This window comes from Oncorhynchus clarkii, chromosome 7 (assembly GCF_045791955.1).
Source record: "Oncorhynchus clarkii lewisi isolate Uvic-CL-2024 chromosome 7, UVic_Ocla_1.0, whole genome shotgun sequence".
Taxonomy (NCBI): domain Eukaryota; kingdom Metazoa; phylum Chordata; class Actinopteri; order Salmoniformes; family Salmonidae; genus Oncorhynchus; species Oncorhynchus clarkii.
In genome coordinates, this window is record NC_092153.1 from 28,317,693 (window position 1) to 28,389,781 (window position 72,089).

Consider the following 72,089-nt stretch of genomic DNA (forward strand, 5'->3'; position numbering starts at 1 on the left):
ATGGACAAAAGTCAGTCATCAAGTCAGTGTCCATCAGTTAATAAGATATCATTCTGACACCAAACTGATACATACTGACACCAAACTGATACATACTGACACCAAACCCACTTTGTCCAACTTGTTTAGAAGCCAACTATCACATATTTCAGTGCCGGCCTGAAATTCACAGAGCCTTCTATTAAAACCATTAAAAAAACATAAAACATATAGTTACGTTCTAGCTGCAGGTCCAGTCCTGGCTTTGTGTGTAGGCCTAGCTGGGGAGACCCTGAATCCTGAGTTTCGGCTCGATAGGTCATTCGTAGCCCGAGCTGCGATCTTAATTTGTGCTGGAAATTAACTTTTTCTGGGCATTGCTACGGGATCCCTGAAAGAGCTATCGGCCAGAGACTTTAGGGTCCGTCTCTACGGGCCGAGTTGGTTTCAATGCACCTAGTCTTGTGATTCTGGGACTTTTCTATATGTCGTCATTTTCACGACGTTAAAAATGAATTGAAGTTATTGCAAATGGACTTGGCTGAGAACCTTCTAGAGCCACATAGCTCACCGTGCAGTACCGATCCTAGAACAGGTTTATAAAGTTTCAGAGCTCTAGGTCTGACAGTGATTTGATGGTTCGAACGCAGGTAACTATTGCAGACTCTGTCTGTAAGCCCCTCACTGTGTCACTTCACATTGACTGTGTTTGCGTGTGAGTACAGAAAATCACAGTAAATCACGTAGAGCTCCGAAACCCACGTAATCGTATTCGCCTTAACAAATCCGCAACTGAATCTAACTTTAAATAATATATAAAAAAATTGTTTAACCATCATCAAGCAGACATTGTACGATTTTTCGTAAATTACGATAGATAAATGGCTGGTTCTATTTTTCCTTACACCGTAGGTTGATGTACTTTAATGTGAAGCGGTCAAATTAGCGCTGTATTACCATTTTTTACCTTTAATCCCAGAAAATGGGCATTAACTCAGAGCATTGAGGCCTCGACACCATCTTGTTTCTGGGCTAAAAGTACATTTGGCCAAGCCTGTGCTCACCGAGTTTCGTCTTCGGAGTCTTTTCCTGTTTACGGGAAACGGCCATCTTGCCGATTTTAGGTTTATCATCTTTGTTGATCAGCAAAAGTGAGTAGTACTGCAGACTTTACAGAGGCATACAAACAGCAAATGAAGGTGAGTACATTACTTGATACATACATTGTTGACATGTCAATAGGCTATTTAAGACAACGACAATGGTATATGGTCCTAATTGTCCCTAGAATTTCTAAGCAAACAGCTGGAGGCAGGGCTTTCTCCTATAGAGCTCCATTTTTATGGAATGGTCTGCCTACCCATGTGAGAGACGCAAACTCGGTCTCAACCTTTAAGTCTTTACTGAAGACTCATCTCTTCGGTGGGTGTAGTCTGGCCCAGGAGTGTGAAGGTGAACGGAAAGGCTCTGGAGCAACGAACCGCCCTTGCTGTCTCTGCCTGGCCGGTTCCCCTCTTTCCACTGGGATTCTCTGCCTGTGCTTTGGCAAAGTGGGTGGGGTTATATTCTTCCTGTTTGGGCCTGTCCCGGGGTGTCATCGGATGGGGCCACAGTGTCCCCTGACCCCTCCTGTCTCAGCCTCCAGTATTTATGCTGCAGTAGTTTATGTGTCGGGGGGCTAGGGTCAGTTTGTTATATCTGGAGTACTTCTCCTGTCCTATCCGGTGTCCTGTGTGAATTTAAGTATGCTCTCTCTAATTCTCTCTTTCTTTCTCTCTCTCGGAGGACCTGAGCCCTAGGACCATGCCTCAGGACTACCTGACATGATGACTCCTTGCTGTCCCCAGTCCACCTGGCCGTGCTGCTGCTCCAGTTTCAACTGTTCTGCCTGTGATTATTATTATTTGACCATGCTGGTCATTTCTAAACATTTGAACATCTTGGCCATGTTCTGTTATAATCTCTGCAGTAGTTTATGTGTCGGGGGGCTAGGGTCAGTTTGTTATATCTGGAGTACTTCTCCTGTCTTATCCGGTGTTCTGTGTGAATTTAAGTATTCTCTCTCTAATTCTCTCTTTCTCTCTCTCAGAGGACCATGCCTCAGGACTACCTGGCATGATGACTCCTTGCTGTTCCCAGTCCACCTGGCCGTGCTGCTGCTCCAGTTTCAACTGTTCAACTGTCTCAACTGTTCTGCCTGCGGCTATGGAATCCTGACCTGTTCACCGGACGTGCTACCTGTCCCAGACCTATTATTTGACCATGCTGCTTGCTGTTTGGGGTTTTAGGCTGGGTTTCTGTACAGCACTTTGAGATATCAGCTGATGTACGAAGGGCTTTATAAATAAATTTGATTTGTATATTCGTCTGAACCTTGTTCTCTCTGACAGTGCAGACAGTCACTCAGAGATGTGTAGATTTCAAGCATGCAGCAATATCGTGAGAAAAGTAAATACTTGTCAACATGTTGGAAAACCCCAAAACAAGGGGGGCTAAGATGCAAATATGTAAAGGTTTTTAGGGACGTCTCTGCTTAACCAGTTATATGATGGAGGAACCCACACATAATAGGCTAACACATTTTTTTGTCTAGATCAAAAATATCCTGTTTAATTCTTCAGATGTTGTCCCTCTTTTTTAAATTTTTTTTTACAGGAAATACGAACCAAACCTGTAACATATCACATTATATACGACAACAAAGATCACGTTACATGATCTCTGATTGTTCTGGCAATTCTCACATAGAAATTAATTGGGAGGAAGGATATTTAACATGCTTTTTGCATTTGTATCACACAACACAGTTTTTTTGAAAATCGTGATACATAAAAAAAAAAGGTGGTAGCTTGTACAATTTTATTTAGACCATTTTTGGAAGTAAGCAGGTAAATGATAATTGCAGGCATATTTGGTTAGTATTTTGACATAACGGTAGCAGAGCTGGTGAATGGTATCTTTCTGGGCAGAGAGGAGATCTTGTCCTATTCATCGTATCCTTTTCTCCGATACTTGGTCTGCATTCCTACTCTGAGTGTGGCTATGGGCTCAGGTCCGAGCGACGTGTTGGCGGAACAATTGTGATTGAACTAAATTTGGAGCAGGAAAAACAGGCGCGTCGTACCACTGCGTCTGACGTCACCTTTATGACTCTACGCTAAGCGTGCCCTTAACCTTGTTTGCCACATTTTATTTTACACCATTCTGGATTGAATTTCTGTCCGATTTCGTCATGTCTCTTGCTGCAGAGGCATTCGTCTCCCAGATAGCAGGTAATGTGTGTAGTCTGTGTTCAGCAACATAAAGCTAACGTCATTAGCATTCGTTTTGTCGTTAGTTAGCATCAGATGCTAGCCACTAGCTAGCCGTGCAAAGATTCATTTTTGTCTGCGGCTTCGCTGACAAATGAGGTAACTAGCTTTCCATATCAAACTAACGTAAACTCACTCACTTTTGTACATCGCATTGGTTCGTACAATTTACCTTATTTTAGCGCCCCAAAAACGTAATACTTCCAGATCAGCTGTAATGTCAATACCACTGTAAAACACAATTTCTCCCCTTTCCAACAGAATCAATTACATGACCCCACGCTGCCCTTTTCTGCATGATTCAAGAAGGCAATGAGCCCAGCTCTTTTTAAAAATGGTGGGTGGGGAAGCGAAACTAATGCGTGATAGTGAGAAGGAGAGATGTTGTGTGGGAAAATTGCTTTTTTTCACTCGATCTGTCCAACTTATCACCTTATCGCCTCTAAAATGTAAATAAAACACTATAAAGAGTTTATATAATGTGTCATTACATACCTATTTGAAGGTTTGTGTCGAATTTGAATCGGGTTTTTAGGGTGGTGCTAAAGTGATCTTGGAAGTAAACAGTGGCTTTGAGAATGATGATCACATGCAATGATGACGCAGAAAATGACTAGGTATCCCCCTTTGTTTTGAGAGAAGTGCTACACCTGGTGGAGAGATATTATAAGACAGGAATAGTTGCTTTATGCATGCAGTACGTTACGGCATGACACGTCACGATGTAACGGAGGGTCCGTTTTTTTTCAACTTTTCTCCAATACTATAGAGCCATTACCATGTCGATCAACGCTTGAATAGAAACGTAGTTCACACCCCCGATTTTGAAGTCGACACAGTCGCTGCAGTCCCATGAGTTTTCTTGGTTGCCTCGTTTGAATGTTCTGGTTGCGCACATTTGTACGGAATGGGGTGAGTTTACGTTACACTACACAAAAATATAAACGCAACATGTAAAGTGAGTTGAATGAAATCTCCCAGAAATTTTCCATACCCACAAAAAGCATATTTCTCTCCGATTTTGTGCACAAATTTGTTTACATTTTCATTAGAGAGCATTTCTCCTTTGCTAAGATAATCCATCCACCTGACAGGTGTGGCATATCAAGAAGCTGACTAAACAGCATCATCATTACACAGGTGCAACTTGTGCTGGGGACAATAAAAGGCCACTCAAAAATGTGCAGTTTTGTCACACATGTCTCAAGTTGAGGGAGAGTGCAATTGGTATGCTGACTGCAGGAATATCCACCAGAGCAGTTGACAGACTGCTCATTTCTCTACCATAAGACACCTCTAATGTCGTTTTAGAGAATTTGTCAGTGTGTCCAACCGGCCTCACAACCACAGATCACTCAGTTTGCTGATGTCAATGTTGTGAACAGAGTGCCCCATGATGGAGTTATGGTATGGGCAGGCTTAATGATGGTGTTGGTGTCGAGCCACGCAGTCGGGGGTTGAACCCGGGAATATAGGAGGAGACTATAGATGCACCCTTGGGGGCCCTTTTTAATATTTTATTTTTATGTTTAAACTTTTTATTTAACTAGGCAAGTCAGTTAAAGAACAAATTATTATTTTCATTGAAGGCCTAGGAATAGTGGGTTAACTGCCTTGTTCAGGGGCAGAACGACCTTGTCAGCTCGGGGATTCGATCTTGCAACCTTTCGGATACTAGGCTACGCTGCCACCCTTGTGTTGAGGATCAGCGTGGCAGATGTGTTGTCGCATCTTCATGAACCCATCTTTAATTCTATCTTCCATTTTTAATGCTACACAGGGAGGAGGCGGGGTTGCTCCAGTACAGTAGGTGGCGTTAATGTTAGAAGAAGTAGAAGAGGCGGGGAAACAATGGTAGCTAGCTAACGAGAACACTGGTAGAAAGTGTCTTTCGCCCCCGCCTGTCGGGCACTGCTTTCCCGCAGTTATTTTAACGATGGCGATGGAAGGTATTAGCGAAGAACACTGGGTGCTAGTGTAACAGTATAGACTTTAGTCCGTCCCCTCGCCCCGGGCTCGAACCAGGGACGCTCTGCACACATCAACAGTCACCCTCGAAGCATCGTTACCCATCGCTCCACAAAAGCCGCGGCCCTTGCAGAGCAAGGGGAACCACTACTTCAAGGTCTCGGAGCAAGTGACGTCACCGATTGAAACGCCACTAGCGCGCACCACCGCTAACTAGCTAGCCATTTCACATTGACTACACTAGCTAGGACTCCGATGCATAGCAGGCGGGATATGGAGCTAGTGAAAGATATGATTGCAGGTGTTGGCTCCGATTCCGGTAGGCAGGAGACGGTGGCGTCCCCGGTAGCTATCTAGCTTTGCCCTCATGTCGGGCACTGATTTCCCGCAGTTCCATTAATGACGACAAGGGCAGATGTTCAGCAGGCGGGAGCAAAGGACACTGTGCTAACTGGGAGGCGGGGGCAACATGGGTAGCTAGCTAGCTAGCCAGGCGATTAAATTATATAATGTATCAACATTGCTCGCTCTGTGCGCTGCTCCAAATGTAACAACCGAAGACTTATCAGGGTCTGCATCCCAGCTCGCCATTACGGCTAAATTATATCTTAAAAACTGATGGATGCACAGAAAAAGTGGGATGGAGAGAAGCAGGTGTTTTAAAACGTAACCTTTTATTTAACTAGGCAAGTCAGTCAAGAACAAATTCTTATTTACAATGGCGGCCCACCGGGGAACAGTGGGTTAACTTCCTTGTTCAGGGGCAGAACGACAGATTATATTACCTTGTCAGTTCGGGATTCGATCCAGCAACTGGTTACTGGCCCAAAGCTCTAACCACTAGACTACCTGCTGCGCCCAGCTAATCGCTGGAAGGGGATGCAGCTGGCTGATCACAGCTGCCACACATGAGATGTGCGTGAAAGTGAAGTTGACATTATTGGACTGGTGCATACAAGCAACTAGTTGCTGAATTTGTATTTTTTACTGCATAGATTTATTATTATAAAGTATGTTTAAAATCAAACAGGTGTCAGCTGGTTCTTTAGCTCGGTAGGGCCGATGCTTAAGGTGCATTACCAGCGCTTTGAAAAGTTGATTTAATAATACTTTACTGTGGATATCTTGTCTAAAATTTGTTGCCACGCAGACAATCGGTAATGTAATTTTATTCAATATTCTAAGTTGTAGAGGACCATTTCCAGAATCAAACAGTGTAATGTCCCAGACGTTGGTGGTCTGATCCCCAGGCAATGTTATACTAGGCCTCTGAAATTCAATCATCCTCACAGGAACATTTTATGATGCTGCCTCTCAGATTGGCTCAAGCTCAAAATTCATCATGTCACAACAGTGACTGTTCTGCAACCTGACAAACTCCTCAATGTGACCTTTTGCCAATGCTCTCCTGAATATTTTGTCCCACAGCTGCGGAGCCATGGCCTGAAAATGCCACCTTGTATCAGCCTCTGAGAGGTAAGTCATTCACTCACTTAAGAGACAAAACTGTTCAAATACCTACTTCTGCATTTACAATGTTAAATCATGTGTTGGATAATGCGAAAGTTATTTACTTTATTAATTAAGTTTAGTTTAGTTTTTAGTTGTTTAGGCTTAAGCCCTGAACCCTACAATGTTGTGGACTATTAGTGTACTGCTAAACATACCTAATTAAAGTTATTTGATGTAATGTTGAGGAAAATTATGCTAATGAATCAGAGAGGAATACAGGTTTTTAAGAATTTTAATAACTGTTTGAGCCATATTTATCAGCGTATCTTGTCACTTTATAATGTGCAAATGCATGTCTGTCTGTTGCCTGTTTGTTTTTTCAGAGGATCAGATACTACTATCAGATTGTGCATCATCACTTGCTGTACAGGTAAGATAATGTTTATGCCTTTGCCATAGCCAAATAGGATGTGAAACTAAGACAGTTGGCTCGTTGGCATTAGCCGTTACACAAATGTTGTGGTATAGGCTAGGCCTCCTTAAAAGACCATACAGTACAAGGGGCCCGTAAAGCTAGTCCTCCGATCAAACATGGCCAAATGTGTTGATAGGGTTTGTCATATTTTATAAAACTTTTCATAAGACACCTGTTTTCATTAAAATCCAACAACTTCATGGATGTCATTGTTATATGGAAGAAAAAAATTTGAGGGTGGAAACCCCTGTGCAGATGATGGCTGCTTGTCGTTGTTGGCTCTATTGTAGCTATCTGGTATACAACTGTGCATGCCTGTGTCATGGACAGGATCTGAACTTGGGTCTCCAGGGGAGAAACAAACATGTTAGACCAACAGGAAATTCCCACATCACAAGACCATGAGCTGGACTCATGTCTGCTACATTCACCCGCCTTTGACCTCCTCACCAAAAAGAGCCTTGCCCCACAGTTGGGCGCCATTGTCACCAGCGGGGTCTGAAACCAACATCTTGACAATTTGTCGTCGCAGACTCCGGTGACAATAGATTTCATGTGCCTTGGGGAGTTAGGTCTTAGCACAGCGTCTGCGGTGGGTGTGAAGTCCACTCTTGAGAGGCAGACTCGGCCATAGTTGTCACATTTGTAGACTGCCCTGCTGTTGCAGATCAGGGGCCCCCAATTACATTCAGCCGTGGGCCGATTTATTTATTTCCCTGAGCGGAGGGTCGGGGGGCTGGAACAAAGTTATAAATCATTTGTACACTGCAAGATCCCAAACATATAGTATTTGACAAAAATTGAAAAATTTCAAACCTTGATTACATTGGGATATGATCACATATGCCTCTTTATGTGTGGGAATACTTGGGAAACAGATTTCCTGAATTTAAATCACTGAGCTGATTTCTTGGTGATTTTATAGTCTTATATCCAACAATGAATACAACTAAATATTTATTTATACATTTTTTGCTCAGAAGACTTGGGGGGACAAATAAAATCACCCGCGGGCCTGATTATGCCTTCTGGCTGCTTATTGGGGAAGCCTGTTGTAGATGTTGCGGCGTTGTCCTGATCTTTCATTTTTGCTCTTTACTACTTAGTGTTGCGCCAGGGTGGACTTGCTGGTTAGCAGCCCGCTGCGAAGTGCCCGCTGTTAGTGAAGATAGTCCTGGGCGCCATCTTCTCAGGTGTCGGTGTTGATGCCAAAGGACTTGAGGTCTTGCTTGCAGAAATATCTGTGGTCTCTTTCCAGAGGATAATTCTGCATAGAGAATGTCCTTAGGGGTTTGTCAGTTGGTGTTTAGCGGTACACAAGTAGCGTTCAATCGGTGACTTCACCTGCTCTGAGACTGCTTTTGTGGAGTGACGGGTAATAATGCCTTATGGCTGACAGTTGTCGATGTTTTCAGAGGGTCTCTGACTGAGCCCAGGATGGAGCAAGGAGAGGGACGGAAACCACAGTTACATTAGCATGGTGGCTAAGTGTGAAATGTTTTCCTATGGGAAATGCTAACTGTTTCCCATCCCAAATATTAACCTTTAGACTACTGAAATGGAATTTAGTCCAAATACTGTATTTTTTTCACAAATGGGATGACTAGATAGTACTTTATGTAGCCTTTTATTTCTAAAATATAATGCAGAGACCCTCAAATAAAAGGTGATATTCTTTACCTTCACCTAATATCCATATGTAATTTGACTGCAAAAATAATGAGAAAGAAAACACTAGATTTAACATATGCGTTTAACCCCTTGAGACAATACATGAGTCTTTCTGGTTAAGTCTGTAAGAGCTTTGCACACCTAGATTGTACAATGTTTGTACATGGTTCTTTAAAAATGTCTTTAAGGTCTCTCGAGTTGGTTGTTCATCATCGCTAGACAGCCATTTTCATGTCTTGCCATAGATTTTCAAGCTGATTTTAAGGCCACCCGGGAACATTCAAGTAAAGTAATCTAACAATTTCACAACAACTACCTTATACACACAAGTGTAAAGGAATGAATAAGAATATGTACATATACAGTGAGCACCATAATTCATTGGACAGTGACCATTTTTTGTTATTTTGGTTCTGTACTCTAGCACTTTGAGTTTGAAAGGATGCAATGACAACGAGGGTGAAGTTACTTTATTCTACATTATGTTAAACTGTCCAATGTTTTTTGATGGCCGAATATTGGGGGGGGACTATGTACAAAAGCTTCTATAATTTCTAAACGGTTCATCCGATGAGTATGAAAATACCCTCAAATATTAAAGCTGAAAGTCTGCACTTCACCCTCATTGTCATTGTATCCTTTCAAACTCAAAGTGCTAGAGTACAGAACCAAAATAACAAAAACATGGTCACTGTTCAATTAGATGAGTAATGTATGGTATGTAAACATTATATAAAGTGGCATTCTTTAAAGTGACTAGTGATACTTTATTACATCCAATTTTTAATTATTAAAGTGGCGAGAGATTTGAGTCAGTATGTTGGCAGCAGCCACTCGATGTTAGTGATGGCTGTTTAACAGTCTGATGGCCTTGAGATAGAAGCTGTTTTTCAGTCTCTTGTTCCCAGCTTTGATGCACCTGTACTAACCATGCCTTCTGGATGATAGTGGGGTGAACAGGCAGTGGCTCGGGTGGTTATTGTCCTTGATGATCTTTTTGGCCTTCCTGTGACATTGGGTGATGTAGGTGTCCTGGAGTGCAGGTAGTTTGCCCCCGGTGATGCGTTGTGCAGACCTCACTACCCTGTGAAGAGCCTTGCGGTTGTGGGCGGAGAAGTTGCCGTACCAGGCGGTGATACTGCCCGTCAGGATGTTCTCAATTGTGCATCTGTAAAAGTTTGTGTTTTTGGTGACAAGCCAAATTTCTTCAGCCTGCTGAGGTTGAAGAGGCACTGTTGCGCCTTCACCACGCTGTCTGTGTGGGTGGACCATTTCAGTTTGTCTGTGATGTATACGCCAAGGAACTTTCCACCTTCTCCACTACTGTCCCGTTGATGTGGATAGGGGGGTGCTCCCTCTGTTATTTCCTGAAGTCCACAATCATCTCCTTTGATTTGTTGACTTTGAGTGTGAGGTTATTTTCCTGACACCACACTCCGAGGGCCCTCACCTCCTCCCTGTAGGTCCCCAGTGTTGAGGATCAGCCGGGTGGAGATGTTGTTTCCTACCCTCACCACCTGGGAGTGGCCCGTCAAAGTCCAGAACCCAGTTGCACAGGGCAGGGTCGTTTAGCTCAGTTACTTTGTTCCTGTTCCCAAGAAAGCTAATGGTGGCCCTCTTGAAGCATGTGGGAACAGCAGACTGGCATAGGGATTGATTAGTATGTCCGTAAACACACCAGCCAGCTGGTCTGCGCATGCTCTGAGGACACAGCTAGAGATGCCGTCTGGGCCGGCAGCCTTGCGAGGGTTAACCCGTTTTAAATGTTTTACTCACGTTGGCTGCGGTGAAGGAGAGTCTGCCGGTTTTGGTAGCGGGCTGTGTTGGTGGCACTGTATTGTCCTCAAAGTGAGCAAAGAAGTTGTTTAGTTTGTCAGGGAGCAAGACATCTGGGTCTGTGACAGGGCTGGTTTTCTTTTTGTTGTCCGTGATTGACTAGACCTCTCGTGTATGAGCCATTGAATTGAGTCTCTACTCTGTCTCTATACTGACGCTTAGCTTGTTAGATTGCCTTGCTGAGGAAATAGCTACACTGTTTGTATTTGGTCATGTTTCCGGTCGCCTTGCCCTGATTAAAAGCAGTGGTTCGCGCTTTTAGTTTTGTGCGAATGCTGCCTTCAATCCACAGTTTTGGGTTGGGGAAGGTTTTAATTGTCGCCGTGGGTACAATATCACCGATGCACTTGCAAATAAACTCGCTCACCGACTCAGCGTATACATCAATGTTGTTGTTCGACGCTATCAGGAACATTTCCCAGTCCACATGATCGAAGCAATCTTGAAGCGTGGAATCAGATTGGTCGGACCAACGTTGAACAGACCTGAGCACGGGCGTTTCCTGTTTTAGTTTCTGTCTATAGGCTGGGAGCAACAAAATGGAGTCGTGGTCAGATTTGCCAAAAGGAGGGCGAGGGAGAGCTTTGTTTGTGTTGCGGAAGTTAGAGTAACAATGATCCAGAATATTTCCAGCCCGGGTCACGCACGCGATATGCTGGTAAAATTTAGGGAGCCTTGTTTTGAGATTAGCCTTGTTAAAAATCCCAGCTACAATAAATGCAGCCTCAGGATATGTATGTTTCCAGTTTACACAGAGTCCAATGACGTTCTTTCAGGGCTGTCGAGGTGTCTGCTTGGGAGGGGGGGATGTACACGACTATAAATGAAGAGAATTCTCTTGGTAGATAATGCGGTCAGCATTTGATTGTAAGGAATTCTAGGTCAGGTGAACTGGAATTGTTCAGGACTTGTTCCTGTATGTTATGATCACACCACGACTCGTTAATCATAAGGCACACACCTCCGCCCTTCTTCTTACCAGAGACATGTATGTTTTTGTCGGTGTAATGCGTGAAGGAACCAGGTGGCTGTACCGGCTCTGATAACATATCTCGAGTGAGCCATGTTTCCGTGAAACAGAGAATGTTGCAATCTCCGATGTCTCTCTGGAAGGCAACCCTTGCTCGGATTTCGTCTACCTTGTTGTCAAGATACTGGACATTGGCTAGTAGTATACTCGGGAGCGATGGGCGATGTGCCCGTCTACGGCGCCTGACGAGAAGACCGCTCCGTCTGCCCCTTCTGCGGCACCATTGTTTTGGGTCGCCTGCTGGGATCCGATCCATTGTCCTGGGTGGTGGACCAAACAGAGGATCCGCTTCGGGAAATTCGTATTCCTGGTCGTAATGTTGGTAGGTTGACATTGCTCTTATAGCCAATAGTTCCTCCCGGCTGTATGTAATAAGACTTAAGATTTCCTGGGGCAACAGTGAAAGAAATAATACATCAAAAAACAAAATACTGCATAGTTTCATCTGTCGGCGCCGGTGTTGCTTTATCTGGGGGTTTTTAAAACCAGGTGTGCTCTTCATTTGAGCAATATGAGATAGAAGGGAGTTCCTTGCAATAATGGCTCTAATACTGTATGTTTCTTGAATTTATTCTGGATTTGGGGACTGAAAAGACATCTGGTGGTGGTAAGTGTGTGTGTCAGAGCTGTGTGTAAGTTGACTCTTCTAACTATTTAGAATTTAAAAATATCAATGCAGTCAGTCTCTCAACTCTTAGCCAAGAGACTGGTATGTATATTAGCCCTCTGATTAGCCCATCTTTCTTTGCAGCACTTGATCACATGGCAGGACAATAATCAAGATGAGACTAAACTAGAGCCTGTAGGACTTAGGGCTTTTTGGAGTGTTTTGTCAAAAAAGCACAGCATTTCTTTATTATGAACATGCCTCTCCTCGTCTTTACAACCGTTGACTCTATATGTTTTGACCATGACCGATTTTGCAATCTAAGGCAACACCAAGTAATTTAGTCCCCTCAATTTGTTCAACAGCCACACCATTCATTACCAGATTCAGCTGAGATCTAGAGCTTAGGGAATGATTTGTATCAAATAAAAATGCTCTTAGTTTTAGAGATGTTCAGGACCAGTTTATTACTGGCCAACCATTCCAAAACGAACTGCAACTCCTTGTTAAGGGTTTCAGCTGTGGTTACTGTGGAGTCATCAGTATACATGGACACACAGGCTTTAATGCCAGTGGCAGGTCATTGGTCAAATTCGAAAAGAGTAGAGGACCTAAAGAGCTGCATTAAAGTAAACCTTCTCATTTCTATTAGATGGATTGACATATCATGGATTCAGAGCTGAGGTTGAAATGTTTTATGGCTTAAGTTCTCAACAACAGGTTATGGTCAATAATTATCAAAGGCTGCACTGATCTAACAGGACAGCTCCCACAATCATTTTATTATGAATTTCTTTCAACCAATCATCAGTAATTTGTGTCAGTTAAGTACGTGTTTAGTGCCCTTCAATATAAGCATGCTGAAAGTGTCAATTTGTTTACGGAGAAATAGCGTTGTATTTGGTCAAACAATATTGTTTTCTACAGTTTGCTAAGAGCTGGAAGCAAGCTGATAGGTCTGCTGTTAGAACCAGTAAAGGCCACTTTACCACTCTTGGGTAGCAGAATAACTTTGGCTTCCCTCCAGGCCTGATGACAAACACCTTCCTCTAGACTCAGATTAAAGATATGACAGATAGGAGTGGCCATAGTCAGCTACCATCCTCAGTAGCTTACCTTCAAAGTTGTCAGTGCAAGGTTTGTCATTATTGATTGCTAACAATTTTTCCACCACTCCCACTAACTTTACAACATTAAAACTTTGTTTTTCTTTCATTATTTGTTTTATGTATGAATACGATGTCTTACTGTTCATTATTGGCATTTCCTGCCTAAGTTTGCCAACTTTGCCATTGAAGTAATCATAAAAATAATTGGCAACATCAATTGGTTTTGTGATGAGTAAAGCCATCTGATTCAATTAAAGGGGGAGTTGAATTTGTACTTTAAATTAAATTATGGGCAGAAAAACTTTTTTTTCTCCATCATTGATCTTGGCTTCATAGTTTCTTCTTCTTTCTGTTGAGTTTTGTCAGACAATTAATCAATTTGCAGTAAGTCAGCCAGTCAGATGTGCAGGCAGACTTATTAGCCACTCCTTTCCCCCCACAATCTCTTTCAACCATACCGTTTTTCAATTCCTCAACCTATGGAGCCTTAAGTTCTAACGGTCAGTTTAACAGGTGCATGTTTATAAATGATTTTATAGCCAACAATAAAATATGATATTTACACTGATTGCTTGGAGGAAGAAAAAAACAAACATCCACCGTCTTGTATGAAACTATTAAAATGTAATATTCCTCTCCAGAAATGATCCCAATAACATATTGATAACTTTTATCTTTTAGGTCCATATTAACATGGTCTATATTATCAGGCAGGTGTGCTACTATGGATGATTAACTGGCCCGCAGGGTTTCAAGGGGGTCCCCGGGCAGGTGGAAATGTCGAGCCCTTGTGGTACAGTGAATAGCCTAGGCTATATGTGTTCAGGCTGAATGGTTCTATCATGACTGGTAGTGCTGCTCAGGTAGTCAAAAGCAGTGGAGCCATATTGTTTTTCTTCTGCACAACAGTGCTATAATTGTTCTGGGAACCAATGTCGGTGTGCTTGCCAAAATAATGATAGTGGTGCTGTGTCCATGCTAGAACACAACCTTCTGAATTAATTAGTCTCACCTGAATTAATTGAATAAACCAAATTATTCTATTTTGTTCTTGAAATATTGATTTACCTTGAATGTCATTTGTTGTAAGAAAACAACCACAGTCATGAATACTAAGCACATTCTGTTTGATTTCTGTTCATATGTGTTGCTATTTGATCTACTGATTACTGCATTTAGATTGTTAACTAGCTGTGTTGTTGGTGTAGTTCATATGAAATGCTGTTTTTTGTCGCAGGCTTATCTGAGGATGTGCAATCTGCCTGTTCATGTGTCCTGTCGGTCAAACGCAGAGTACATGTCCCCATCTGGTGAGTTCCCCATGCTATTGAAAAAGTGTGTATGCCCTCCCTCCCTCAGGTCTATGCTTGTGCTTTTGTATAGCTTGACCAGCAGTTTATACGTCCCATATGTGTACATGGCCAAGAGAACCTTTCCTGTTACATGCTGACTAGACCGGGCGTGCGTGTATACCATCGTGCGCATGTGGATTTTTGTCCATCCACACAAGACGTGATCAGGACCCAAATTTTGAAATGTCAAAACAAACTCTGAACCAACTATATTCATTTGGGGACAGGTCGAAAGGCATTAAACATTCATGGCAATTTAGCTAGCTGAGATTATAAGCACTGGGTTGTTATTTTACCTGAAACGCACTCTGACAATTAATCCACAGATAAAAGGGTAAACCGAGTTTGTTTCTAGTCATCTCGCCTCCTTTCGGCTACTTCTTTTTTGGACTTTAAATGGTGGTTGTCAACCAACTTTAAGGTCCATTACCACCACCGACTGGAATGTGGACCTCAGTTCATCTTTCAATTACCCACGTGGGCAAATGCTCCTAAAAACCAATGAGGAGATGGGAGAGGTAGGATTTGCAGCGCCTCAAGCGCGACAAATAGAACCAAGTTCTATTTTAGTGCCTGGCTACGCAGACGCTCATTGACACAATGATTGAAATATATGTATGTGTAAGTTTATTTTGAAACACTCGTGCACATAATGCGAGCAGTGTGGTCAGCATGTTGGGTATGTGTAAATCTTTATCCCCTGGATGTGGACAGGCTTTTTGTCGGTGCATCACACATTACATTGCAGCTGGTAGACCGATGAAGGATGACTGTAAAACCATGACTAGGGTTGCTGCTCGCAGATAAATTTGAATCAGGCTATAAATTATTCTCTCAATTACTGAATTTAGCATCTGAAAAATACTGGAGAACTTTAGACTGTTTTTAACTGAAGAACCTCAATGTTTTTATTCACTGCATTTACATTGAATTATGCCAGTTGGAGATTACATTTATTTTATGGGAGTGTGAATCCTTAGTTTCCTTTTCCAGCCTCCTCTCATAACTCACCATCTTGCAGAGAATGATGCAAAAAAACTGTCAGATTCAATTAAAGGACAAAATACATTTTCATACAATTCATAGGAATTGGCTCAAAATGGATGAACATAACACCATAGCCTACCTGAGGTTTGGAGAATCCAATACAGTGTAATGTAGCCTGGTGTTTGACTTAGGATGTGATTTGCAAATGTAATTCAATATTACCACAATTTCCGTGTAATGTTTTCTTGTAAGCTCAACACTCAAAACCAACACATAAGAGACTCGAGCTTCATCATTGATTTCTGCCCAGTCAAACCCACTCAAACACTTTACTAAATGTTATGAATTTGATTAGCTCTGTACTCAGTGCAGCCTGCTGGGCAGTTTTGAGGAATGACATTGGAGACCAGATTCTTATTTACAGAGGAGAGTTTAAAATATGCATTCCATAATCTCTCTTCTTTCCCTTTGTCACTAGAAATGAACTTTTATATGGTTTATTCCTCTCCCTTCAGGTAAAGTCCCCTTTGTCCATGTGGGAAATCAGGTTGTGTCTGAGCTGGGGCCCATAGTCCAGTTTACCAAGGCAAAGGTAAGTGAGCTTTATGAATGAGAAGCAGGACCCCTGTCCTCTTAAAGATCAGTCATCAATCACTCCCTACTACTCTCTCACATACATGCATTTTGTTGTGTTGCAGCCTGATTACATTTACATTTTGTCGCTGGCCTAGACACAATACCCTATTAAAACAAATCCACTTTGGCATTAGACATTTTTTTATTAATAAAAAAAAACATGTAATCAAATGTCTTGAGTCAAGTATTCAACCCATTTGTGGTGATTCTAACATGTATTGACTCAGGGGTGTGAATACTTATGTAAATGAGATAATGACGTATTTCATTTTTTGTAAATTTGCAAACATTTCTAAACACCTTTTCACTGTCACTATGGGGTTATTGTGTGTAGATGGGTGAGAAATTATTTGATCCATTTTGAATTCAGGCTGTAACAACAAAATGTGGAATAAGTCAAGGGGTGTGAATAATTTCTGAAAGCTTTACTGTTATGACTGCTTGCTTATCTAAGCATCCTGCTATGCTACACCCTCGTATGCGCACACACACACACGTATGTCTCACACACTCATCACTGCTTATCTCTCGCTCTCCAGGGTCACTCTCTCAGTGATGGTCTGGATGATGTTCAGAGGGCTGAAATGAAAGCTTACATGGAGCTGGTCAACAACATGCTGCTCACCGCTGAGGTACAGTAGAGAAACCCCTCAACAGGAAGGAATACTCCATTACATACTGAATGTGTGGGTATTTATGCTGATGAAGCCCTCTATATTCCTGTCAGAGAAGGAAGTGCTTGGCAAGGGACTCGTGTGGTTACAACAAGAAGTTGTTTGAAATGTCATGAGCATATCCTTGATATGATCTTGTTTCATGATTTGTGTATATTTGATTATCTACATGTGATTTTAGTATTCATTGAAATCCTTTGCTCCTTAAGTAATGTTGAGTAAAATCAAGCAACGACACCATGCACTCTGTGAGAAATGTTCTTCCCCCTAGATCCTTTATCCTTCACTGCTCGCCACTACTTTTCCTCCCTTTGTTTATTTTCAAATTTTGCCCATCTCAAATCCCCCTGTATACCCCCCCTTCTCTCGTATTTTCTTCTCTTCATGCCTCTTGTATTATATCTTTCCCTCCTTCCTTCCCCTCTATGTTCTGTGTTCATCCTTTGTATCCCTCTTTCCTCTATGCAGTTGTATATCCAGTGGTGTGATGATACCACGGCGACTGAGGTGAGTGCTCTCCCTGGGCATTCATCTTCATTAGGCTGCAGCCTCGGCCCCCCTCTCATAAATGAGCCATGCTTTTTACTCAGCTTCCATTTAGTAGACCCTCACACACACCGCTGAGTCCCACTCATTGCCCTCTGCATAGCCCTTTTATTGCCGCCATCAGCTGTGACTTTTGTGTTAATTTACGACGATTTTTCGAAACGTTCTCCCCCGGTTGACATTCATTCATCTTCAATGTTAGGGATGGGCATTTGAAATGTTTTCATTACTATAATATGTCATAAGTTTCTCTTTCATTCCTTGACTAAGCAAACTGACAAATACAGAGGCAGACAGTGTTCAGTTGTTTTTCAGGTTAGCCAAAACCTATCAGAGAATACTAACAGCAACAGTGAAAGAGAAGTCTGATGTTTGCCATGATAGAACTGATTCTGTTTTTTATTTTTTATTTATGGTGAGTGTTTTTGCATTAATCTGTGAAAAGGTCTTGTGGAACCTCTGTTAGGTGTGCACCTATAATAGCTCATTGAAATGGGTGAAATAGCATAGGCTATTTTGTCAGGGCTGACTGGAGGGCTAAGTGCGCTTTGAAAGTAAAATGTCCTATCTAAATGTTATATCTATAGGCTACATTGAGGTTTTTCTTTCATCATTTTAGGCTATCTGGTGCGTAAGTGCGTAAGCTTTAGGGCCTAACTGTACGTACACCAAATAGCCTACACGCTAATTGGCAAATTAGGTTTACGATCAACGGAAGGCAAAAAGGAATATCAGAGTTTAATTCAATAAGAGAAAAGCTGCAAAATGGAGAGTTGAAAATAGAGGTAAGGGCCAGTAAAGTAAAGTTGAGGAAATATTTGGTGAAGTGGTAAGAGGATGATGGCAGTGCCAGCTATCTTAATGTGTGATGATTGAGGTGCTATACAAATTACACGGTCACAAGACGGGGACATCACATAAGCCTATGGCACATCAAGAGAACTGTAGCCTACTGTTCAGATGTGTTAAATGGAAACTGAAATCTGAACACTGACTGTAGGTCTTTAACTTCTCACATAGCCTTATATTAACTCCAGCAGAATGAAGCATTTCTTGCAGTAAAATGTTACACCAAATGTAGTTAAAATTGACTCTGGAACAGGAGTGGAGAAATAGATTTCTTTTTTTCAGCATCTTATGCAAATGCTCTGTTAGGTACCGACTGTAGAGATGCTATCTTTATCAGCATCATAAAACCTGATAGTATTTCAACCACAAAATATGCATGCATCCAACTGAAATCTTATCAGAAACATGTTGGGTTGTTTTCACAGCGCTTTTTTTTCTCCATTTTCTTACAACTGGCCAAACTAATGCCATTTGTACATTTTGCATAGAAAATCTTTCAATTTTTGTTGTTGCATTTTCTCCCTGGTCCCTAAACGTCTTTGCTCCGCAGAAGAAGCCGAGATGACAGAACTTTATTGATGTCACCTAGATTGAGCCACTCATTCTATAGATGTATGACATTTTGGTGAGCAAGGGTTTATTTAGCCTTCTAGGGAAACATATGGCTGAAGAGAAGCTGCATGTCCTCTATCTACACACACAATACCCCATCATGACAAAGCGAACAGTTTAAAAAAAAAAATGTTTGCAAATTTATAACAAATCTGATCTTATTTGCATAAGTATGCAGACCTTTTACTATGAGACTCAAAATTGAGCTCAGTTGCATCCTGTTTCCATTGATCATCCTTGATGTTTCAACAACTTGATTGGGGTCCACCTGTGGTAAATTCAATTGATTGGACATGATTTGGAAAGGCACACACCTGTCTAGATAAGGTCCCACAGTTGACCATGCACTAAGCCATGAGAGCAAAGGAATTGTCTGTAGAGCTCAGAGAAAGGATTGTGTCGAGGCACAGATCTGGGGAAGGGTAGCAAAAAATCTCTGCAGCATTGGAAGGTCCCCAAGAACACCGTGGCTTCCATCATTCTTAAATGGAAGAAGTTTGGAACCACCAAGACTCTTCCTAGGGCTGGCCACCAGGCCAAATTGAGCAATCGCTGGAGAAAGGCCTTGGCAAGAACCTGATGGTCAATCTGACAGAGTTCTCCTCTGTGGAGATGGGAAAATAATCTCTGCAGCACTCCACCAATCAGGAAATACAATAATATTTTAACCTGGGTCTATCTATAAAGCTATTAAAATATTTATCTTTGGCAGTGGCGTAATTGCGTATAAAGTATATTTTAGTGTTTGTCTTTTGTTTACAAGAACCACCCAACTTAAGCCAGACAATGTTCAAAATGTGGAAACTTTTTTAATCTCACCTCAGCCTCATATCTGTAGATCTCCAGGCCGAGATACAGCAGCCCATACTCCTGGCCCCTCAACCAAATCCTGGCCTATCAGAAGCAGTGGGAAGTCCGTCGTAAGATGAATGCCATTGGCTGGGCAGGGAAGAGCCTGGAGCAGGTCAGTGCCCTGTGTTCTCGGAAGCCCAGAACTAAAATCCTGTGTAATTTCGTCAGATACTCCATAAGGTTTTGGGGGGAGATGTATGAGAAAAGATATTAGAACAAGTAGTGGAAGTCTATGGGCCAAGTTTTCCCTCAATCATATTTATTTACAAAGCCCTTTTTTACATCAGCAGATGTCAAAGTGCTTATATGGAGTCCCAGCCTTAAAACCCAAAGAGAAAACAATGCAGATGTAGAAGCATGGTGGCAAGGAAAAACTCCAGAGAAAGACAGGAACCTAGGAACTAACATAGAGAGGAACCGGGCTCTGCAGTCCTCTTCTGGCTGTGCCGGGTGGAGATTAACAGTACTTGGCCATTAAGGCCAGATTGTTCTTGGCCATTAAGGCCAGATTGTTCTTCAAGATGTTCAAATGTTCATAAATGATAATAATAATCACTTGTTGCAGAGGGTGCAGCACCTCAGGATTAAATGTGAGTGTGAGATATTATACCAGCGACTGAGACGGGGTGGGGGACTTACTACCTTAAAACAAGGCTGAGTATAGTCCATGATGATTTCCCCCACCTTACGAAGCCGAGGGGGCGCAAAACCTGACAGAAAGATCCCCGTCAGTGACTCAACCCACTGAACTCAAGTATAGCGAACTTCAAAAGAAACACTCACCCGCTAAATTGCGATTGGTTCAAATAATCAGTGACGAAACTGTTGCTTGTTAGTGTTGCATCCCACAGTCTTTTGACAGACATTAGGATACAATTTGTAACAGTCTGTCCACCAGAGATTAGCTGCCAACCTCAGCTGAAAAAGAACACCATATTACCTGAACTACAATCAGTTCAGCTATTTTACAGATGTATTATTTGTTTCCTTGAAAGCAGTCTATAGACAAAGAATTACTGCAATCCACACTTAGGTTTTGTTTAACCTAGTCACTGCCAATTAATGCTAACGTCAGCATTCTCTGTTCAAAACCTTGTGTATATATATCAATGTCCCACGTTTAGCATGTTTTTTAAATGTCATGCCAAAATCTTCTCAAAATAATTGTAAACCAATGAATTGATCAACACAATCCATTAGGCATGACATTTAAAACTTGCTAAACAGGGGAGATTGACTTGCAGGGGGTTTTGGTCCGAAATGCTAATATTAGCATTTGCTGTCAGTGGCTAGTTTAACAAAACCAAAGTGTGGCTGGATTTCTCATCTCATGCAATGTTTCCACATAGTTGTAATATTATTGTAATATTGTAACTGTTTCCACGCTTCTCCAGGTTTATGAAGATGTTAGCCAATGCTGTCAAGCTCTTTCCCAGAGGCTGGGCACACAGCCATACTTCTTCAATAAGCAGTAGGTTTATAAAATTGTCTGCATACTTTTTTATTTATTCTGATAGACAAATAACAATATACTGGTTGATGCTTACGTCTGTCCTATTTCACACGTGCAAATTAAATGCATTTTTTGCATATCCCACTCTTGAGACACCATCGGAGAGTGGAGTAATGGCCAGGGATCTGCCATTATTGACGGGGACCATGGAGCATTTTGGGTTAAGTGCCTTGCTCAAGGGCATATCAGATTTTTCACCTGATTGGCTCAGAGATTTGAACCAGCGACCTTTTGGGTTCTGTCCCAACACTCCTAACCGCTATGCTACCTGCCGGCCCTTGAAAAGAAAACGAATGAGAGTGATACATTGAATTGGAGACATACAAAGGAGCAGTGGGATTCATACTCACTGTAACGCCATAATGAATGTGCTGCAAGTGGCGGCATTACCCGCTGGAGGCCACAAATGGTCTATACCCGGGGTGTCAAACATAAGGATCCGGCCCATGACTAAACCAGATGAAAGCTGTAGAAATGATAATGGACACAAAGTTTTTTTGGACTGTGTCCAGCTCGCTAAAAATCACCTAAATGAAAGCTACACAGTCAGGGAGCATTCAATTCCAAAAACAATGGAGACTATTTAGCAAATTTTTACAGTGTAGAAATAAATAAATTCAGTGCTACCTTCCGGACCCCGTTGAAGACCGAATGCGGGCCCCTTGGAAAAAATGTTTGACACCCCTGGTCTATACCATGTTAGACCTATTATTACATTGTATTTGCCTGTTGTGCTAACATTTTTTGTCCTTTTACTTTATCAGTCCTTTCAATGTGTTCAATGAATCCTATTATATTACATTAGTCGCATTAAAGTGCTGATCTTAAGGTCTCAAAACAGGTTGTTTTCCTGCTACTCTAAAAGAAAAAAAAGAGGTTAGGGGTAGCCTTGTAGCCTTGCACACCCTTTGTCAATCCAATGCTTTTAAATCCATGACAGGAACTTTGGGAGAAGTGTGGCGAATTGGGATGCAGACTAATGCTGTTTTGGGTCAGACTTGGGCCTATACAGTACCTCTTAGATAGCCAGGGCTTTGACTACCATTTGTTTTCACTGGGTTAGTTTACACATAGTGTTGAAGGATAGCACTGCTGAATCTGTGAACCCAGCGCTCCCCTTTCTCCCATTGTCTGAGCTTTCTCCCCCATGAACCTGCGGGGGGAGGGACCTCTAATTAATCTGGTAATGACATCCTGGCCTTGTCATATGCTACAAGAGAGGACAATAACTTGCTGTAATAAAAATTAAGATTGCCAGTATGGGTGAAATCTTAAACGTCATTACAAAGCTGCCTGAGTGTGATGTTGTATAATTGACTGACTGCCTGTGCTGACCTTGGCTAGAGCAGAGAAGGAGAGTAGTCAACATAATACATTGTTGTGCATAGAATAAATATGTAAGGTCTTTGTGAATCCATCAATGGTATGGCATGTTGCCTTTTAAATGGTAATGTCTCCCACACATGGACATGGTGGCAAATGACAGCCTTATTTGCTGTATGATTTGGATCTAGAGCTGTCAAAGTATTCATACCCCTTGACTTATTCCATATTTTGTTACAGGCTGAATTCAAAATTGATTACTTTTTCCCTAATCTATCTATACACACTACTCCGTAATGACAGTGAACATGATTTTGATTTAATATGAAATGCAGAAATATCTCATTTACATAAGTATTCACAACCTTGAGTGAATATGTGTTAGAATCCCCTGTGGCAGCGATTACAGCTGTGAGCCTTTCTGGGTTAGTCTAAGAGCTTTGCACACTTGGATTGTACAATACCTGCCCATTTTATTATTTTCAAAATTCTTCAAGCTCTGTCGAATTGGTTGTTGATCATTGCTAGATAACCATTTAAGTCAAAACTGTAACTACACCACTCAATAACATTCTCGGATAAGCAACTCCAGTGCATATTTGGACTTGTGTTTTACGTGATTGTCTTCCTGAAAAGTTTATAAATCTTCCAGTGTCCCGTGTAAAGCAGACTGAACACCATTTTCCTTTTGGATTTCAGGATGCATGTTTGTGGAATATTTTTATACAGTTGATTTTATTAGGCTTGCCATAACAAAGGGGTTGAATCCTTGACGTGACATTTCAGCTTTTCATTTCATTAATCGGTCAATTTCGAGAAACAGAATTCTACCACACTTTGGTTTTGTTTAACTAGTCAGTGCCAATTATTGTTAATGTTAGCATTTTCTGTAAAAACCTCATGTAAATCGATGTCCCCATGTTTAGTATGTTTTAAATGTCATGCCCAAATCTTCAAAATAATGAAACAAATTAATTGTGCAAAACATGCTAAACAGGGGAGATTGACTTATATGGGGTTTTGGTCCAAAAATGATATTAGGATTTGTTAGTGGCTTAGTTTAACAAAAGCAAAGTGTGGCTGGATTTCTCATCTCTCAGGCCAGTGTTTCCACATAGTTGTAATAGTAACTGTTTCCACGCTTCTTCTCCAGGTTAATGAAGATGTTAGCCTATGCTGTCAAGCTCATTCCCAGAGGCTGGGCGTACAGCCATACTTCTTCAATAATTGTGTGTAGGCCCGTAACAGAAACTCAATCTATTTTAAATTTGAGCTTATAACCCAAAATGTGGAAAAAATCTAAGGGTGTGAATACAGTACTTTCTGAAGACACTGTAATAATATGCCATTTAGCAGACACTTTTATCCAAAGCGACTTAGTCATGTGTGCACACATTTTACGTATGTGTGGTCCCAGAAAACTAGCCTACAAACTGAGCCATACACAAATACAAATATTGGAACTAGGCCATGACTACGGGACTTAAGCCCTGTCTCGGCCACTCTGCGCTTATATACCATCTATCCCCCTCTATACTTTTCGTATCTTAAAAATACAAATATGAAATTGGATTGGTGAATCTGATCTCCTTTAAAAAAAAAAAGTATGTTTGTGTCAAGAATCATGCTCAAACTTTTATAGGTTATAAAAGATTCCCTTTGTCCTCAGACCCACTGAGCTGGATGCGCTGGTGTTCGGCCACCTCTTCACCATCCTGACCACACGACTCACCAGCGACGAGCTGGGCGAGAAGATCAAGAGCTACAGCAACCTGCTGGCCTTCTGCCGCCGCATCGAGCAGAGCTATTTCGAGGACAGCCAAGCTGGCTCCTCGTCCAGAGGCTATTCGAAAGGCCCCTCCCTCTTTTGATGCCCATCACCTGAAGCCCAACAGTCCCATTCCATCTCCATCCCATCCTATCCTACCCCATTCCCAGTCTTCCTTTCTCCACTTGCTTGCCTGTGAATGCCATGAACTGGAAGTAGGACTTTCTTGAAAATGTAGTGGTGATTCTTTGATATAGAAACTAAATGAAAAGCAATTGTGATTTATTTTTTCCAGATTGTGCAGTTTTTTTTTCTGGTTTGATATTTGAATGGAAAGTGCCTACAAAAATACAATTCCACACACAACTCTTATTCTTCACAATTTATGGTTTCTATTTAGACTATTTAGAAGTGTGAGCTTAGTATTAAAACAAGTTAAGTATGAAATTCACAGATGTACCATGTTGTTATCATGCTTGTGGAAAACCTTGAAGCACTTTCAAGAATTACAAATAAAAAGTGAAAGTAACATCTGTACCATTAATGTTGTTTGGGTAATATGCTGTAGGTTATACTAGTTTATTAACATTGACGGTCCGAGGCCTGGGAGATAAGATGCATTAAACCAGTAATCCCAAAGTGGGTCAGGGCTTTCAACTGGTGTGTCCAGTTATAACACCCAACAAATCCCCTTAATAGCAGTTACACATTCTGTAAATTGAGCTATTCAGTATATACAGTTGAAGTCGGAAGTTTACATACACTTAGGTTAGAGTCATTAAAACTAGTTTCTCAACTACTCCACAAATTTCTTGTTAACAAACTATAGTTTTGGCAAGTCGCTTAGGATGTCGACTCTGCATGACAAGTAATTGTTCCAATAATTGTTTACAGAGATTATTTCACTTATAATTCACTGTATCACAATTCCAGTGGGTCAGAAGTTTACATACACTAAGTTGACTGTGGCTTTTAACAGCTTGGAAAATTACAAAAATGATGTCATGGCTTTAGAAGCTTCTGATAGGCTAATTGACATAATTTGAGTCAATTGGAGGTGTACCTGTGGATGTATTTCAAGGCCTACCTTCAAACTCAGTGCCTCTTTGCTTGACATCATGGGAAAATCAAAAGAAATCAGCCAAGACCTCAAAATTGTAGACCTGCACAAGTCTGGTTCATCCTTGGGAGCAATTTCCAAACACCTGAAGGTACCACGTTCATCTGTACAAACAATAGTACGCAAGTATAAACACCATGGGACCACGCAGCCGAGCGTACTTTGGTGCAAAAAGTGCAAATCAGTCCCAGAACAACAGCAAAGGACCTTGTGAAGATGCTGGAGGAAACCGGTACAAAAGTGTATATCCACAGTAAAATGGGAAAGGAAAGCACAGAATCATCTAGAATGTCATTGTATGCTGTAGCATTAAGATTTCCCTTCACTGGAACTAAGGGGCCTAGCCCAAACCTTGATAAAGAGCCCAGACCATTATTCTTCCACCAAACTTTACAGTTGGCACTATGCATTCGGGCAGGTAGCGTTCTCCTGGCGTCCGTCGGACCGCCAGATGGTGAAGCGTGATTCGTCACTCCAGAGAATGTGTTTCCAATGGCGGTGAGCTTTACACCACTCCACCCGACGCTTGGCATTGCGCATGTGATCTTAGGCTTGTGTGCGACTGCTCGGCCATGGAAACCCATTTCATGAAGCTCCTGACGAACAGTTCTTGTGCTGACGTTGCTTCCAGAGGCAGTTTGAAACTGTAGTGAGTGTTGCAAACTGAAGACAAGACTATTTTTACTCGCTATGCGTTTCAGCACTTGTAGGTCCCGTTCTGTAAGCTTGTGTGGTCTACCACTTTGCGTCTGAGCCGCTGTTGCTCCTAGACATTTCCATTTCACAATAACAACACTTACAGTTGACCGGGGCAGCTCTAGAAAGGCAGAAATTTGTTGGAAAGGTGGCATCCTATGACGGTTTCAACGCCACGTTGAAAGTCACTGAACTCTTCAGTAAGGACATTCCATTGCCAATGTTTGTGGCTGAAATAGCTGAATCCACTAATTTGAAGGGGTGTCCACATACATTTGTACATGCAGTGGGGAGAACAAGTATTTGATTTAAGCTAACTATGAGTAGGCATTGCATGCTTATTGGTTGATGCATTGTAAACACTTAGAAATGTGCTATTATCACATACACTATACAGTGGGGAGAACAAGTATTTGATACACTGCCGATTTTGCAGGTTTTCCTACTTACAAAGCATGAAGTGGTCTGTAATTTTTATCATAGGTACACTTCAACTGTGAGAGACGGAATCTAAAACAAAAATCCAGAAAATCACATTGTATAATTTGAAGTCATTCATTTGCATTTTATTGCATGACATAAGTATTTGATCACCTACCAACCAGTAAGACCTGTTAGTTTTTCTTTAAGAAGCCCTCCTGTTCTCCACTCATTACCTGTATTAACTGCACCTGTTTGAACTCGTTACCTGTATAAAAGACACCTATCCACACACTCAATCAAACACACTCCAACCTCTCCACAATGGCCAAGACCAGGGAGCTGTGTAAGGACATCAGGGATAAAATTGTAGACCTGCACAAGGCTGGGATGGGCTACAGGACAATAGGCAAGCAGCTTGGTGAGAAGGCAATAACTGTTGGCGCAATTATTAGAAAATGGAAGAAGTTCAAGATGACGGTCAATCACCCTCGGTCTGCGGCTCCATGCAAGATCTCACCTCGTGGGGCATCAATGATCATGAGGAAGGTGAGGGATCAGCCCAGAACTACACGGCAGGACCTGGTCAATGACCTGAAGAGAGCTGGGTCCACAGTCTCAAAAGAAAACCGCTAGTAACACAATACGCCGTCATGGATTCAAATCCTGCAGCGCACGCAAGGTCCCCCTGCTCAAGGCAGCGCATGTCCAGGCCCGTCTGAAGTTTGCCAATGACCATCTGTATGATCCAGAGGAGGAATGGGAGAGGGCCATGTAGTCTGATGAGACAATAATAGAGCTTTTGGGTCTTATCTCCACTCGCCGTGTTTGGAGGAAGAAGAAGGATGACTGCACAGGACGACTGCACCACCGTATTGACGGGAGGATGGATGGGGCCATGTATCGCGAGATCTTGGCCAACAACCTCCTTCCCTCAGTAAGAGCATTGAAGATGGGTGGTGGCTGGGTGACATGACATGACAACGACACGAAACACACAGCCAGGGCAACTAAGGAGTGGCTCCGTAAGAAGCATCTCAAGGTCCTGGAGTGGCCTAGCCAGTCTCCAGACCTGAACCCAATAGAAAATCTGGGAGCTGAAAGTCCGTATCGCCCAGCGACAGCCCCGAAACCTAAAGGATCTGGAGAAGGTCTGTATGGAGGAGTGGGCCAAAATCCCTGCTGCATTGTGTGCAAACCTGGTCAAGAACTACAGGAAACATGATCTCTGTAATTGCAAACAAACGTTTCTGTACCAAATATTAAGTTCTGCTTTTCTGATGTATCAAATACTTATGTCATGCAATAAAATGCAAATTAATTACTTAAAAATCATACAATGTGATTTTCTGGATTTTTGTTTTAGATTCCGTCTCTCACAGTTGAAGTGTACCTATGATAAAAATTACATGCTTTGTAAGTAGGAAAATTGGCAGTGTATCAAATACTTGTTCTCCCCACTGTATAGTGTATGTGATAATAGCACGTTTCTACGTGTTTACAATGCATCAACCAATAAGCATGCAATGCCTACTCATAATTAGTTTAAATCACATGATGCACACCGATGTCATTGGAAAAACGTATCTTCCTATCTTTTCCACAAAACCTAGAAACGTGCCATTTTCACATATGATTGTTAGGGTTAAGTTGAATGTATTAGGATCCCCATTAGCTACTGCACATGCAGAAGATACTCTTCCTGAGGTCCACAAAAAACATACAAATACTGTACATGACAAAGTACAGAACAGTAATATACAAGAACAAATTCAAATAAAAAATAAGATTTATATATATATAGGAAAGACAGAAAACAAATACTATTTACACATTCACATTCATATATACAGTTAAAGTAGATCTTTAGAAAGAGGAGAGGCGCTATGATGCAAGATCCTGTCAGTTGTCAGTTGTTTGTTTTAGCTAAACTTGCTTTTTGTCTGAGTAACCTATGGTGAGAAACGAAGTAAATCTGTTTTTGGTTTGGGTACTGTAAAGAAACCCATAGTGGCGTGTCTGCTGGTCTATGTATCTGTTTGAAGTGTATCAAATAGATTATACATGGTTATGCATTTTCAACACACAAATGTTTCTTAAAGATGAGATGTAGTCAATTTCTCCTCAACCATGAAAGACTCAAGCATGTTGTTACTTCAGTGTGTGCAGTTTAGGGCAAGGCGTGCTGCTTTGTTTTGAGCCAGCTGCAACTTTGCTATGTCTTTCTTTGCTGCACCAGACCATATTACCGGTCAGTAATCAATACGGGACAAGAGCAAAGCCCGAACAACTAGTACAGTTTATCTTTGTGTCAAAAACATATATTTTATAACAGACCTACCTCTCCCCATCTTCACAACAACTTGACCATAACTGACTATCCAATGTTAGTCATAGGAGTTCCATTTTTCAATTTCAACAACAAAGGTCACACACTTTATGCACAACTTCAGTTTAGGTCTTGTTACGTTCCCCTGCAAGAAAACCAATAATGTTACTCAAACAGAAGGGGAAACTAACAAAGAGTAACTGACAACTAAAACAAAACAGGTTGGGTTTTAGAAGGGGTTTCGAAAGACACCATGGGTGTGTCCACTGAAAGTAGCATAACAACAACTGGGACCTAAGACACCCACCATGAGCACCCACTAAATTTACCCAATAAGAGGCAAACAAAAGAACAACCTACACCAAACTTAAAGACAGGAAGCAAACCAAAAAGTGTAGCAAAACTAAAACAGGGATGATCAGATTAAGGACTGTCTGTCTTGAAATCAAATAGGGATAGCCAACTGAAGGAGTTTGTATTTTATTAGAGATACCCATTAGCGGCTTCCTTGACTCCTTTAGTTGGTCAAGGCAGCAGCTACTCTTCCTGTGGTCCAAACACATCAAGATACATCATATAACATCGCTACACCACAGACATATCCACAATGTACATGTCTGTGTCCCTTCACAGTCCACATTGTTCCTTAAGGTGTTAACCCTCCACATCTCTCAAGACAACTGGAGCACTGGGCCAGCCGCTCTTAAATATGGTGAAACAACTTCCAACTAACGAGATGGACAAGCCAGCACAGATGCTACACATAGTGACTAACAAGGTGACACCAATCGGTGCACCCCACGTGCTAATGTCCAACCTCTAAATTATGAATGAAAAAAACAAAGCCTGTAACAGTCCAAGAGAATGCTTTAAACCAAATATGCTTTTGGTTTTTAGATGCATTTAAGACCAGTGCATTTCCCAACTGACTAAGGAAGATTAATTGGATTGTAGAGTGTGAAATCATGCATACATAGTCTTTTTATAATATAATTTAAGGTTTTCCCAGCTCCAACTGTTTTTTATGCAGTACATATATCATTGAAAGTCAGTAGTTAACTTGTTCTTTATGTGTATTTTCAATTCTCTTTGTCACTACTGTAAGAACAGACAGCAAACTGATTAAGCGGTTGTTAAGCCAAGTTTGGTAGTGGAATTACTTTAACTTCCTTCCACGCCTGTGGACACACTCATTGGTGGCAGTACAGTCTGCTACCGTTCTCAATAGTTTCCCATCTAGGTTGTCTATACCTGGTGGCTTATCATTATTGATGGATAACAACAGTTTTCCCACCACACAAACTTTACCAAATTCTAAACGGCAATTATTTTCTTTCATTATGAGATCTTAAATATGATGGTGATGGTTCAAATAATTATGATGGTCACTCAATTTCACTTCTCATTTGTCCATTTCCCCGAAATAAACTACATAAGATTAATTGGATTTTCTGCCCATAATATAATTTAAGGTAGAATAATAGTGAATACATCAAAATTATGAAAAAACACATATGGAATCATGTAGTAACCAAGACTTCTGCCAAAGTCGTTGCCTCTCCTTGTTCGGGCGGTGCTCAGCGTTCGACGTCACCGGTCTTCTAGCCATCATTTATCCATTTTTCATTTTCCATTGGTTTTGTCTTGTCTTCCCACACACCTGGTTTCAATCCCATTCATTACCTGTTGTGTATTTAACCCTCTGTTTCCCCTCATGTCTTTGTCAGAGATTGTTTTATGTCAGTGATGTTTTATGGTTGTATTGGTGCTCGACGGGTCCTCGTACCCATGTTTATTTATGTATGTACATATTAGTGTTTGGAGCATGTTAAGTGGGCAATTATTAAAAGACTCCATTTACACTCCGTTTGACTCTCCTGCGCCTGACTTCCCTGCCACCTATACACACGACTCTGACAATATTTGAGATTCTTCAAAGGAGCCACCCTTTGCCTTGAAGACAGCTTTGCAAACTCTTGGCATTATCTCAACCAGCTTCATCTGGAATGCTCTTTCAACCTTCTTGAAGGAGTTCCCACATATTCTAAGCACTTGTTGGTTGCTTTTCCTTCACTCTGTGTTCCAACTCATCCCAAACAATCTCAATTGGGTTGAGGTCGGGTGATTGTGTAAGCCAGGTCATCGTATGTAGCACTCCATCACTTTCCTTCTTGGTCAAATACCCCTTACACAACTTGGAGGTGTGTTGGGTTATTGTCCTGTTGAAAAACAAATGATAGTCCCACTAAGCGCAAACCAGATGGGATGGCGTATCGCTGCAGAATGCTGTGGTAGCCATGCTGGTCAAGTGTGCCTTGATTTCTAAATAAATCACTGATAGTGTAACCAGCAAAGCACCCCCACACCATCATATGTCCTCCACCACACATGCTGAGATCATCCATTCACCTACTCTGCGTCTCACAAAGACAAGGCGGTTGGAACCAAAAATCTCAAATTGGGATTCATCAGATCAAAAAAGGACAGATTTCCACCGGTCTAATGTCCAAGCAAGTCTCTTGTTATCCTTTAGTAGTTGTTTCTTTGCAGCAATTCGACCATGATAGCCCGACACACAGTCTCCTCTGAACAGTTGATGTTGAGATGTATCTGTTACTTGAACTCTGGGAGGCATTTATTTGGGCTGCAATTTCTGAGGCTGGTAACTCTAATGAACTTATTCTCTGCAGCAGAGGTAACTCTGGGTCTTCCTTTCCTGTGGCGGTCCTCATGAGAGCCAGTTTCATCATTGTGCTTGATGGTTTTTGCGACTGCACTTGAAGAAACTTTCGAAGTTCTTGAAATGTTCCGTATTGACTGACTATCATATCTTAAAGTAATGATGGACTGTCGTTTCTCTTTGCTTATTTGAGCTGTTCTTGCCATAATGTGGACTTGGTATTTAACCAAATAGGGCTATCTTCTGTATATCCCCCTACTTTGTTACAACACAACTGATTGGCTCAAAGGTATTAAGAAGGAAAGAAATTCCGCACATTAACTTTTAGGAAGGTGATTACCTCATAAAGCTGGGTGGGAGAATGCCGAGACAATGCCAAGAGTGTGCAAAGCTGTCATCAAGGCAGGCTATTTGAAGAATCTCAAATATAAAATATATTTTGATTTGTTTAACTTCTTCGGGCTAGGGGGCAGTATTCTGAAGTTTGGATGAATGAGGCCCAAAGTAAACTGCTTGTTACTCAGGCACAGATGCTAGGATATGCATATAATTGGTAGTATTGAATAGAAAACACTAAAGTTTCGCAGGCTAAAATCCGAGGACAATCCATCCAGATTTTTTTTCTTCAGCTCACCAATGATTACAATGGCTGGGAATGGGAATCTAAAAGGAAGTCCTCCCAAATTGCAGTTCCTATGGTTTCCACTAGATGTCAACAGTCTTTAGAACGAGTTTCAGGCTTGTTTTTTGAAAAATGAGCTAGAATTTGTGATTTTTCTAAGTTCCGATGAAGGTGTGCACTTCGTTGTTTATCTCCGGTAATGGTCTCCGGTATTCTCCGTCTTAAATTGTATTGGTTATTAACATATTAGGGTACCTGTGGATTGATTGATTAGGAACATTGTTTGATATGTTTGGAAGAAGCTTATTGGTAACTTACGGGATTCATTTGTATGCATTTTTAACGAGAGAAACCGGTGGTTTACTGAGTCAAGTGCTCCAATGAAACTTACATTTTTGGGATATAAAGAAGGACTTTATTGAACAGATTTTTTATGTAGCTGGGACCCTTGTGATTGCAACCAGATGAAGATCTTCAAAGGTAAGTGATTTATTTTATCCCTATTTCTGACTTTTGTGACGCCTCTGCTTGGTTGGAAAATGTATGTAATGCTTTTGTGTGCGGGACGCTGTCCTCAGATATTCACATGGTGTGCTTTCACTGTAAAGCCTTTTTGAAATCTGACAAAGCGGCTGGATTACAAGAAGTTAAGCTTTTAAATTATGTATGACACTTGTATTTTCATGAATGTTTAATATTACGATTTCTGTAATTTGAATTTGGCGCTCTGCAATTTCACTGGATGTTGTTGAGGTGGGACGCTAGCGTCCCAATGATCTGTAAGAAGTTAACCTCTTGTGACAAGGGGGCAGTATTTTCATTTTTGGAAAAATAACGTTCCCAAAGTAAACGGGATATTTTGTCAGGACAAGATAATAGAATATGCATATAATTTACAGCTTGGGATAGAAAACACTCTAAAGTTTCCAAAACTGTCAAAATATTGTCTGTGAGTATAACAGAACTGATATTGCAGGCGAAAGCCTGAGAAAAATCCAATCCGGAAGTGACTCATGTTTTGAAAGCTCTGCGTTCCAATGCGTCCCTAATGAGCAGTGAATGGGATATCAACCAGATTACTTTTTCTACATATTCTCCAAGGTGTCTATAGCATTGTGACGTAGTTTTATGCCTTTATGTTGAAGAATACCCGTAAGCGGCTACATTGTGTAAGTGGTCACCTGATGGCTCTCAGAGAGATTCTTGCGTAAAATACAGAGGTAGCCATTTTTCCAATCGGTCCTACTGAAAAGCAAATTGTCCCGGTGGATATTTTATCAAATAGATACAGTGCCTTGCGAAAGTATTCGGCCCCCTTGAATAATTTTGCACACCCAATTTTTCAGTTTTTGATATGTTAAAAAAGTTTGAAATATCCAATAAATGTCGTTCCACTTCATGATTGTGTCCCACTTGTTGTTGATTCACAAAAAAATACAGTTTTATATCTTTATGTTTGAAGCCTGAAATGTGGCAAAAAGGTCGCAAAGTTCAAGGGGGCCGAATACTTTCGCAAGGCACTGTATTTGAAAAACACCTTGAGGATTGATTATAAAAAACGTTTGCCATGTTTCTGTCGATATTATGGAGCTAATTTGGAATATTTTTCAGCGTTGTCGTGACCGCTATTTCCGGTGGATTTCTCAACATAACGTGACCAACAAACGGAGGTATTTTGGTTATAAAAATAAGCTTTATGGAACAAAAGGAACATTTTATGTCTAACTGGGAGTCTCGTGAGTGAAAACATCCGAAGCTCATCAAAGGTAAACTAATAATTTGATAGCTTTTCTGATTTTCGTGACTAAGCTTCCTGCTGCTAGCTGGACATAATGCTATGCTAGGCTATCGATAAACTTACACAAACGCTTGTCTTGCTTTGGCTGTAAAGCATAATTTCAAAATCTGAGATGACAGGGTGATTAACAAAAGGCTAAGCTGTGTTTCACTATATTTCACCTGTGATTTCATGAATATGAATATTTTCTAGTAATATTTTTGGACCGTTGCGCTATGCTAATCAGTGTAGTTGATGACAATTCTCCCGGATCCGGGCCACCATCTACAAAAGTTCACTCAAAAAGGCAATATTTCAGAACTGGGTTTGATTTCGTTTTTGTTGATTTAATTATGAAATGTTTGTTAATATATTTAAACTTCCATTGGTTAATCTATTGCTCAGTTATCATTTGGCTCATGTAAATAATTCTGTAGTTGTCCCTTTAAATATCCTAAGGTCAACATCCTCATAGTGTTCCCATTTTTCTCATGTAAATGTTGTAGCTAGATAAAAAGATGAAACAATTTATTTATGAAATATCCAGTCTTTGCTCTTTTCTTCATTACCATGCTGATGATTTCAATTTGTATTGGATACATTTGTTATCTGTTAAAGACATTGAATACATGTTGTTTAGTATATTTACTATATTTAGATGTTTTATTTATTTCCCTGTGTAGTAAGTTCATTTAAAGTTGTGTGATTTGGTTTATGTACAAACATTTCAATGTTTAACACACAGTAACCAAAAACCTGGACTAAATGTGCATATTCATACTTTGCAGCAAACAGAAAGTTCTGCCAATTCACCACAACAGTTTGCGACAAAACAAATTTGCATGTGAAAATATGAGCTTGTCACACATTTATGGTGAATTGGCCAAAGGTTTGCCACAACTGTTTGCCAGAACCTGTTTTTCTGTAAGGGTAATGAACCTCCACTTAGACATGAAAGGAGGAGAACAATAGAAATGGGGTGGAGATGATCTTTCAACCTTTATTTGCACAAATGTCAACAAAGCCTTTACATGAAAGCACCCCTGTCATTTTTATCTGTTGTATACTTCAAGAACATGGGGTAGTTACCTAGTTAGCAAGGTTGGGGTCGATTCAGAATTTAGTTACGAATTGCTCTTGAATTTCAATTAAACTCTTGAATTTGAATCGAATTTGAATTGGACATGCCTTACAGGAAGCAGAATTTGGATTTAATTAAAATGTGCAATTTAGTCTACACTTCAAATGTTTATTTTTATATTGTGTATAGATGGTTACCAATACTATGTACACTACCATTCAACATTTTGGGGTCACTTAGAAATGTCCTTGTTTTTGAAAGAAAAGCAATTTTTTTTGTCTGTTAAAATAACATAAAATTGATCAGAGTAGACATTGTTAATGTTGTAAATGACTTGTAGCTGGATACGACTGATTTTTTAATGGAATATCTACAAAGGCGTACAGAGGCCCATTATCAGCAACCATCACTCCTGTGCACGTTGTGTTAGCTAATCCAAGTTTATGATTTTAAAAGGCTAACTGATCATTAGAAAACCCTTTTGCAATTATGAAAACTGTTGTCCTGATTAAAGAAGCAATATATCTGGCCTTCTTTAGACTAGTTGAATATCTGGAGCATCAGCATTTGTGGGTTTGATTACAGGCTCAAAATTTGCCAGAAACAAAGACTTTCTTCTGAAACTCGTCAGTCTATTCTTGTTCCAAGAAATGAAGGCTATTCCATGCGAGAAATTGCCAAGAAACTGAAGATCTTGTACAAAGCGGTGTACTACTCCCCTTCACAGAACAGCGCAAACTGATTCTAACCAGAATAGAAAGAGTAGTGAGAGGCCCCGGTGCACAACTGAGCAAGAGGACAAGTACATTAGAGTCTCTAGTTTGAGAAACAGATGCCTCACAAGTCCTCAACTAGCAGATTCATTAAATAGTAGCTGGTGTAACTGAGTCAGGTTTTGTAGGCCTCCTTGCTCGCACATGCTTTTTCAGTTCTGTCCACACATTTTCCATGGGATTGTGGTCAGGGCTTTGTGATGGCCACTCCAATACCTTGACTTTGTTGTCCTTAAGTCCTTAAAACTTTGGAAGTATGCTTAGGGTCATTGTTCATTTGGAAGACGCATATGCGACCAAGCTTTAACTTCCTGATTGATGTCTTGAGATGTAGCTTCAATATATCCACCTAATTTTCCATCCTCACGGTGCCATCTATTTTGTGAAGTGCACCAGTCCCTCCTGCAGCAAAGTACCCGCACAACATTATGCTGCCACCCCCGTGCTTCACGGTTGGGATGGTGTTCCTCGGCTTGCAAGCCTCATAATTTTTCCTCCAAACATGACAATGGTCAATTATGGCCAAACAGTTCTATTTTTGTTTCAGACCAGAGGACATTTCTCCAAAAAGTACAATCTTTGTCCCCATGTGCAGTTGCAAACTTTAGTCTGTATTTTTAATGTCGTTTTTGGAGCAGTGGCTTCTTCCTTGCTGAGTGGCCTTTCAGGTTATGTCGATATAGGACTCCTTTTACTGTGGATATAGATACTTTAGCACCTGTTTCCTCAAGCATCTTCAAAAGGTCCTTTGCTGTTGTCCTGGGATTGATTTATACTTTTCACACCAAAATACGTTCATCTCTAGGAGACAATATGCGTCTCCTTCCTGAGCGGTATGACGGCTACGTGGTCCCATGGTGTTTATACTTGCATACTATTGTTTGTGCAGATGAACGTGGTACCTTCAGGTGTTTGGAAATTGCTCCCAAGGATGAACCAGACTTGTGGAGGTCTACCATTTTTTTCTGAGGTCTTGGCTGATTTCTTTTGATTTTCCCCTGATGTCAAGGAAAGAGGCACCGAGTTTGAAGGTAGGCCTTGAAATACATCCACATGTACACCTCAAATTGATTCAAATGATGTCAATTATCCTATCAGAAGCTTCTAAAGCCATGACATAATTTTCTGGAATTTTCCAAGCTGTTTAAAGGCACAGTCAACTTAGAGTATGTAAACTTCTGACCCACTGGAATAGTGATACAGTGAATTATAATTGAAATAATCTGACTGTAAACAATGTGAGGAAAAATTACCTGCGTCATTCACAAAGTAGATGTCCTAACTGACTTCCCAAAACGATAGTTTGTTTAACAAGAAATTCGTGGAGTGGTTGAAAAACTAGTTTTAATGACTCCAACCTAAGTGTATGTAAACTTCCGACTTCAACTGTACATACACACGTCATCATGTCTCAATTGCAAATAGGGTAGAAATCTATTTGCATAGCTATGATTACAGGAACAAAAAAAGTATTGCTGTACAAAATAAGGAGAGATTTCAACATTGACAATATTATTGCATGAACCAAGTGGAATTAAGTAAAATAACACTCCTGTTTCACTACTCCTTAAGCAACATATATAATTTTGATAGTCTAGCATATAACTTTGAGCATGGTAGTCTTGTAGAGTAGGTAAAAAGTAATGAAAACAGTTCAATGGAAGAGACTATTTGTCTTGACCCTTGAGTGTCTTTTTAACACGAGGCACAAGGAACATGCTGCCATCGGAGGTCTGCTGGAGAGAGTAGTCACTGGGAGAGTAGGGCTTCCCCTCCTCATCTCTCAGCCGACTGAATACCTCCAGGTACAGACTCCCCAGCTGCTCCTTTAGCTCCTTCAGACTGCCGTTCCTCTGGGCACTCTCCCTGAGTAAGTGCGCCTTCTTCTCGCACAGTGCTTCAAGCTCACCCTCCAGGCCTGAGATGCTCTCCATCTTGCGCTTGCGGCAGTTCTGGGCTGCCACCTTGTTCTTTCCACGTCGGCGGATGTCTCGGATCAGGACCAGCTGGACCTCGTTAAGCTGGTGCTTGGACATGAGCTCATTGAAGTCGTCCACGGGCAGGTTGATAATGAGCTCCACAGCAAAGGGGATCCCCAGGGCCTTGGCCCGCTGTTCGTCTCTGGACAGACGGGACTGGCAGCCTGCAGAGCGTCTTCTCGACTTGTCTTTGGTGAATGGGCGCTGGTTATGGCCGTTGCCCTCTATGAGCTCACTCTTTGGGTAGGGTAGGCTGTCTGCCGGAAAATGGGATACTGGACCAGTGTTGTAAGGGGAGGACTGTTGTTCCTCTCCATGGAGAGACAGTGAGAACATCTCTCTGTACTCGGTCCGGTTGCTGTCCATCTCCTCCAGGTCTGAGTCGCTGTATCCCATAGAACTATCGTCCTGATGGGATTTCATAGGCGAGCTGACATTGTCCATTGACAGACCGGAGTCAGAGTCGGGGAACTCTGTAGCAGTCCTGTGTCCATCTGTCAGGGAAAATTGGGGGACATGTATTTCTGACGGTTCCAGTGGTTTGTGTCTCACCTCCTCCTGTGGGTAGGCCTCATTGGAAGTATAGGATAACATGGGGGAGCTTGGTTTTGTGTTTGAGTGGTCAGTGTAGAACAGCTTACAGAGGCTGTCTGTGGTGTAGGTTGTGTTGAGCTCCGGGGGTTTCAGAGTCATTTGGTTAAGGTTGTCAGGGGGAACCATCCCTTTGAAGTTGTTGATGAGTAGGACAGGTGGTGTAGTATCAATGTTTGTGACCAAGCCTGGGAGCTCAGGCAAGTACAAGCTGTAGTTAGGGTCCTGCACATCTAGGGGCATGCTTGTGCTGGTATAGCCATTCTGATCCAGGATATCTGACACTTGCATTTTTAAGTTCTGCTGTTGAAAATAGAGGAAATCAAAGAATTAGAAAACAGTCAGTGACCTATATACACTGTAAAATATTTTATTGAAAGGTGAGACTGTTAATTTCACGTCTTCATTATCATAGTGAAAAACAAAAGACTTGTAATCTCTAGTGGGCAACCCTTATAAACAATGGGTAAAATGACTATCTAAAATTGGATAGCATTGCCATTGTAGTTCAAGACTATGTACAGTCATGGCTGAAATAGCTTTATTTTTGGATATGTGCTATCCCGTGGTGGAACTATATACAGCTCCATAGCAAGTATGAAAACCCTATTCAGTGAAACTTGATCACAGAGTGAATTAATACAATTAATGAATGAATGACATTTTATATGTGTCAAATCGCCAGTTGACATTCAGCCAACTTGACACAACATGGGCCAGCATCCCTGTGGAACGCTTTCAACATCTTGTAGAGTCCATGCCCCGATGCATTGAGGCTGTTCTGAGGGCAAAAGGGCGGGTGCAACTCACAATTAGGAAGGTGTTCTTCATGTTTGTATACTGGCTATTGTACACACCGAGTAGATATGATCGATACAGTCTCTGGATTTACGAAAACTTTTTGTTTTTCCACCAGAATGTTTTGATCCTCCAAAAAGGTCATTAACCTACTGTTGAGGATGGATGAATATAATTTATAGATCGTACCTAGTAAACTTATACCTCTCCAGTTCAGTGGCACTGAACATCATTGAGCATGCAAGATCTTGCAAGTTAATTGCAGACACTCAGATCCACTTCTCTCTCTAAACTAGAGGCCATTCATTTCACATTTTAGTCAGTTGGCAGATGCTCTTATCAAATCAATTTGTATTTGTCACATGCTTCGTAAACAACAGGTGTGGACTAACAGCTAACTTATGGGTCCTTCCCAACAATGCAGAGATTTGTTTTTGGAGAAAAAATAGAAAAGTAAAACACGTAATAATAGATGCATTAACCTACTGTTGAGGATGGATGAATATAATTTATAGACCGTACCTAGTAAACGTATGCCTCTCCAGTTCAGTGGCACTCTCGTGTCATTTTTTAATGATTTGGTAATGGGATTTACTATGGACTTATTCCAAGTGGATGGAGGTACACTGTACTCTAAACAAATTCAAAGCAAACCATGTAGAACTTAAGTTAATTTAGAGGATTTTAAGACTTCATTAAGAAGTTCATCAATGCCAAATGCTTTCCCATTTTTTGCTGTGTCAATCGTCTTCTTAACTTCTGCCACGGACAACTCCTCATTTAGGTAAGGGTTACAGTTGAAGTCGGAAGTTTACATACACTTAGGTTGGAGTCATTAAAACTTGTTTTTCAACCACAGCACAAATTTCTTGTTAACAAACTGTCGTTTTGGCAAGTCGGTTTGAACATCTAATTTGTGGATGACACAAGACATTTTTCCAACAAACAGATTATTTCACTTATAATTCACTGTATCACAATTCAAGTGGGTCAGAAGTTTACGTACAATAGGTTGACTGTGCCTTTAAACAGCTTGGGAAATTCCAGAAAACCACGTTCATCTGCACAAACAATAGTACACAAATATAAACACTATGGGACCACGCAGCCGCCATACCGCTCAGGGAGGAGCCGCATTCTGTCTCCAAGAGATGAACATACTTTGGTGCAAAAAGTGCTAATCAATCCCAGAACAACAGCAAAGGACCCTGTGAAGATGCTTGAGGAAACAGGTACAAAAGTATCTATATCCACAGTTAAACGAGTCCTATATCGACATAACCTGAAAGGTCACTCAATGAAGCCACTGCTCCAAAACCGCCATAAAAAATCCAGATTACAGTTTGCAACTGCACATGGGGACAAAGATTGTACTTTTTGGAGAAATGTCCTCTGGTCTGATGAAACAAAAATAGAACTGTTTGGCCATAATGACCATTGTCATGTTTGGAAGAAAAAGAGTGAGGCTTGCAAGCTGAGGAACACCATCCCAACCGTGAAGCACGGGGGTGGCAGCATCATGTTCTGGGGGTGCTTTGCTGCAGGAGGGACTGGTGCACTTCACAAAATAGATGGCATCAAGAGGACCGAAAATGATGTGGATATATTGAACAACATCTCAAGACATCAGTTAAAGCTTGGTTGCAAATGGGTCTTCCAAATGAACAATGACCTCAAGCATACTTCCAAAGTTGTGGCAAAATGGCTTAAGGACAACAAAGTCAGGGTATTGGAGTGGCCATCACAAAGCCCTGACCTCAATTCTATAGAAAATGTGTGGGCAGAACTGAAAAAGCATGTGCGAGCAAGGAGGCATAGAAACCTGACTCAGTTACACCAGTTACACCCAACTAATTGTGGGAAGCTTCTGGAAGGCTACCTGGAACATCTGGCCCAAGTTAAACAATTCAAAGGCAATGCTACCAAATACTAATATAGTGTTTGTAAACTTCTGACCCACTGGGAATGTGATGAAAGAAATTAAAGCTGAAGTAAATTATTCTCTCTACTATCATTCTGAAATTTCAATACAGTATATAAGAGGGTTCTGAGTTTGACGTTGTGTTTTTTTATTGTTGTGTTTTTCTTCCTTTATTTAACTAGGCATGTCAGTTAAGAATAAATTCCTATTTTCAATTACGGCCTTGGAACAGTGGGTTAACTGCCTTGTTCAGGGGCAGAACGACAAATTTTTACCTTGTCAGCTCGGGGATTCGATATTAAAACCTTTCGGGTTACTAGTCCAATGCTCTAACCACTAGGCTTCCTGCTGCCGCTACCTGCCATTTCCCAGTTTAGTTTTCAGGGAACATGTGTCTTTATAAAATTCTTCCTCAAAATATGCCACATTTTCATTTCCTGAGAACAAACTTGCAAACCCCTTCTCCCACTCATTAAGTACCTGTGTAATATCGAACTTCAGCCCCCCTGCTCTTCACTGACTTCCATTGGAATTTTCTTATGTCGTTTTGGTCCTAATTTATTTGGTTCCAGAACTGTTGAGAATTTATTGTCTGTATCTCCTCAAGGTGTAATACCTGCCCTCTCTGATATCTCTGTTTGAATAGGCTCAGTTTTTAATCAAACACATGCTGTTTTTTCTTAAAATCCTTTCTAAAATGTTATCTTGTATTCCTATCTTTACACTGTAGAAATAAGTGCTCAGCCTTGCGGTGTACAGATCATAGGTCCCTTAACTCATCATTCCAATAAGGCTTGTTAGGCTTGTAAACCTTCCTGGACTTGAGTTCAAATGTGCGTGCTATTTCAGAACATAGAAACTCAGTTGGCAAATGTGTTTTCTTGCATTTAGGCCTATGCATCCCTATGTACGTATATTTTGTGTGATGCACAATAATACCTGTTTGAGAAAGATCATGCCAACAGAAAAGGACATAAATAAAAGAGAATTATCAGGAAGTCTACTTTTCAAATTTGTTCTAACAAAGGCGTGCTTGTGCTGTGTCCTCGCACACCCTACTGCAGCAGCCACTCGTTGTTAGGTGTCCATTACCTAGCTGAACAGGGCTTGTTGTGGCCTTATGAATTGTTCCGTTGTGCCATACCTACCTGGAGCTCAGGCAGGGAGAGCAGCTCCATCCAGGCCTGCTCCACATCCACAGGGGCTGGTTCCAGAGATGCAGGCACAGCAATGGGAGCCTTGTGGGGGGCCAGCAGAGCAGAGAGCATGGGGTTCTGGGCCACAGGTGACTGCTGGGAGGTCAGCATATCTGGCCTACTGTTGCCAATGGAAGGGGAGGGCATGATATGTGCAGGAGGAGGATGGGGGAGCTAGAATACACAGACACATACTGGAAATTAGAGGGGATGCATTGATAAGAGGAGAAACAGATTGGAATTATGTTACTGGTTTGTAGGTATTGGTAGTGTATTCTCTTACCTCAATGGTTTCTACTAAAGGGAATGTCTCTGCGAGAAGCTGCATGCACTCATCAAATGAAAGTGCATCCCCATCCACTTTGGAAAAAATGGTGTTCTACAAAAACAGACACACAGATATAAATTACTGGCTGTATGAGCAATAAAGTTATTTTAATTATTTTTGAACATAATTAACCGTTGAAATCGGAAGTTTGCATACACCTTAGCCAAATATATTTAAACTCGGTTTTTCACAATTCCTGACATTTAATCCCTTTAACATTCCCTGTCTTAGGTCAGTTAGGATCACCACTTTATTTTAAGAATGTGAAATGTCAAAATACGTAATAGTAGAGAGAATTATTTATTTCAGCTTTTGTTTCTTTCATCACATTCCCAGTGGGTCAGAAGTTTATATACACTCAATTCGTATTTGGGAGCATTGCCTTTAAATTGTTTAACTTGGGTCAAACATTTTGGGTAGCCTTTGACAAGCTTCCCACAATAAGTTGGGTGAATTTCGGCCTATTCCTCCTGACAGAACTGGTGAAACTGAGTCAGATTTGTAGGCCTCCTTGCTCGCACACGCTTTTTCAGTTCTGCCCACAAATGTTCTATAGGATGGAGCAAAAGCCTCCTGCAGCAAAGCAACCCCACAACATGATGCTTCCACCCCCGTGCTTCACTGTTGAGATTATGTTCTTTGGCTTGCAAGCCTCCACTTTTTCCTCCAAACATAACGATGGTATTACGGCCAAACAGTTCTATTTTTGTTTCATCAGATCAGAAGATATTTCTCCAAAAAGTACGATCTTTGTCCCCATGTGCAGTTGCAAACCGTAGTCTTGCTTTTTTGGGTGGTTTTGGAGCAGTGGCTTCTTCCTTGCTGAGCGGCCTTTCAGGTTTTGTTTATATAGGACTCGTTTTATTGTGGATATAGATACTTTTGTATACCACCCTGAAAATAAATATTTTAAAAAACAAGACACAGAACACATACACATGCATTTCCCTAGCATAAATTCTAATCTCGTTACTCTTTTCTATTCCAGAGGGGGACCACTCTCTGGTGTGACTGACTGACACAGACAGACAGACAGATAGATACCTGGTTTCCCACTGTGTTGGGCAGCTCTGGTTCACTGGGTAGCAGGCAGGGCATGAACTCTCCAGTCTCCTCGTCCAGCTCCAGCTGTTCGAGCAAGGCCTTATCCTGCTCCCTCAGCAGGTGCAGCCTATTCTCCTCCTCCAGTTCCCTCTGCCTGCGCAGCTCATCCTCCTTCTGCCGCAGGCTCAGGTCAAACACCTCCCGCTCGGCACCCAGGTCAATGTCCTGCCTCCACAGGATGTCAATCAAGTTCATATCCTGGCAGGAGAACAACGACCATAGTGAGTTAAGATAGGAGGATAGCAGGACAACACTACAGCCAACACCACTGCTACTCCAACTATTCTTATCTGCTCTTTAATTATTTGTTATTCTTATTTCTTACTTTTTTGTTGTTGGTATTTTCTTAAAACTGCATTGTTGGTTAAGGGCTTGTAAGTAAGCGTTTCACTGTAACGTCTACACCTGTTGAATTCGGCGCATGTGACAAATGCGATTTGATTTGATTTGAAGGCAGGGTTCTTTAAAGAACCACTTTTAATGCAGGGATCCTGAAGTATTTGACAAAGCGTAATCGTATTTGACAAAGCGTATTTGACAAAGCATAAGATGGATATAGTATGCTCACCCATCACGAACAAACAGAAGGCAGACAAGTGGGATCAAAAAAGGTGTGTTAACAATACCCAGAAAGCTTCTCTGTGCCACGTATTGTATCCCCTGTTCCCCTCCCTGTGGACAGCTGTCCCTTACCCCCACCTTTAGCCATAACACAACTCAATCAGATGAGATGTGTGACGAGGATGTATGAATAATACATGCTGTTCTCCTCATTCTTAAAGCGGAATGGCTCCACACCCACGTGTACATTTCAGCAACCTCCAACACCAGCATCTAGCTAAACCACCAAATACCATCAAGATCCACTAAAGAGAGCAGAGTAAAATACGAGTATTACATACATGAAGTAAGTTACATGTTGCACAGTTTACAAAGCCAGCATTTTTGTATGTCCTTGATCAGCCTTTGTTTCTATATGCGAGAGCAGCACACAGTGTGGCTGAAAGACGCTGCTCAACTCAATAATAAGCCATTGGCCGAGATACTCTATGATTGATAATTATTATTCAGCAGGCTTGAATTTCAGTCCAATCGCAAAAATGCTGCCACTGGACCAAATATAATCTGACCAATAGGAAACAAGACAAATTTATTCTGTTTGATGAAGCTGAACCCATATAAGAACCTCTGACAGTTGTTATATCATTGGTTGTTTCATAAGATTTCTATTATATTATATTGTCTACAATTTTTACACTGAATATTATACTTTGATGATTATGACAAAGAACATAACACCTAATATTTGGCTGGTAGACTGCCAAACATGTGTTTGGACTGTGAGGCAGTTTCATTCATAGGACTGTCACTGGAATGTTGCAGTAACTGCTCTAGGCTGTTTACCTCTACAATCATCATGCAAAATGCATTTGATGAATACACCTGCTAGCAAGGCACACATTTTTGAAGATTTGTCCCAACTCATTTATTTTCAAGATGACAGTAGGAGCCACAGACACTGTGGGGCTGTTTCCTGGACCCAGATTAAGCATAGGACTAAAATATGAATTTTTCCATTGACAATTATGTCTGGCTTAAAAAGCTTAATCTCGGTTCTGGGTCCAAGCGACAAAACTATCTCTGGGTATCAATGGTTCTTTTCACAAACACATTCAGCTCATTATGTGGCCATGAAGCTTCAAGAGCGTGTGGTGTTGACTCAGTAACAAGCTAAACATCCATTACAAAAGAGTTTCAAAGGAACGCAAGGCGAAGATCAAAAGGACAGACAGTGACCTTGACTCAACCAACATCAACCCTTTGGCTCAGTAGATAATTTAACAAGAAAACTATTCTGGTAAAGTACACATTTTCCTCCCGTATCAGTTGTTTTACCCCCCCATTAAACAATCAAATCGGACATTAACTTCATAGTTATGGCTGGACGGCTGTTGTGATAGCGTTATTGCCACTGCATTGGGGCAGGTTTTGAATGATTATTCCCTGCTTTATGACTAGGCGGTCACACTATAGTCTTTCCACTAATGTGTAAAATCAGGGCAGCTTTAGAGGTTTTTCCCCATACAGCGTCACAGGGATTACTCTTCTAAATAAAATAACCGACAATTCCGAATAAAATGCATGTAATAACTTGAATTGGCCATAAGTAAATGACTGAGTATGTGTCTGTCCATTCTCAGGAGTCACGCCTCCTTTAATGGACCAATCAGCAGTTGAAACAATAACAAAGCGTTCTCCATGCCACTGTTTGGGTAAAAAGCTGATGGATGGGGCTGGAGAAATGTAATCACTCTCAAATTCAGACAGAGCTTTGGATGCAAGGACTTACCATCTATATATGATATAATCATCATAGTTGTAACTATGTTTTGAGGCAAAACAGTGTTTGTTTTGAAATCATTGGCGTAAAACAAGCTTATATTTTGGGTTCTGGTGGGGTACGATAGTTAAACTAAGCTCGAGGCATTTATAAAAAAGTTATATTCTTCAAAAATCTATGGGTACATATTATTAATTTTTAAGACCTAAAATGGATGTAGCAACTACTGTTTTCCCCTTTAAAGTTACATGAGTTAATGGGGTACAGACATAAATGGAATATCAGACACTATCAGGCATTGCAACACATGGATTTAGTACTGTAGATATGTGGTAGTGGTGGAGTAGGGGCCTGAGGGCACACAGTGTGTTGTGAAATCTGTGAATGTATTGCAATGTTTTAAAATGGTATAAACTGCCTTAATTTGCTGGACCCCAGGAAGAGTAGCTGCTGCTTTGGCAGCAGCTAATGGGGATCCATTATAAATACAAACACAAATACACATCTTTCAGGTGTCACATTTTGATTCCTCACTATTTTTCAATATCCATACATGCATAATTAAACTACATGTGTATGACAATGTGAAGGAAGACATTAGCAATAACTGACACTGGGAGTTAAAATACATTTTATTATAGCTATTTGACAAAAATAACCAGAAGACATCAACGCTGTATTTAAAATATATATAGAGTACCAGTCAAAACTTTGGACACACCTACTCATTCCAGGGTTTTTCTATATTTTTACTATTTTCTACATTGTTGATTAATAGTGAAAACATCAAAACTATGAAATATTCATGTAGTAACCAAAAATGTATTAAACAAATCAAAATATATTTTATATTTGAGATTCTTCAAAGTAGTCACCCTTTGCCTTGATGACAGCTTTGCACACTGTCGGCATTCTCTCAATAAGCTCCATGAGGTAGTCACCTGGAATGCATTTCAATTAACAGGGGTGCCTTGTTAAAGGTTAATTTGTGGAATAGTCTTTCCTTCCTAATGTGTTTGAGCCAATCAGTTGTGTTGTGACAAGGTAGGAGTGGTATACAGAAGAGTACTTTATTTTCTAAAAGTCCATACTATGGCAAGAACAGCTCAAATATGCAAAGAGCAACGACAGTAAATCATTACTTTAAGACATGAAGGTCAGTCAATGTGGAACATTTAAAGAACTTTGAAAGTTTCTTAAAGTGTAGTTTCAAAAACCATCAAGTGTTATGATGAAACTGGCTCTCAGGAAAGGAAGACCCAGAGTTACATCTGTTGCAGAGGATATGTTCATGTGGGCTGCACCTCAGATTGCAGCCCACATAAACACTTCACAAAGTTCAAGTAACAGACACATCTGAACATTGACAGTTCAGAGACTGTGTGAATCAGGCCTTAATGGTCAAATTGCTACAAAGAAACCACTTATAAAGGACACCAATAATAATAAGAGACTTTCTTGGGCCAAGAAACACTAGCAATGGACATTAAACTGGTAGAAATCTGTCCTGTGGTCTAATGAGGCCAAATTTGAGATTTTTGGCTCCAATCACTGTGTCTTTGTGAGATGCAGAGTAGGTGAACGGTTGTGTGGTTCCCACCGTGAAGCATGGAGGAGAAGGTGTGATAGTTTGGGGGTGATTTTGCTGGTAAATCAGTGATTTATTTGGAATTCAAGGCACACTTAACCAGCATGGCTACCACAGCATTCTGCAGCGATACGCCATCCCATCTGGTTTGAGCTTAGTGGGACTATAATTTGTTTTCAACAGGACAATGACCCAACACACCTCAAGGCTGTGTAAGGGCTATTTGACAAAGAAGGAGAGTGATGGAGTGCTGCATCAGATGACCTGGCCTGCACAACCACCCGACCTCAACCCAAGTGAGATGGTTTGTGTCTCCTGACCCCTCCTGTCTCAGCCTCCAGTATTTATGCTGCAGTAGTTTATGTGTCGGGGGGCTAGGGTCAGTTTGTTATATCTGGAGTACTTCTCCTGTCCTATTCGGTGTCCTGTGTGAATCTAAGTGTGCGTTCTCTAATTCTCTCCTTCTCTCTTTCTCTCTCTCGGAGGACCTGAGCCCTAGGACCATGCCCCAGGACTACCTGACATGATGACTCCTTGCTGTCCCCAGTCCACCTGGCTGTGCTGCTGCTCCAGTTTCAACTGTTCTGCCTTATTATTATTCGACCATGCTGGTCATTTATGAACATTTGAACATCTTGGCCATGTTCTGTTATAATCTCCACCCGGCACAGCCAGAAGAGGACTGGCCATCCCACATATGCTCTCTCTAATTCTCTCTTTCTTTCTCTCTCTCGGAGGACCTGAGCCATAGGACCATGCCCCAGGAATACCTGACATGATGACTCCTTGCTGTCCCCAGTCCACCTGACTGTGCTGCTGCTCCAGTTTCAACTATTCTGCCTTATTATTATTCGACCATGCTGGTCATTTATGAACATTTGAACATCTTGACCATGTTTTGTTATAATCTCCACCCGGCACAGCCAGAAGAGGACTGGCCACCCCACATAGCCTGGTTCCTCTCTAGGTTTCTTCCTAGGTTTTGGCCTTTCTAGGGAGTTTTTCCTAGCCACCGTGCTTCTACACCTGCATTGCTTGCTGTTTGGGGTTTTAGGCTGGGTTTCTGTACAGCACTTTGAGATATCAGCTGATGTACGAAGGGCTATATAAATAAATTTGATTTGATTTGATTTGGTTTGATTTGGTTTGAGATGAGTTGGACCGCAGAGTGAAGAAAAAGTAGCCAACAAGTGCTTGGCATATGTGGGAACTCCTTCAAGACTGTTGGAAAAGCATTCCGCATGAAGCTGTTTGAGAGAATGCCAATGAGTGTGTAAAGCTGTCACATTGCTTGAAATACACAGTGCCTTCAGAAAGTATTCACAGCTCTTACATTTTACACAATTTGTTACGTTACATAGTTGGATAAAAATTAATTTAATTGGTCATTGTTTGTAAATGTCACGCCCTGACCGTAGATTGCTGTGTAGGTTTCTATTTTTAGTTTGGTCAAAGTGTGATGTGGGTGGGTATTCTATGTTGTAGGTCTAGGTTTTCTTTTTCTATGTGTTTGGCCTGGTATGGTTCTCAATCAGAGGCAGCTGTCTATCGTTGTCTCTGATTGAGAGCCATATTTAGGTAGCCTGTTTTCCCATTTTGAGTTGTGGGTGATTATTTTCTGGTTAGTGTTTGTGGCACCTGTCAAAACTGTTTGTTTATCATTTTGTTGTTTTTGTTCGTGTATTCATTCTTAATTAAAAGTATTATGGTAATGTACCACGCTGCACTTTGGTCCTCCTCTCCTTCCACCAACAAAAACCGTTACACACAATGCTCTGTAATGTCAAAGTGGGATTTTTTTGTTGATTTCCTTTTAATTAATGAAAAATAAAACACCATTATATCTTGATTATATAAGTATTTAACCTCCTGAGTCAAAGCTCTGTCAATAGCTTGCTAGACACATTTTTACAAGTTGCAATAGATCTTCAAGCCGATTTAGGTCATAACTGTAACTCTGCCACTCAGGAACATTCAATGTCGTCTTGGTAAGCAACTCCAGTGTATATTTGGCCTTGTGTTTTGGGTTATTTTGCTGCAAAAAAAAAGGTGAATTTGTCTCCCAGTGACTGTTTGAAAGCAGACTGAACCAGATTTACCTCTAGGATTTTGCCTGCGCTTAGCTCTATTAAATTTATATTTATCCTAAACTCCCACGTCCTTGCCAATGACAAGCATACCCATAACATGATGGAGCCAACAACATGCTTGAAAATATGGAGAGTGGTACTCAGTGATGTGTTGTGTTAGATTTGCCCCAAACATAAGGCTTTGTATTCCTGGCAAAAGGTTCATTTCTTGGCCAGATTATTTTCCGTATTACTTTAGTGCCTTATTGCAAACAGGTTGCACGTTTTGGAATATTTTTTATTCTGGACAAGCTTCCTTCTTTGTAATCTATTTATGTTAGTATTGTGGAGTAACTACAATGTTGTTGATTCATCCTCAGTTTCTCCTATCAGTCATTAAACTCGAACTGTTTTAAAATCACTATTAGCCTCATGGTAAAATCCCTGAGCGGTTTCCTTCCTCTCCGGCAAACGAGTTAGGAAGGACGCTTGCATCTTTGTAGCGACTCAGTGTATTGATACACCATCCAAAGCGTAATTGATAACTTCAGCATGCTCAAAGGGAAACGCTTTCTTAAATTTTTACCCATCTACCAAATGGTTCCCTTCTTTGCAAGGCATGGGAAAACCTCCCTGGTCTTTGTGGTTGAATTCAATACTAGACTGAGGGACATAACATAATTGTGTGTGTGTGGTGCAGAGATCAGGTAGTTATTCAAAAAGCATGTTAACCACTATTATTGCACACAGAGTGAGTCAATGAAACTTATTATGACACTTATTAAGCACTTTTTTCTACTCCTGAACGTATTTAGGTTTGCCATAACAAAAGGGTTTAAATACTTGACTCAAGACATTACATCTTTTCAGATTTGTATTCATTTGCAAAATAATCAAAATACAAAAATTCCACTTTGACATTATGGGGTATTGTGTGTAGATCAGTGACACAAAATCTGAATGTAATCTATTTTAAATTCAGGGTGTAACACAACAAAATGTGGAAAAAGTACATTGGTGTGAATACCTTTTGAAGGTACTGTGTAGTATGATGCACTCACTGTATATAGACTTTTTGTTTTCTTTTGTTCTACTGTTGTATTGACTGTATGTTTTGTTTATTCCATGTGTAATTCTGTGTTGTATGTGTCGAATTGCTACGCTTTATCTTGGCCAGGTTGCAGTTGCAAATGAGAACTTGTTCTCAACTAGCCTACCTGGTTAAATAAAGGTGAAATAAAAATAAATAAAAAGTATTGTGCCAAAATGTAATTGAAACTCTGTCTCCAGTGTAATATGTACTCTGTTACAGTGACGGTCTGGCCCTCTGAAAACTACTTAGAACCACACCACCTTTCACCACCTGGGAAAAGATTACAGCAGAGAGGGTGATGTAACTGCATGTGCACTTTTCTGTTTAGTGTGTGGATTGTGCAGATAACATGGCAGCATGACCATCCCACAACACAATGGAATGCATTTTCATGTGTCTAAACGCCTTGAAATACAATGTCTTGTGGTGTCAGTTGACTATGTTAACGGTATGAAAGGAAAACTAATGTGAGAGTTGGGTGAGACTCACCTGGCCCTATGAGCATGACAAAAGTAAGGTAAAGGCTCATTTGTCAATCTTATCTCAGTCGACTACACAATACAGCTTTCATTTCAGGCCCACGCACACCCATTTATCAACTAACAAAAGAAAGGGAGAGGTGAACACAGCTACAGGTAGAGTTATATTAGCAGGACTTACAATCAGCCAGCATTGGAACCTGATAAAGCAGCCTGATTAGAGGTCAATCTTAGGCTGATCTTTATTTTAATGTTTAAAATGTTAACTTTATTTTACCAGGTTAGTCTCATTCAGATTAAAAATCTCTGACCTGGCCAAAATAGCAACACACAAAATGTCATGCAAAAACACATTTACAACATAAAACATAAAGTACTAATGATTAAAAACATAAATTTACACATTGAGCAGGCAAAATCTTGCAAGTTAATTGCAGACACTCAGATCCACTTTTCTCTCTAAACCAAAGGCCATTCATTTCACGTTTTAGTCAGTTGGCAGATGCTCTTATCACATCAATTTGCATTTTTCACATGCTTCGTAAACAACAGGTGTGAACTAACAGTGAAATGCTTACTTATGGGTCCTTCCCAAGAATGCAGAGAATTTTTTTTTAGAAAAGAATTGAAAAGTAAAACACGTAATAATAGATGCATTAACCTACTATTGAGGATGGATGACTAAAATTTATCGACTGTACCTAGTAAACTAATGCCTCTCCAGTTCAGTGGCACTCTCTGGTAATTTTTTTATGATTTGGTAATGGGATTTACTATGGATTTATACCAAGTGGATGGCAGTATACGGTACTCTAAACAAATTCAGAGCAAACCATGTAGAACTTCAGTTAATCTAGAGGATTTTAATGCTGGCAAATCAGGGTTTCATTTGGAATTCAAAACATACTTAACCAGCATGGCTACCACAGCATTCTGCAGAAATACGCCATTCAATCTGGTTTGCGCTTAGTGGGACTATCATTTGTTTTTCAACAGGACAATGACCCAACACACCTCAAGGCTGTGTAAGGGCTATTTGACCAAGAAGGAAAGTGATGGAGTGCTGTATCAGATGACCTGGCCTGCACAACCACCCAACCTCAACCCAAGTGTGATGGTTTGGGATGAGTTGGACCACAGAGTGAAGGAAAAGTAGCCAACAAGTGTTCGGCATATGTGGGAACTCCTTCAAGACTGTTGGAAAAGCATTCCTCATGAAGCTGTTTGCGAGAATAACAATGAGTGTGTAAACCTGTCACATTGCTTGAAATACACAGTGCCTTCAGAAAGTATTCACAGCTCCTTACTTTTAACACATTTTGTTATGTTACAAAGTTGGATTCAAATTAATTTAATTGGTCATGTTTTGTAAATGATCCACACACACACACAATACTCTAATGTCAAAGTGGGATTTTTTTCAAATTTCCTTTTAATTCATGAAAAATAAAACACTATTATATCTTGATTAGATAAGTATTCACCCCCCTAAGTCAAAGCTCTGTCAATAGCTTGCTAGACAGATTTTTACAAGTCTTGCAATAGATCTTCAAGCCGATTTAGGTCAAAACTGTAACTCTGCCACTCAGGAACATTCAATGTCGCCTTGGTAAGCAACTCCAGTGTATATTTGGCCTTGTGTTTTGGGTTATTTTGCTACAAAAAAGGTGAATTTGTCTCCCAGTGACAGTTTGAAAGCAGACTGAACCAGATTTACCTCTAGGATTTTGCCTGCGCTTAGCTCTATTAAATTGATATTTATCCTAAACTCCCACGTCCTTGACAATAACAAGCATACCCATAACATGATGGAGCCAACAACATGCTTGAAAATATGGAGAGTGGTACTCAGTGATGTGTTGTGTTAGATTTGCCCCAAACAGAAGGCTTTGTATTCCGGGCAAAAAGTTCATTTCTTGGCCACATTATTTTCCGTATTACTTTAGTGCCTTATTGCAAACAGGTTGCACGTTTTGGAATATTTTTTATTCTGGACAAGCTTCCTTCTTTGTAATCTATTTATGTTAGTATTGTGGGGTAACTACAATGTTGTTGATTCATCCTCAGTTTTCTCCTATCAGTCATTAAACTCAAACTGTTTTAAAATCCCCATTGGCCTCATGGTAAAATCCCTGAGCTATTTCCTTCCTCTCCGGCAAACGAGTTAGGAAGGACGCTTGCATCTTTGTAGCGACTCAGTGTATTGATACACCATCCAAAGCGTAATTGATAACTTCAGCATGCTCAAAGGGAAACGCTTTCTTAAATTTTTACCCATCTACCAAATGGTTCCCTTCTTTGCAAGGCATGGGAAAACCTCCCTGGTCTTTGTGGTTGAATCTCTGCTTGAAATTCAATACTAGACTGAGGTACATAGCATAATTGTGTGTGTGTGGTGCAGAGATCGGGTAGTCATTCAAAAAGCATGTTAACCGCTATTATTGCACACAGAGTGGGTCAATGCAACTTATTATGACACTTATTAAACACTTTTTTCTACTCCTGAACGTATTTAGGTTTGCCATAACAAAAGGGTTTAAATACTTGACTCAAGACATTACATCTTTTCAGATTTTTATTAATTTGCAAAATAATCCAAATACAAAAATTCCACTTTGACATTATGGGGTAGTTTGTGTAGATCTGAATGTAAATCTATTTTAAATTCAGGGTGTAACACAACAAAATGTGGAAAAAGTTAATTGGTGTGAATACCTTCTGAAGGCACTGTAGTATGATGCACTCCCTGTATATAGACTTTTTGTTTTCTTTTGTTCTACTGTTTTATTGACTGTATGTTTTGTTTATTCCATGTGTAACTCTGTGTTGTATGTGTCGAATTGCTACGCTTTATCTTGGCCAGGTTGCAGTTGCAAATGAGAACTTGTTCTCAACTAGCCTACCTGGTTAAATAAAGGTGAAATAAAAATAAATAAAAAGTATTGTGCCAAAATGTAATTGAAACTCTGTCTCCAGTGTAATATGTACTCTGTTACAGTGACGGTCTGGCCCTCTGAAAACTACTTAGAACCACACCACCTTTCACCACCTGGGAAAAGATTATAGCAGAGAGGGTGATGTAACTGCATGTGCACTTTCCTGTTTAGCGTGTGGATTTTCCCAGGTGGTGAAAGGTGGTGTGGTTCTTTTTGTTTTCAGAGGTTGTTTTCAGAGGGCCAGAACATATTATACTGGAGACAGAGTTTCAATAACATTTTGGCACAATACTACAGTGCATTCAGAAGGTATTCACACCAATTTACTTTTTCCACATATTGTTGTGTTACACCCTGAATTTAAAATTGATTACATTCAGATTTTGTGTCACTGATCTACACACAATACCCCATAATGTCAGAGTGGAATTTTTGTATTTTGATTATTTTGCAAATGAATAAAAATCTGAAAAGATGTAATGTCTTGAGTAAAGTATTTAAACCCTTTTGTTATGGCAAACCTAAATACATTCAGGAGTAGAAAAAGGTGCTTAATAAGTGTCATAATAAGTTGCATGGACTGTGTGCAATAATAGGGGTTAACATGCTTTTTGAATCTCTGCACCACACACACACAATTGTCTGTTATGTCTCTCAGTTGAGAAGTCAATTTCAAGCAGAGATTCAACCACAAAGACCAGGGAGGTTTTCCCATGCCTTGCAAAGAAGGGCACCTATTGGTAGATGGTTAAAAATAAAAGAAAGCGTTTCCCTTTGAGCATGCTGAAGTTAACAATTACGCTTTGGATGGTGTATCAATACACTCAGTCACTACAAAGATGCAAGCGTCCTTCCTAACTCGTTTGCCAGAGAGGAAGGAAACTGCTCAGGGATTTTACCATGAGGCCAATGGCAATTTTAAAACAATTCAAGTTTAATGGCTGTGATAGGAGAAAACTGAGGATGAATCAACAACATTGTAGTTACTCCACAATACTAACCCGAATTGATTACAAAGAAGGAAGCTTGTCCAGAGTAAAAAATATTCTAAAACTTGCAACCTGTTTGCAATAAGGCACTAAAGTAATACGGTAAATACTGTGGCAAAGAAATTCACTTTTTGTCCGGAATACAAAGCGTTATGTTTGGGGCAAATCTAACACAACACATCACTGAGTACCACTCTCCATATTTTCAAGCATGGTGTTGGCTCCATCATGTTATGGGTGTGCTTGTCATCGGCAAGGACGTGGGAGATATTTAAGATTAATATAAACTCAATAGAGCTAAGTACAGGCAAAATCCTAGAGGTAAATCTGGTTCAGTCTGCTTTCAACTGGGAGACAAATTCACTTTTTTTGCAGCAAAATAACCCAAAACACAAGGCCAAATATACACTGGAGTTGCTTACCAAGACGACATTGAATGTTCCTGAGTGGCAGAGTTACAGTTATGACCTAAATCGGCTTGAAGATCTATGGCAAGACTTGTAAAAATGTGTCTAGCAAGCTATTGACAGAGCTTTGACTTAGGGGGGTGAATACTTATATAATCAAGATATAATGGTGTTTTATTTTTCATTAATTAAAAGGAAATCATATAATTTTTCCCACTTTGACATTAGAGTATTGTGTGTGTGTGGAATAGCGTGTGGATTGTGCAGATAACATGGCAGCATGACCATCCCACAACACAATGGAATGCATTTTCATGTGTCTAAACGCCTTGAAATACAATGTCTTGTGGTGTCAGTTGACTAGGTCAACAGTATGAAAGGAAAACTATTGTGAGAGTTGGGTGAGACTCACCTGGCCCTGTGAGTATGACAAAAGTAAGGTAAAGGCTCATTTGTCAATCTTATCTCAAATTACTACACAATATAGCTTTCACTTTAGGCCCACGCAAACCCGTTTATCAACTAACAAAAGAAAGTGAGAGGTGAACACAGCTACATGCATGGTTATATTAGCAGGCCTATCAATCAGCCAGCATTGGAACCTGATAAAGCAGCCTGATTAGAGGCCAATCTCAGGCTGATCTTTATTTTAATGTTTAAAATGTTAACTTAATTTTACCAGGTTAGTCTCATTGAGATTAAAAATCTCTGACCTGTCCAAAATAGCAGCACAAAATGTTATGCAAAAACACATTTACAACATAAAACACAAAGTACTACAGTTTAAAAACATACATTTACACATTGAGCATGCAAGATCTTGCAAGTTAATTGCAGACACTCAGATCCACATCTCTTTCTATACTAGAGGCCATTCATTTCACATTTTAGTCAGTTGGCAGATACTCTTGTAAAATCAATTTGTATTTGTCACATGCTTCGTAAACAACAAGTGTGGACTAACAGTGAAACGCTTACTTATGGGTCCTTCCAGGTTTACCTTCCAGCAGGATAATGACCCTAAGCATACTTCACCAATTTGGACTATGTTGTGTATGTCCATTACATGAAATCCAAATAAAATGCAGCAAAATAGGAAAAACGCCAAGGGGGATTAATACTTTTGCAAGGCATTGTATCTACATGACTTAATCCATGTGTATGTATAGCGTGTATGTTATCATGTGTGTGTATGTGTATGCATGTGTCTGTGCCAATATTTGTGTTGTTAAAATCCAATTTTGCTGCTTGCGTCAGTTACTTGATGTGGAATAGAGTTCCATTTAGGCATTGCTCTATGTAGTACTGTGCGACATGAACCGCTCTCCTTGAAGTTTTTGATGATCCGATAAATGGTTGATTTAAGTGCAATCTTAATGGCAGCAGTATCCTTGCCTGTGAAGCCCTTTTTGTGCATAGCAATGATGTAGGAACGTGTTTCCTTGCAGGTAAGCATGGTTGACAGAGGAAGAACAATGATTCCAAGCACCACCCTCCTTTTGAAGCTTCCAGTCTGTTATTCGACCTCAATCAGCATGACAGAGTGATCTCCAGCCTTGTCCTCATCAACACTCACACCTGTGTTAATGAGAGAATCCCTGACATGATGTCAGCTGGTCCTTTTGTGGCAGGGCTGAAATGCAGTGGAAATGTTTTTTGGGGATTCAGTTCATTTGCATGGCAAAGAGGGACTTTGCAATTAATTGCAATTCATCTGATCACTCTTCATAACATTCTGGAGTATATGCAAATTGCCATTATACAAACTGAGGCAGCAGACTGTGAAAATTAATATTTGTGTCATTCTCAAAACTTTTGGCCACGACTGTAGACACTCTAATGCACTTGTACTCTTGCTCTGTTGTGCACTGGGGCCTCCCACTCCTCTTTCTCTTTCTAGTCATTTACAACATTAACAATGTCTACACTGTATTTCTGATCAATTTGATGTTATTTTAATAGACAAAAAATGTGCATTTCTATTTCAAAACAAGGACATTTCTAAGTGAGTCCAAACTTTCGAACATTAGTGTACGTATTCCCAGTCATGTGAAATCCATAGATTAGGGCCTAATTCATTCATTCCAATTGACTGATTCCCTTAAATGAGCTGTAATTCAGTAACATCTTTGAAGTTGTTGCATGTTGCGTTTATATTTTTGCTCAGTCAGTATATTACAATTTTCACCTAATTTTAACTTGAATATCTTGAAGATGGCCTTAATCTAAATGTAAAGTGACATCTGGTCTTACTTTGTGTGTAGTAACGCCAGATGTGTATAGTAACCCCATCCATTATTGTTTGATCTAGCATGGATGACAACCTTTAAGCTTTTTTTCAAGCACTTTTTATAGTTTGGCTGGTCTACTAGTAGGCTTACTTTGAAAAAACAGAATGGTGTTGACCTGTTGACCTTATTGCCCAAACCATCTATACACTCAGGACATTAAAAAGGTTAAAAAGGTTACATCAACTTTTGGTACCCAATGATTATTGAAGAATATAACTTAGAAATGCCTCATGACATGAGCTTAGTTCAACTGTCGTACCCAATTAGAATCCAAAATATAAGCTTATTTTACTCCAATGTTTGTTAATAAAGTAAATGTAAACAAACACCATATAGCCTCACAACATGGTTAAAATTATAATGGATGGTCATTCCTTGCAACTATAGCTCTGTCTATACATTTGAGAGTGGTTAGATGTCTCCAGCCCCATCCTTAACCTTTTTACCTAAACAGTGGTTGGGAGAATGCTGCAGGTACCCCTTTAATAACCCCCACCCCATGGCATGAGCAGTCATCAAAGACTTTGGTAGAATAGAATAAAGTAGAATATAAAATAATACAATATGCTTTGTATTCACACCATCAGTATCCTAGGTTATATCACCCTTTAAATGAAGAGGGTAATATTTACTACTGTGGCTCTTCATTTATGTGTTTACAACAACCAATTCCATCATAACAAGAGAGTTGTTCATCCACCTTCAAGGTCCAACTATATCATACAACTCAGCTTGATAAAGTGCAGTAGGCCTATAATCAGAGATTGCCAGTATTTCTGTTGCATGTATTTCAATTACTTTGAGTATTTTGTCATTTGTATTTGTGGCCCTCTATCACCCCAAATTTGCTGCTTTGGTATAGGAAATCTAATAGCACTATGCTGTATTAAGATTGTCTGCTAAATTACCAACATGTAAACGTTAAAATGAACACATGCAAAGCAAACTGGCCACTAGTCTTATGAGCTCCACCCCTTATTATAACAATACCCACTGTGCTTTGCAGGTTCTTTAGCATATTTCATTTTGGCCATTTTAGCAGCAACTTAAAGTCAGTGCATTCAACCATATATCACAGTTATAGCAAGTAAAATGTCTGTTACATTTACTGAGAATGTTTATCTGAATACAATGCTTTGCAAAAATATTTTTGCTTGATACATCTTTGGAGTATATTGTAGTTGTATCAAGATACATTTATCTTTGCCAATCTCTTCCTTTAATATATTTAATTCAAAGAACTTCAAAACATAAGCTTTTACAAACAAACATTCCTGTATGAGACTGCCTACAATTGTGGACCTAGTGGACTGAGCGAAGGTGGCCACTGATGATATGCCATCGATACAGAGATCACACGCTACAGGGTACCGCCACAGTCCTGGAGGGGGCTCTCGACAAACAATGAACTGGATGGTATTTTTGGGGAAGAATCAGATGTATAATTTTTTTTTTCTGACCAATTCAAAGACATCCTGCTTTCGAAATTCAACCTTAAACGTGGATTTGAATCTTTATGAAACAGTTTGAAACTGTGTTATAGGCTACAGCTGTGGTAAAGAACTCAAGTATGAGGCTGTCCAATGACTTTGCAGATTTTTCTACAGATTTAAGAGAAACAGTTCACAACAAGCAAATATTGGAAAAAGTGAGATTCTATGCCTACTAAAATAATTTCAATCCACATTTATTTAATAGGCTTTATTTATGCTACATTTAATTTGTTCCATATAACACAAAATAGCCTAATCCAGGTTGCCTAGTCAACTTTATGATGCAGTTTCTTAGCCTCCCCTTCTGTCTACTATACTGTTGCCTATACTGCAACATTTTAAGTAGCCTACCACAGGATAACAACAATGGCTTATGACACAATTTCTATAGTCTAAGCGTTTCTCTTGAGTCAGAAACACATTTGTTAGGCCGCCTATGAAGCATGTTATTCAGCCCCTTCTCTTACCTGTTGACTTCGATGTGCACTTGACAATTCTACCTCCATCATTGCGCTGATATTCCCTTGTGAATTTGCTCTTAAACACCCAGAGCCGCATTTATCTTTAAAGTCCCTTACACTAACACAAATCAAATTAAATCTTACCGAACAGCGTCCTGAATATGAAAATAGTTCACTTGTATAGAAATAAAAAATGAGGTCTAGAAATAATGAAAGCGTAAAGAAACCCCAGCCGCTGAACGGCCCTGCCCACTAGCAGCGGCAGCCTGACTGACAAGGTGGGAACAGCCCCTGGCGCTGTCTGGACACTGAGAGCTCGCCATAAAAATACACCCAGAATGTTTCCTTTTCATTCAGTGACATCTAGTGGGTATAGTCTATTAGTTGTATCCCATAAACTCGTAGGCAATACAACGAAATAGGCCTAGTTTAAGACACAATTTTACAAATACATGATTTTGTAAATCAGGCCAACACCACTTCATGAACTGTACAAACAACACCTCATAAGGAAAGCACTCCAGGTATCCAACAACAACTCAACCCCCCCCACACATCATTCCAAATGCTTCCATCTGGTGAGGGACTAAAAGTGCCACTCGCTTGTAAGAATGGCCTAAAAAGTATTTTATCCCAAATAAGACAGATGATCTGACACGTAAATGCTCAATGTGCTCAGTGTGTATGTTTTATGTCTGTTTTTATCCCTTTAATATAAGCCAGAGCGCCAAATGCAATTTTACATTCGGTGTAATTTAAAAAAAGTTTTCTTATCTATCTAAACCAGAATGCACAATTATTAGCATATGCACCTGTATGTAAGTAGTCTAAATTGGCAGTTGCCAGGTGCACAGTATTTCCTCCGACACATTGGTGCGCCTGGCTTCCGGAGGACGCACGGCTCTTGACCTTCACCTCTCCCGAGTCCATACGGGATTTGCAGTGATGAGACAAGACTGTAACTACTAATTGGATACCAGGAAATTGGGGAGAAAAACGGGGTGTGAAAAATAAATAGAGGGCCAACTGGTGGCCTGCAGGCCTATTTTATTTGGTTCTCCAAGTTCTGAGCAAAAAAGACTAATATTATTTATATATTTTTTAATTGTTGGACCGTTAAAACACCTGTAATTCAGTTCCAGGTCATTTTAATTTAGTAAATATCTTCCAGAAAGTATTCACACCTCTTGACTTTTTCCATATTTTGTGTTACAGACTGAGATTCTTGGTCACTTGGTCACTGGCCTACAATAACCCATAATGTCAACGTGGAATTATGTTTTTTGACATTTTTGCAAATTAATTTAAAATTAAAAGCTGAAATGTCTTGGGTCAGTAAGTATTCAGCACCTTTGTATGGCACACCTACATAAGTTCAGGAGTAAAACATGTGCTTAACAAGTCATATAAGTTGAATACTATAATATTTTTATTTTTTATTTTTTATTTCACCTTTATTTAACCAGGTAGGCTAGTTGAGAACAAGTTCTCATTTACAACTGCGACCTGGCCAAGATAAAGCATAGCAGTGTGAATATATGGTTTCCAGTTTGCATAAAGCCCAGTGAAGTTCCTTCTTGGTATCGGTTTGAGGGGAGATATACATGACTGTGACAATAACCGAAGATAATTCTCTTTGCAGATAATACAGTCTGCATTTGATTGTGAGGTATTATATAATTGTTACAGATGTTAACAGTATTTGTAATGTCATTTAAATACAATGTGAACAACAATGACCTCAAAATCGAACCCTGGGTCCACCTGTGTGCAATCTAAGTGTCACGTGATCTGTCACCTGATCTCAGTATATATACACCTGTTCTAAAAGGCTCCAGAGTCTTCAACACCACTAAGCAAGGGGCACCATCAAGCAAGTGGCACCATGAAGAACAAGGAGCTCTCCAAACAGGTCAGGGACAAAGTTGTGGAGGAAGTACAGATAAGGGTTGGGCTATACAAAAATATCCTAAACTTTGAACATCCCACAGAGCACCATTAAATCATTATTAAAAAATAGAAAGAATATGGCACCACAACAAACCTGCCACTAGAGGGCCACCCACCAAAACTCACAGACCAGGCAAGGAGGGCATTAAATCAAAGAGACCATAGATAACCCTGAAGGAGCTGCAAAGCTCCACAGAGGAGATTGAAGTATTGGAGCTGGTGAAAAAAATTATAAATAAGCAAACACGTTTGGTGTTCGCCAAAAGGCATGTGGGAGACTTTTCAAACATATGGAAGAAAGTACTCTGGTCAGATGAGACTAAAATTGAGCTTTTTGGCCATTAAGGAAAACACTGTGTCTGGTGCAAACCCCAACACCTCTCATCACCCCAAGAACACCATCCCCACAGTGAAGCATGGTGGTGTCAGCATCATCCTGCAGGGATGTTTTTCCATCGGCAGGGACTGGGAGTCTGGTCAGAATTGAAGGAATGATGGATGCCGCTAAATACAGGGAAATTCTTGAGGGCAACCTGTTTCAGTCTTCCAGAGATTTGAGACTGGGACGGAGGTTCACCTTCCAGCAGGACAATGACCCCAAGCATACTGCTAAAGCAACACTCGAGTGGTTTAAGGAGAAACATTTAAATGTCTTGGAATGGCCTAGTCAAAGCCCAGACCTCAATCCAATTGAGAATCTGTGGTATGATTTTTAAAGATTGCTGTACACCAGGAGAATCCATCCAACTTCCAGGTTTGCCTTGATGTTCAAAAATCCCAGTGGTTAGATGTGCCAAGCTTATAGAGACATACTCCAAGAGACCTGCAGATGTAATTGCTGCAAAAGTTGGCTCTACAATGTATTGACTTTGGGGGTTGAATAGTTATGCATGCTGAACTTCTGTTTTTTTGTCTTATTTCTTGGGTGTTTCACAAAAAAAATATTTAGCATCTTCAAAGTGGTAGGCATGTTGTGTAAATCAAATGATACAACCCCCCCCCCCCCCCCCGAAAAATTCCAATTCCCCCCCCCCGAATAATTCCAATTCTTTCTGGGTAAGTCTCTAAGAGCTTTGCACATCTGGATTGTACAATATTTGCACATTATTCTTTTTTAAATTCTTCAAGCTCTGTCAAGTTGGTTGTTTGTCACTGCTAGACAGCCATTTTCAAGTATTGCCATTGATTTTCAAGCCGGTTTAAGTCAAAACTGTAACTATGCCACTCAGGAACATTCAATGTCATATTTGACATTCAATGTATATTTGACCTTGTATTTTAGGTTATTGTGCTGCTGAAAGATGAGTTTGAATTTGAACCAGGTTTTCCTCTAGGATGTTTTCCTGTGCTTAGCTACATGTGTCACACATACCCATAACATGATGCAGCCACCACCATGCTTGAAAATATGAAGAGTGGTACTCAGTGAAGTGTTGGATTTGCCCCAAACATAAAGCTTTGTATTCAGGACAGAAAGTCCATTCTTTGACACTTTTTTGCAGTTTTACTTTAGTGCCTTATTGCAAACAGGATGCATGTTTGGAATTACTTTATTCTGTACAGGCTTCCTTCTTTTCACTCTGTCATTTAGATTAGGGATTGTGGAGTAACTACAAGGTTGTTGATTCATCCTCAGTTTTCTTCTATCACAGCCATTCAACTCTGTAACTATTTTAAAGTCACCATTGGCCTCATGGTGATATCCCTGAGCGGTTTCCTTCCTCTCCGGCAACTGAGTTAGGAAGGATGTCTTTGCAAATAACAAAACATCCCGAAAAGCTGCTGTGTTCAAAGTAAATGTAACCAGGTCAAATATCCCAAACTACAGTTTGCCATGCTCCCACATGGGAAAATGGAGCCTGCGTGAAACAGCCCTGTGGCTTCAGGCTACTCGGTGTGGTAGAGTGGGAAATTGTGGGGAACCGGTGTCCAAGTAGGCTACATGTAGCTATGTGTGTGAAAAACATTTCATCATAGGTAAAACGTTTAACTCCTTTTGTATAGTCCATTTGTAACTCCACTCCACTCACCTGTATCTGTATATTCCGTTTGTTTGTGGTGTTGGGCTTGGTTAGCTTAATGTGTCGGTCAGTGGCTACGGAATTGACTATTGGTTGTTTTCCCCACAGCCGCGGGCTGCGGCGTTCTATCTAATACCAACTGGGACTGTACACCATCCAAAGTGTAATTAATAACTGCACCGAAGGGATATTAAATGTCTGCTTTTTTTGCCCAATATGTGCCCTTTTTTTCTAGGCATTGGACAACCTCCCTGGATCTTTGTAGTTTATTCTGTGTTTGAAATTCACTGCTTGACCAGAGGAACAGGTAAACAGGTCTGTGTGGGGTAAAGAGATGAGGTACTCATTCAAAAATCATGTTAAACACTATTATTGCACACAGAGTGAGTCTATGCAAATTATTATGTGACTTGTTAAGCACAATTTTTCCGTTTTTGATTTGTTAAAAAAGTTTGAAATATCCAATAAATGTCGTTCCACTTCATGATTGTGTCCCACTTGTTGTTGATTCTTCACAAAAAAATAAAGTTGTATATCTTTATGTTTGAAGCCTGAAATGTGGCAAAGGGTCGCAAAGTTCAAGGGGGCCGAATACTTTCGCAAGGCACTGTAGCTTTACATTGCAGCTCAGGCTTTCTCCATGTTAAGAAGGTGGATCGATCCTCCACCTGCTGTTAACTCCAGCCAGGCTTGTGCCTGTCTGTACAAATCATTAAAAACTCATCAAAAAAAGAAATGTCCTCTCACTGTCAACTGCTTTTATTTTCAGCAAACTTAACATGTGTAAATATTTGTATGAACATAACAAGATTCAACAACTGAGACATAAACTGAACAAGTTCCACAAACATGTGACTAATAGAAATGAACAAAGGGGAGATCAAAATCAAAAGTAACAGTCAGTACCTGGTGTGGCCACCAGCTGCATTAAGTACTGCAGTGCATCTCCTCCTCATGGACTGCACCAGATTTGCCAGTTCTTACTGTGAGATGTTACCCCACTCTTCCACCAAGGCGCCTGCAAGTTCCTGGAAATTTCTGGGGAAACGGCCCTCACCCTCCAATCCAACAGGTCCCAGACCGGCTCAATGGGATTGAGATCCGGGCTCTTCGCTGGCCATGGCAAAACACTTTCTTGCAGGAAATCACGCACAGAACTAGCAGAATGGCTGGTGGCATAATCATGCTGGAGGGTCATGTCAGGATGAGCCCGAGGGAGGAGGATGTCTTCCCTGTAACGCACAGCATTGAGATTGCCTGCAATGACAACAAGCTCAGTCTGATGATGTTGTGACACTCCGCCCCAGATCATGACAGACCCTCCACCTCCAAATCAATCCCACCCCAGAGTACAGGCCTCGGTGTAACGATAAACGCGAATCTGACCATCACCCCTGGTGAGACAAAACCGCAACGAGTCAGTGAAGAGCACTTTTTGCCAGTCCTGTCTGGTCCAGCGACGGTGGGTGTGTGCCCATAGGCAACGTTGTTGCCGGTGATGTCTGGTGAGGACCTGCCTACAACAGGCCTACAAGCCTTCAGTCCAGCCTCTCTCAGCCTATTGAAGACAGTCTGAGCACTGATGGAGGTATTTTACGTTCCTGGTCTAACTCGGGCAGTTGTTGTTGCCATCCTGTACCTGTCCCACAGTGATGTTCGGATGTACCAAGCCCCTACTCCACCTCTACCACATATCTACAGTACTTAATCCATGTGTATGTATGTATGTTATTGTGTGTGTGTGTGTGTGTGTGTGTGTGCGTGCGTGCGTGCATGCTCGTGTGTGTCAATGTTCGTGTTGCTTCGCAGTCCCCGCTGTTCCATAAGGTGTTTATGTATCTGTTTTTTAAATCTAATTTTACTGCTTGCGTCAGTTACTTGATGTGGAATAGAGTTCCATGAAGTCATGGCTCTACGTAGTACTGTGTGACTCCCATAGTCTGTTCTTGTGGCATGTCTTGTGGGGTATGCATGGGTGTCCGAGCTGTGTGCCAGTAATTTAGACATACAGCTCGGTGCATTCAACATGTCAATACCTCTCTCTGATGAATAAAAGTAGTGATGAAGTCAATCTCTCCTCCACTTTCAGCCAGGAGAGATTGACATGCATATTATTAATATTAGCTCTCTGTATACATCCAAGGGCCAGCCGTGCTGGCACCTGACCACACGACTGAACAGTAGTCAAGGTGCAACAAAACTAGGGCCTGTAGGACCTGCCTTGTTGATAGTGTTGTTAAGAAGGCAGAGTATCGCTTTCTCATAGACCGACTTCTCCCCATCTTAGCTACTACTGCATCAGTATGTTTTGACCATGACAGTTTACAATCTAGTGTTACTCCAAGCAGTTTAGTCATCTCAACGTGCACAATTTCCACATTATTTATTACAAGATTTAGTTGAGGTTTAGGGCTTAGTGAGTGGTTTTTTTCAAATACAATGCTTTTAGTTTTATAAATATTTAGGGCTAACTTATTCCTTGACACCCACACTGAAACTAACTGCAGCTCTTTGAGTGTTGCAGTCATTTCAGTTGCTGATGTGTATAGTGTTGAGTAATCTGCAGACATAGGAACTCTGGCTTTACTCAAAGTCAGTGGCATGCCGTTAGTAAAAATTGAAAAAATCAAGGGCCTAAACAGCTACCCTGGGGAATTCCTGATTCTAACTAGATTATATTTGATAGGCTTCCATTAAAGAACACCCTCTGCGTTCTGTTAGACAAGTAATTCTTTGTTCACATTATAGCAGGGGGTGTAAAGCCATAACACATACGTTTTTCCAGCAGCAGACTATGATCAATAATGTGAAAAGATGCACTGAAGTCTAACAAGACAGCCCCCACAATAATTGTATTATCAATTTTTCTCAGCCAATTATCAGTCATTTGTGTAAGTGCTGTGCTTGTTGAGTGTCCTTCCCTATATGCATGCTGAACTTTTGTTGTCAATTTGTTTCCTCTAAAATAGCATCTATATATATATATATATATATATATATATATATATATATATATATATATATATATACAGTTGAAGATATACAGTTTACATACACCTTAGCCAAATATATTTAAACTCAGTTTTTCATAATTCCTGACATTTAATCCTAGTCAAAAATCCCTGTTTTAGGTATGTTAGGACCACTACATTTTAATAATGTGAAATGTCAGAATAATAGTAGAGAGAATGATTTATTTCAGCTTTTATTTCTTTCATCACATTCCAAGTGGGTCAGAAATTTACATACACTCAATTAATATTTGGTAGCATTGCCTTTAAATTGTTTAACTTGGGTCAAACGTTTCGGGAATCTTTCCACAAGCTTCCCACAATAAGTTGGGTGAATTTTGGCCCATTCCTCCTGACAGAGCTGGTGTAACTGAGTCAGGTTTATAGCCATTTTGCCACAACTTTGGAAGTATGCTTGGACTCATTGTCTATTTGGAAGATCCATTTGCGACCAAGCTTTAACTTCCTGACTGATGTCTTGAGATGTTGCTTCAATATATCCACATCATTTTCCGTCCTCATGATGCCATCTATTTTGTGAAGTGCACCAGTCCCTCATGTAGCAAAGCACCCCCACAGCATGATGCTGCCACCCCGGTGCTTCACGGTTGGGATGATATTCTTCGGCTTGCAAGCCTCCCCCTTTTCCTTCAAACATAACGATTGTCATTATGGCCAAACAGTTCTATTTTTGTTTTGTCAGACCAGAGGACATTTCTCCAAAAAGTACGATCTTTGTCCCCATGTGCATTTGCCAACTTTAGTTTGGCTTTTTCATAGCGGTTTTGGAGCAGTGGCTTCTTCCTTGCTGAGCGGCCTTTCAGGATATGCCGATATGGGACTCCTTTTACTGTGCATATAGATACTTTTGTTCATGTTTCCTCCAGCATCTTCACAAGGTCCTTTGCTGTTGTTCTGAGATTGATTTGCACGTTTCACACCAAAGTACTCTCATCTCTAGGAGACAGAATGCGTCTCCTTCCTGAGCGGTATGACTGCTGCGTGGTCCCATGGTGTTTATACTTGCGTACTATTGTTTGTACGGATGAACGTGGTACCTTCAGGCATTTGAAAATTTCTCCCAAGGATGAACCAGACTTGTGGAGGTCTACAATTTTTTTCTGAAGACTTGGCTGATTTCTTTTGATTTTCCCATGATGTTGTCACGACTTCTGCCGAAGTCGTTGCCTGTCCTTGTTCGGGCGATGCTCGGCGTTCGACGTCACCGGTCTTCTAGCCATCATTGATCCCTTTTTCATTTTCCATTGGTTTTGTCTTGTCTTCCCACACACCTGTTTTCAATCCCATTCATTACCTGTTGTGTATTTAACCCTCTGTTTCCCCTCATGTCTTTGTCAGAGGTTGTTTTATTGTCAGTGTTTTTTATTGTTGTGTTGGTGTGCGACGGGTCCTCATACCCATGTTTGTTCAGTTCTGTACTTTTAGTGTTATGGAGCATGTTCCGTGGACTTTTATTAAAAGACTCCATTTACACTCCATTTTGACTCTCCTGCGCCTGACTTCTGTCGTGGAAATTTCCTCTATTTACCAAATCATGAGAGCAAACCACACACAAGTCAGAGTTAGTTATCACAAGGTCCATCTTTAATTATATGAGCTCTATCACAACCCTGTGACTCTCAGATCAATTCAGTGTCTATCAATGAATTCTCTGAGAGTCCCTTACACTTTGCAACTGAGATCCTTTATAGCAAAGACACACATAGCCAGACAGCATAGGCATAATTTATCGTTCAGCTTTGTCTCCTAAACTATGTTCTTTTCTCAAACTCAGAAACATAAACAAATCCTCCATATCAACAGCCATATATCAAATCCATCCTATCTTGACAAGATCACAGAGACACCCTGACTGGCACACAGACATTGTGTAGCCAAGAGATACACGCTTGACCTCTCCCCTCTCTCCGGCCCAAGCAACTTAGTCTTGACATAGAACAGATACTGCAACCCCGCCACAGTATTATACAAACACATTCTGATGAGAAGTAACTTACAAACATATGATGAATATAAAACATCTTACCTATGTTACCAATTAATTCTGATTATTCCCCAACACTTCCCTGCCACCTATACACACGACGCTGACAGAATCTCTGACCAAAAAATATGAAGTCAGCAGGAGAGGACACTACTCTCATGGAGGTGGAGGAATGTGTCCAGGAACAAGCGGAGGCGATTGACTGTTTGAGCACCGTAATGGATTGCATTGTCCAGAATATGGATCGCTGGGAGAGACAGGGAGTTTCTCCAGCGCCACCACCACCACAACCGGAAACTCCCTTGAACGCTTTTTTCCCTCTGGAACCGAATATCCATTTATCCCTACCCACGGGATACAACGGAGATACTGCCGGCTGCCAGGGTTTCCTCCTTAAGCTGAACTTGTATCTGGCCACGGTCTCCCAGTACCATCTGACCGTGAGAAGAGTTACTCCCTCGTCTCATGCCTCACCGGGAAAGCCCTGGAATGGGCCAGCGCTGTTTGTAGAGAGGAGGATGCGGCGTTGGACCATTTTGAGGAGTTCACCCGCCATTTCCGGATAGTATTCGACCATCCACCCGAAGGCAAAGCGGCGGGTGAGCGCCTCTATCATCTGAGGCAGGAGACGAGGAGTGCACAGGAGTTTGCTTTGGAGTTTAGGACCTTGGCTGCTGGCGCTGGATGGAGCGACAGGGCCCTGATCGACCATTACCATTGTAGGTTACGCGAGGACGTCCGTCGGGAGCTGGCCTGTAGAGACACCACCCTCACCTTCGACCAGCTGGTGGACATGTCCATCAGGCTGGACAACATGCTGGCTACTCGTGGACGTCTAGATCGGGGTCTGGTTGTTCCATCCTCCCCACCCTCTCTTCCGAACCTATGGAATTGGGAGGGATGGTGCGCAGGGAGACCGGAGGGTGTTCCCGCTCGAGCACCATTCATGGTCGCAGAGGGCACACTGCTGGTGCCGGGTTGGTTCCTCTGGGAATAGAGAAGGCAGGCAGGGGACTCTGGCATCACCCCAGGTGAGTTAGGCACCATTCTCATCCAGAGCCCTCTGTTGCACTAATGTTTGTCCCGGTCTCTTTTCCTGATTTTTACCTGCATTCCCAGTATAAGGCGCTAGTAGATTCAGGAATTTCATTGATAAAAGTTTAGCTCATAGTTTAGGGATCCCTATTGTTTCTGTGGATATGCCTTTCCCTATTCATGCCAAAGATAGTCGACCATTAGGGTCAGGGTTTATCAGGAAGGTAACCGCAGGTTTATCAGGGAGGTTTCCTTATTGATTCTCGTGCGTATTCTGTGGTGCTAGGCCTACCCTGGTTAGCTTGTCATAACCCCACTGTTTCTTGGCCACAGAGGGCTCTCACGGAGTGGTCGCGAGAGTGCTCAGGTAGGTGTTTAGGTGTTTCCGTTGGTGCTACTACGATGGAAAGTCCAGACCAGGTCTCCACCGTGCGCATTCCCCACGAATATGCCGATTTGGCTCTCGCCTTCTGTAAAAAGAAGGCGACTCAATTACCACCCCATCGACGGGGGGATTGTGCGATAGATCTCCTGGTAGACGCTGCATATCCCAGGAGTCACGTGTATCCCCTGTCGCAAGCGGAGACGGTGGCTATGGAGACATATGTCTCTGACTCCCTGCGTCAGGGGTTCATTCAGCCATCCATTTCACCCGTCTCTTCGAGTTTCTTTTTTGTGAAAAAGAAGGATGGAGGTTTATACCCGTGCATTGATTATCGAGGTCTAAATAAAATCACAGTGAAATATAGTTACCCGCTACCTCTGATAAATTAGGTTATTGAGTTAATGCACGGGGCACGCTTTTTCAGAAAATTGGATCTCAGGAGTGCGTACAATCTGGTGCGTATTCAGAAGGGTGATGAGTGGAAGACGGCATTTAGCACCACCTCAGGTCATTATGAGTACCTTGTCATGCCATATGTCATGCCTTGTCTTGCCACATGCTCATTTGTAGATGAGATCTTCAAGGACCTGCACGGACAGGGTGTAGTGGTGTATATCGATGATATTCTGATATACTCCGCTACTTGCGCCGAGCATGTGTCCCTGGTGCGCAGGGTGCTTGGTCGCCTGTTGGAGCATGATCTATATGTCAAGGCTGATAAATGCTTGTTCTTCCAACAATCCATCCCCTTCCTAGGGCATCGGATTTCCACTTCAGGAGTGGAGATGGAGAGCGACCGCATTACAGCCGTGCGTAATTGGCCGACTCCAACCACGGTAAAGGAGGTGCAGCGTATTTGAGGGTTTGCCAATTACTACCGGAGGTTTATCCAGGGTTTTGGTCAGGTGGCTGCTCCCATTACCTCACTGCTAAAGGTGGGCCCGGTACGCTTGCAGTGGTCGGCTGAGGCGAACAGGGCTTTTGGACACCTGAAGACTCTGTTTACCTCGGTGCCTGTGTTGGCTCATCCGGATCCCTCTTTGCCATTCATAGTGGAGGTGGACGCATCCGAAGCTGGGATAGGAGCAGTGCTCTCTCAGCGTTCGGGTACGCCACTGAAGCTTCGCCCCTGTGCTTTCTTTTCGAAGAAGCTCAGCCCTGCGGAGCGAAACTATGATGTGGGGGACCGAGAGCTGTTAGCTGTCGTAGAAGCCTTGAAGGCGTGGAAGCATTGGCTTGAGGGGGCTAAACATCCTTTTCTCATTTGGACTGACCACCGCAATCTGGAGTACATCCGGCAGGCGAAGAGACTGAATCCTCGCCAGGCAAGGTGGGCCATGTTTTTCACTCGTTTTGTATTTACTCTTTCTTACAGACCAGGCTCCCAGAACGTTAAGGCAGACACATTGTCTCGGCTGTATGAGGATCCCACTCCCATACTCCCAGCTTCGTGTTTGGTGGCGCCGGTAGTGTGGGAGCTGGACGCGGACATTGAGCGGGCGTCACGTGCAGAGCCCTCTCCCCCTGAGTGTCCAGCTGGTCGTCTGTACGTTCCGTCTGCTGTCCGCGA

At 41.1% G+C, this 72,089-nt stretch overlaps 2 protein-coding genes across 3 annotated transcripts; one reads left to right on the forward strand and one right to left on the reverse strand.

Moving 5' to 3' along the window:
- Window positions 1–3,081: 3,081 nt before the first annotated feature.
- Window positions 3,082–25,079, forward strand: LOC139413142 (metaxin 2). The gene is made up of 10 exons (XM_071160234.1): window positions 3,082–3,251; window positions 6,687–6,734; window positions 7,094–7,140; window positions 14,676–14,748; window positions 16,293–16,369; window positions 16,953–17,045; window positions 17,556–17,594; window positions 19,933–20,058; window positions 21,341–21,417; window positions 24,452–25,079. Exons 1-10 carry the CDS (start codon window positions 3,212–3,214, stop codon window positions 24,651–24,653), a joined length of 822 nt encoding a protein of 273 aa, XP_071016335.1. The 5' UTR covers window positions 3,082–3,211; the 3' UTR covers window positions 24,654–25,079.
- A 10,095-nt stretch (window positions 25,080–35,174) lies between these two features.
- LOC139413143 (nuclear factor erythroid 2-related factor 2-like) lies at window positions 35,175–60,387 on the reverse strand. 2 transcript variants are annotated; one of them, XM_071160235.1, is made up of 5 exons: window positions 60,119–60,384; window positions 43,906–44,163; window positions 42,817–42,912; window positions 42,486–42,707; window positions 35,175–38,921 (listed from the first exon to the last, which is right to left on the reverse strand). In XM_071160235.1, exons 1-5 carry the CDS (start codon window positions 60,158–60,160, stop codon window positions 37,716–37,718), a joined length of 1,824 nt encoding a protein of 607 aa, XP_071016336.1. In that variant the 5' UTR covers window positions 60,161–60,384; the 3' UTR covers window positions 35,175–37,715. The 2 variants fall into 2 exon arrangements, with proteins under 2 accessions (XP_071016336.1, XP_071016337.1); XM_071160236.1 differs by having other exon boundaries at window positions 35,183–38,918; window positions 60,119–60,387.
- Window positions 60,388–72,089: the final 11,702 nt, after the last annotated feature.

What these genes read in the sequence shown, in the direction of transcription:
- LOC139413142 (XM_071160234.1), top strand. Translation starts at nt 3,212, where the DNA reads ATGTCTCTTGCTGCAGAGGCATTCGTCTCCCAGATAGCAG. An exon ending in CTTGTATCAGCCTCTGAGAG is followed by an intron (nt 6,735 to 7,093) that starts GTAAGTCATTCA and finishes TTGTTTTTTCAG; the next exon opens with AGGATCAGATACTACTATCA. An exon ending in CATCATCACTTGCTGTACAG is followed by an intron (nt 7,141 to 14,675) that starts GTAAGATAATGT and finishes TTTTTGTCGCAG; the next exon opens with GCTTATCTGAGGATGTGCAA.
- LOC139413143 (XM_071160235.1), bottom strand. Translation starts at nt 60,160, where the DNA reads ATGATGGAGGTAGAATTGTCAAGTGCACATCGAAGTCAACAG. An exon ending in CTTTAGTAGAAACCATTGAG is followed by an intron (nt 42,708 to 42,816) that starts GTAAGAGAATAC and finishes TGTGTATTCTAG; the next exon opens with CTCCCCCATCCTCCTCCTGC. An exon ending in TCTCCCTGCCTGAGCTCCAG is followed by an intron (nt 38,922 to 42,485) that starts GTAGGTATGGCA and finishes TATTTTCAACAG; the next exon opens with CAGAACTTAAAAATGCAAGT.